Source organism: Hemitrygon akajei, chromosome 17, assembly GCF_048418815.1.
Source record: "Hemitrygon akajei chromosome 17, sHemAka1.3, whole genome shotgun sequence".
Classification (NCBI taxonomy): domain Eukaryota; kingdom Metazoa; phylum Chordata; class Chondrichthyes; order Myliobatiformes; family Dasyatidae; genus Hemitrygon; species Hemitrygon akajei.
The window spans coordinates 35010922-35082840 of NC_133140.1; the positions used below are offsets into that span (position 1 = coordinate 35010922).

Genomic DNA, 71919 nt, shown 5'->3' on the forward strand with positions numbered 1-71919 from the left:
GCCGTTATTTTAGCAATCCAGAGTTCTGTTACACCAAGGGGCTGCATGGCCTTTTGTTGCATATGTGCTATCAGATACCCAGAGATGCTTGTTTCCAGAGTAATAGACCATGTGTTCTGCACATAACAATTATTATCTACTCTTTGATTTCTCAAGATGCAGGTGGTAGTTTGCACTGAAATTTCAGGAGATCAGAATCATCTATTATCACTGACAAGTGACGTGAAATAAATTATTTTGCTGCATCAGGGCAGCAAGTGACATCAGACAAAAGATCTTCCCCTGAACTGCATGCTTGTACAGTAAATGTTTGTGACTCGAGTACCCGTGTATCATTAGAGTCCCCTTCAGTGTGGGAAGTCAGCGATACTCCCAACAAGTACTGACTCTGCTTTGGCAAGAGAGCATGAAATCTATTTAAATTCCTTTGCAAACAGGCCTCAATGACCCAGTTATATAATAATGGTCAAAGGAACTGGCAAATGTTCTGAATATCCAGCCTGAGTGTACAGTTACCTTGACACCCACTCGCAATATGGTCCCTATGGTTGCAATTGTGTCGTCTGAGTCAGCCGTCACCTGTACATCCTGCAGCAATAGGGTCCTTGCGCCATCTAGTGGTTGTAATCATGTTTACAGAAGGTGGCAGCTTCCAGTGAAGAAATTCCACACAATTCACCCACTTGTCACATGATTGATTGAGAAAAGGATATTAGTTGGATATTGAGTTCCAATATGGCAGTGTGGTCAATAATACACCTGATCTGTCTACTCTGCGTATATCGAACAGACATTAGCTGTGATTCTGGCATCACAAATATGTGCAGATATATCACATGCTACACTTCAAACCTTTAACACTATGGGTGTTATTTCGGGAGCACTTTACACTGTATGGTGCACTCGCTGCCCGACCTGGCTGTCTCCAAAGATCATTGCAAAGTTGAATAGTTGGGCTATAATGCCCTTGTTATTTCTGTGGTCATCTTTCTGCCTTAGTAACAATAACTGTTGACCTTCTATTGACAGTGATCAACACATGCAATGCCCGTGGAGATGGCTGATTTCAGACATTATTTAAGCTCTAAGCCTTGCATGATTTATGTGTTGTTGGCAACACCTCCACAAATAAGATCCTTTGGAATCTTTTGCTGCATCACTTTGATAATTAACCATGTATGGCAACATGTGTTGAGCAGTTTCACAGTAATATTCAAACTATTTCAGCTGCTTCAGTTCTGTGAAGAAATTTCTTCTAGGGCTTGTTAGAAATTAGGTTTAATTCAGCACTCATGAAGTTCCAACATACTTATTGAAGCTTCAAGTGATAGCTAATGAACTGAAGAGCAACTGAATTTCATTTTAATGTACAGCTCTGCCCCAGTGCATCAATGAGACTTCCACGTAACTAGTGTAAGTGGCATTTTCAGTGTGATGACCTGATTGTTGCAGGCAGTGACACATGTTGCAGTTCTGTAAAGCACTGGTCGGAGTATCGTGTTCAGTCTGGATACCTGATTATAGGAAGGATGTGGAAACTTTAGAGAGAGTGCAGGGGAGATTTACCAGGCTGCTGCCTGGGTTAGACGGCATGTTTTAAGAGGAAAGATTGAGTGAGCTAGAGTGTTTCCTTTTGGAGAGAAGGGTGTTGAGAGGTGACTTAATAGATGTGTAAGAGATGATAGAGGCATAGATCCTGTGGACAGCCAGAGACTTTTCCCAGTGCTAAAATGGACAATGTGAGGAGGCATAATTGTAAGGTGCTTAGAGGAAAGTAGAGATGGGGAAGGGGAAGATGTCAGAGGAGGGAAGGGGAGGTATTATTACACTGAGAGAGGTGGGTGTATGGAACCCACTGCTAGGTGTGATGATGGAGGGAAATTTAAAAGACTCTTAGATAGGACCATGGATGAAGGAAAATTGAGAGCTATGTGGGAGGGAAGGGTTAGAATGATATTAGGGTAGTTTAAAAGGTCGACACAACGTGGGCTGCACTGTTCTGTGTTCTATTATTGCTCTTGGAAGAAGTTTGCTCTCAAGGATCGACCGAATCTGTGATGAAGATTTTGCTTTTTCATTTGATTTCATCCCCGACGTCAGTTGCTGAAAGGAGTGCTCTACATGGAGTTTGCACCGTCTCTGTGATAGCGTGAGTTTTCCCAGTCACTCGGGTTTCCTAATGATATGGTACTTGGTACATTGATTGGTTTCCGCAGCTAGGTGGAATCAGGATAGAGCTGATCAGCATTTAAAGAAAGAATAGTTTAAGGGGAAACATGGGGCATTCTCCAGGTTGTAAGAAAAATGAGATGTTCACAGTAGTCCTGCTGACAATTTGGCTGAGCAGCCAATGAATAATTCTCACAGGCAACTATCTAAGAAGTAATAAATTACTCTTTAACTTGACAATCATTTTGAAATGACTAAAGTAAATGTTGAACTGTGTTCATGTATGAAAACTATGATGAATTCTCAAAATTCTTTAAACATTTTGAAACAATTATGAAGGATTCCACACATGTAAAATTAGTATTTTGACCAGAGAGGTTTCCAAGCAGCAATTATGCCTTAGCAAACTATTGAAAATTCAGTTACATCATATACAGAAATCACAGCATTGCAGTCAGAATCGGGTTTATTATTACTGTCCTGTATGATGTCAGATTTGTTGGTTTATGAAACTTAATGTTTGAATGATTAATATTCTTGTCAATCAACTGATTTCACATTACACCAAAGAAATTCCCAACATGACACTCAATGGAGAAACAAGAAGTTGCCCACAGCAGCTCCTGTCTTCTCACATTCAGTTCTGCAAATGCCAAGTCGTTCAGCTTACCTTTAATGAACTGAATAAAGTCAATCAAGCATTCACCCAGACCTAAAGGAATACTTTAAAGTTCAAAATAAATAGTACAACCTTGAGATTAATCTTGTTGCAAACACCCACAATACAAAGAAACACAATAGGATCCATGGAAACCATATAAAACTAAGATTGGCAAACATCGATTGTTCAAAAAAAAGAACAAATCATGCAAAGAAAATAAGTAAACAAATACAGAGCAACTCACTGGAGAAACTCAGCAACTAAGGCAACATCCATGGAAATGAAGAACAGTCGATGGTTCAGCTGAGACCCTTCTTCGGGACTGGGAAGGAAGAGGGAAGACACCAGAATTAAAAGGGGAAGGAGGCTAGCTAGATGGTGGTAGATGAAGCCAGGTGGGTAGGGGAGGTAAAGGAATCTGATAGGAGAGGAGAGTGAACCGCAGGAAAAAGGGAAGGAGGTGATAAGTGAGAAGAGGTAAGAGGCCAGAGTGGGGAATAGAGGGAGGAGAGGAGGGAATTGTTTTTACTGGAAGGAGAAACCGATATTCATGCCATCAGGTTGGAGGCTACCCAGACAGAATACAAAGTGTTGCTCTTCCATCCTGAGGGTGGCCTCATCGTGGCACAAGAGGAGGCCATGGACAACATGTCGGAATGAGAATGGGAATCAGAATTAAAATGTTTGGCCACTGGGAATTTCCACTTTCAGCAGATGGGGCAGAGGTGCTTGACGAATCTGTTCCCCCCAATTTACGATGGGTCTCACCAGTGCAGAGGAGGCTGCATCGGGAGCACAGGACACAATAGACCACCTGAGCAGGATCGCAGGTGAAGTGCTGCCTCGCCTGGAAGGACTGTTTGGAGCCCTGAATGCAGGTGAGGGAGGAGGTGAATCGATAAGTGTAGTGTTTTGTATGCTTGCAGGAATAAGTGCCAGAAGGGAGATTAGTGGGGAGGGACGAATGGACAAGGGAATCATGGAGGGGGCTATCCCTGTGGAAAGCAGAGAGAGGTGGAGAGGTAAAGGTGTGTTGCTGGTAGGATCCTTTTGGAGATGGCAGAAGTTGCAGAGAATGGTGTGTTGGGTGCAGAGGCTCATGGGGTGGTAAGTAAAGACAGGAGGAACTCTATCACTGTCACGGTGGAGGGAAGATTGAGTGAGGGCAGATGTTCTGGAAATGGAGGAGATGTAGGTGACGGCAGTGTCAAAGGCAGACAAAGAAGGAGGACATCTCTGATCTCCTGGAAAGGAAAGCCTCATCCTAGGAACAGAGGTGGTGCAGATGAAGGAGCTGAGGAAAGGGAATAGCATTTTTACAGGAGACGTGGTGAGAAGAGGTATAGTCAAGAGTGGAGTCAGTTAAGTGTTGAGGTGAGTGAAGCTGGTCCGGGTGCCCAATGGCTGCAGGCTGGGTTCCTAACTTGGGGTCTAGATGCCTCGGTTAATGGTAGGGGTCCATGGCATAAAAAAGTTTGGGAACCGCTCGCTGCAGAGCAACAGCTGCTCCAGAACATGGTTGACACGGAGAAGTGAACTGAACACCAGTTCATTTTCTGTTTTGATCTTTAATTTATGTGATAAATACTGAGAACTTGAATTGCAGAGTTCTTGAAAGTGATTCCATAGGTTATGGAATCAGTTCGGTATTGGAGTGAGTGAGGTTGTCCTCTCTGGCTCGAGAGCCTGAAGTTTGAGGGGAATTAGCTGTTCCTAAACCTGGAAGTGTGGGACCTGAGGCTTCAGTTCCTCCTTTCTGATGAAGCGTATAGTTTAGTTTTGAGGGGATGATGGTGTTGAATGCAGAGCTGTAGTCAATGAAGAGCATCCAGATGTATGCATCTTCACTGTCCAGAGTCCAAGGATTGAGTGAAGAGCTGTTGACCTGTTGCTGCCGTAGGCAAATTGGAGAGGGTCCAAGTTGCTCCTCAGGCAGGAGTTGATATATTTCATCACCAGCCTCTCAAAGCACCTCGTCACCGTGGGTGTACATACTACTGGAAAGAGTCATTGAGGCAGGTTACCATGTTCTTTATGACTTTATAGTTAGGACTTTATTCCCTGGAGCACAGGAGATTTGAAAAAGAGATACAATTGTGAGGGATATAGATAGAATAAATGCAAGCAGGCTTTTTCCACTGAGGTAGGGTGAGACTGGGGCTAAAGGTCATAGGTTATGGGTGAAGGGTGAAATTATTAAGGGGAACCTGAGGTGGAATGTCTTCTCTCAGTGGGTGGTGTGAGTGAGGGACAAGCTACCAGCAGAAGTGTTCATGGATTTGAGGGGTATGGAGATCCTGGTGCGAGTCAATGGGACTCTGCAGAATAACAGTTCAGCACGGACTAGATGTCTGTATTTCTCTGCTGAGGTGTTCTATGATTTCTATATGCCATTTTCTTGCAAGATGCCATTTACATTATAAAAATATATTTTCTATGATTTAATTACATTTATATCTCATTGATTTAAAGGAGTTGTCTCTTAATTTTCTTTTGCTGATGCTAGACACTCTGACTTTCTAGTTCTATCAGTGTTATGCTCTAGATAAAGGCGTAACCTTACAGTCACAGGCTGTTACTCTGCCTGGCCTGCTGTGTTCCTCCAGCATTTTGTGTGTGTGTATCTCTCTCATGGTGTCTGCTCATTCACATGCAGATCAACCCCAATTCCCAGCGACTGCGAAATGCACTTCTGTTTTATGCACTCTGAACATTCTCGGCCTGATGAAGTAAAAGTCATCGTCGTATCCTTGAGGTAAGGATCAATGTTAGACAAGAGAGGGGATGAGGACAAAGAAAGCTGTCCTGTCCCAGTTGGGAGCTTTGGAACAGATTCGGGAGTAGGTTATTATTTCCTCCAGCAAGCTCTTACACTCAGAAAGACAATGATCCTTGCCTCACTACCCTGCCTGTTTCCCAAAGTCTTTGACCCCTTAATAATACCATTTCCATCTGTCCTGATGGTGTAAAACTAGTCGATCCCTACCGCCATCTCGACTCTACTCTAGATCCCATAAAGAGGGCAAACACTCCGTCAGCCCTCTGAGACATCAGGACATTAGGCACAGAAGCAGTAACTGGCCATTTGGGCCTCTTGTGTGTGCTCTGCTGTTTAATGAGATCATGAATGATTATTTTCCTCTGCACCAACTCCCTCATCAACCCCCTGTTCCCTGATTCACTTCGTACCCAAGGGTCTGTTGAATTCTGTGCTGAATTTGCTCAGTGTCTCATTCTCTTGGGCAGAGAATCCCAGAGGTACACTGGTCTCCTTGTAAAGATATTTCTCTTCATTTCACATAGAAAACATCTCAGCCTGCAAGAATGATGTCCAAAGTGCTCAACTGTTCCTTGCAGACCCTTCAGCCAAGGAATCAACTTGGTCAAACTTCCCTCAACTGTCTGTGCTGTAAGTCTATGCCTCCCTCAATAAGGGGACCAGAACTGAACACATTACTCTGGTCTGGTCTCGTATTCAGTTGTAGCTAAACTTCCCTGCTTTTATACTTTAATCCTTGCTTAGAATAAAACACAACATTGCATTTACCCACCTTATTACTTGTTTTACTTGCAAATTACTTTTCTCAATTAGAACTCTACAGCGCATTACAGGCCCTTCAGCCCACAATGTTGTGCTGACCATGTAACCTACTCAAGAAACTGCCTAGAATTTTCCTACCATATAGCTCTCTATTTTTCTAATCTCCATGTACCTATCTAAAAGACCCTATTGTATCCACCTCCACCGTTGCCTGCAGTGCATTCCACGCACCCACCACTCTCTGTGTGGAAAAACTTACCCCTGACATCCCCTCTAGAACTATTTCCAGCACCTTAAGACTTTGCCCCCTCATATTAGCCATTTCAGCCCTGGGAAAAAGCCTCAGGCTATCCACACAATCAATGCTTCTCATCATTTTACAACACCTTTATCAGGTCACCTCTCATCCTTCGTCACTCCAAGGAGAATTCTATGCATAAGATCCTAACCCCTCCCATGTGACATTCAACCCAAATATTATCTTTTCTCTCAACCAAGAGAAAATCTGCAGATGCTAGAAATCCAAGCAACACACGCAAAATGTTGGAGTAACTCAGCAGGCCAGGCAGCATCTATGGAAAAAAGTACAGTCAACAATTCAGGCTGAGACCCTTTGGCAGGACTGGAGAAAAAAGAGGAGGAGTTTTCTTGTTATTTACTTTAATAATTTCACATTTCCACTCATTATGCTTCATCTGCCACACGTTCACCCACTTGCTGATCTACCTATGTTGTTTTGCAGACTCTGTGCTCCTCATTACTGGTTTCCTCAAATATCTTTGTGTCATCAGTGAATCTGGCTGCAAAACACTCGTCTTTCATCTAAGTCATTAATATAGATTAGAAATAGTCAAGTCACATTATCCTTCTGCTCATTTCTGATTCCCCCAGACACCGACAGCAAAACGTACAGTCAAGGAACACACAGAATATGCAGGAGGAGCTCAGTGGGCCAGGCAGCCTCAGCGGGAAAGAGTGAGCAGTCGACGTTCCAGGCCGAGATCCTTCGTCAGGACTGGGAAAAAGGATGGGAAGTCTGAAGTCAAGGCAATGTTACACGTTTTCTGGACAACGTATCAAGTCCTGCAGCGTGCAATCAGGCTGTTCAATCCAGTCATCACACGCCCATTTAGAGTAAACTGACATTAAATAGATTCTATTTTATTCTCCTCACAGACCCCCTGATTCACCTGCGCACTAGAGGCATTCAACCTGCCAACGTTCACATGTTTGGGATGTGGGAGGAAACTAGCGATGTGGAGGAAACCCACAGGGGGTGGGGGGAGTGTGCAAACTCCGACAGAAGTCAGGATCAGACCCAGGTCAGTGGAGCAATAAGGAAAAGGCCCCATTAGACACGCTCATCTTCCCAGACTAAATGGAACTCGGCCATGGTGACACAACAACAAGCCCATGAGCAGGACTGCACCTTATAAAGCAGCTGCTTGCCTGGGGACCTCTGACGCAGAGGCACTGGACACACATTCTGTGCGTAATCAAACAGCAGCCTCCTCTTCAGGCACCCTTCTGAAGGGGAAACCCTCCGGTTCCGAGGTGGTAATCTGTTGCTTCTCTCCCCGGAGTATCTACCTTAACCAGCTCCGACAAACAGGAGGGAGCTGTAGGTCACACTGACTACTTGCAAGAAATCCACTGTCCAGCTTTCACTGTCAAGTTCTGCATTGTAGGCATCACAGTTCTGTCTATGGGAGCAGTCTTCTGTACTGTTACAGCCAATAAAGTTAATAAGGAAAAGTCATAATAAAATTATCTTTTTTCTCTTTTTGTTTTGATTCTAATATTCTTTTATGACATCATCCTGCATTAGAGGCTGTGGCTCATGAATCGATAACTCAGTTGGACAGGTTTTTATAAAATTCCATTGCTCTGGTTGCCATGGGGAGGGGATGGATAAAGTGTCAATAAACCAAACCAAGAGATCGTTCCCTTTCAGTTAGTTCATTCCTGGGATTTGGACATCACGGGCAAGGCCAGCATTTAACGCCCACGCTCATTGATTGACATCTAGTTTCTCTAAGTGGGCAGTACACACTGCTGTGGGTCAGACTGCACGAGCGTAGCAGATTTCTTTCCCCGAAAGACATTAGGAAGAACATTGTGAATAAAGAAGCTATTTGGTGGTTTCATGACTGGTGCAATCTTTTGTTTAAATATAAAATTATTAAAGTTCCTGTGGTGGGATTTGAATGTCCATAGATCAGTGATTTGGGCCTCTAAATTACCAGCCCATTAACCTGACCTTTATGTTAAGATTCCAATGATACTGTATATATGTGTCCTTTAAATCAAGTGTAATCCTTTGAATTACTATTCTACCAAAACAATGCTGTTGCTACTATAACTGTAACTAATGACCTGGTCACTTTGTGCTGTGCTATTTTATCACGCCCTCTTGATGTTACACAGCTTGTTGCTACGGCTACAGGAAAAACAGAAAATAACATCCCTTCACTTTAGAGGAACATTTTGTAACTGAACGGGAACAGCAGAACTTAGTGGAGAGATTATCAGGACAACGCCGAAAGAGCTCAAAGGTGAGAGCAGTGATTCCTCCTTATTTAATACGTTAACTGTAGCCAGATCAGGTAGGGTTTGTACAGAAAGAAAGATTAAGGAGCATTGATTTGTTTTCAGATTTGAGAGCAAACCTCATTTTTTGCTGTTTCAGATCATTTTATGCTGAGTTTCATCTTTTTATATCTCTTCCAAGATTTGTGCCATTGTCTGTTTTTCATGCATTGTAACATTTCCACCAACGTTTGCTGAAATGTGTCCCAATTCCCACAGGTCGCGGTCCTTTGACCCCAGTGTTGTGTGTAGTTAGTGAAGTGACGGTGTAACACAATGAAAAGAAATTGCTCCCTCTGGTTCACACCAGAATCAGGACATCGCTAAGCATGAGTGTTTTTGACGTCCCACCACTGTTGTTATACAACAGAGGTTCCCAACTTCTTTTATGCCATGGACCGATGCCATTAAGCAAGGGATCTGTGGACCCCAGGTTATACAACAAACTAGACCATATTAAAAGGAGCCACAAGCAGCAACCAAATCATGACAGATTCTGCTTTCGATGATAACTAAGGTAATAACTCTTTGAGGCTTCAGCGGAGAGAGGCCTCAGTCAGAGAAAGCAAAGAAAAACTCCAGGTTCAGTTATTTTTCTCCTTCCCTTCTTTATATCTGCTCATTTAGGACAGTAGAGATACCAGGCAGGAGAGTTGAATGCTCCTCTTATGGATGTGTTGTGATCTCAGGATTGCTCCCCATGCCACATGCTAGTGAGGCCTGAACTAGGAAGATTACATAGTTTAATTTGTGACTTGGTGTAGGAGGGAGGCCATCACATTTTTGGATCATTGGACTCTCTTCCGGGGAAGGTGGCACCTGTACAGAAGGGATGACTTGCACCTGAACTGAAGGGGGACTAATACCCTAGCGGGAAGGTTTGTTGATGCTGCACAATGGGGTTTAAACTGGAGTTGCAGGGGGATGGGAACCAGAGTGCCAGAAGTTAGTGGAGAGGTTGTGGAGGCAGATGTTGGTAAGACCTCAGACAAAGTTAGGAATCAAAAGGTTGAGCATGGTGTGTCTGGAATCCAGAGCTGCATATATTTCAATGCAAGAAGTATCGTAGGAAATGCGGATGATAGTGCTGAAGATGAGGTATCTGGGCTTAGAAACAGCGACAATGTATTGTGAGGAGAGGCTGTTGACAGAGTAAAATTGCAGTCAATAGGATGAGTTCCAATGTAAAAGGCAGACAAAATTGAAAAGGGTGAATACAGGACTGTAGTGTTATATTTGAATGCATGCAGCACACGGAATAAGGTAGCTGAATTTACAGCACAGTAACAGATTGGCATGTGTGATGTTGTAGGCAACACTGAATTATGGCTGAAAGACGATTATAACTGGGAGCTTAATGTCCAAGGATACACACTGTATCAAAAGGAGAAGCAGGAAGACAGAGGGGGCAGCGTTGCTGTTTGTAAAATATGAAATCAAATCATTAGAAAGAGGTGACATTGGGTGGAAGGGTGTTGAATCATTGTGGATAGAGCTAAAGAACTGCAAGGGTAAAAAACAATCCTGATGGGAGTTGTATACAGACCCCCAAACAGTGGTGAGGGTGTGGTCTGCAATTTACAACGGGAGATAGAAAATGCATGCTAAAAGGGAAATGTTACAACAGACATGAGGGATTTGAATATGCAGGTAGATTGGGAAAATCAGGCTGGTGCTGGACTCAGAGAGGGGGAATTTCTAGGAAGCCTATGAGATGGTTTTTCAGAGCAGCTCATGGGGGAGCCCACTAGGGGATCAGTTATTCTGGATAGGGTGCTGTGCCATGAATCAGAATTGATTAGACAGCTTCAGGTAAAAGAACCCTGAGGGAAAGTGATCGTAATATGATCGAACTCACCCTGAAATTTGACGAAAAGCTGAAGTCAGATGTATCAGTATTACAGTGGAGTAAAGGGAATTACAGAGGCATGAGACAGGAGTTGGCCAAAATTGATTGGAAATGAACACTGGCAGGGATGACGACTGAGCAGCAATGGCTGGAATTTCTGGAAGCAGTTTGGAAGGCAGAGGATATATACATCCCAAAGAAGAAGAAGTATTCTAAAGGAAAAATGACACAACCGTGGCTAACAAGAGAAGTCAAAGCCAACATAAAAGCCAAAGAGAGGGCAAATAATAGAGTAAAAATTAACGGGAAGCGAGAGGATTGGGAAGTTTTTAAAAAAACAAAAAAAGGCAGCTAAAAACATCATTAAGAAGGTAAAGGTGGAATACGAAAGTAAGCTAACAATAATATCGAAGAGGATACCAACAGTTTCTTTAGATCCATAAAGTGTAAAAGAGAGGTGAGATTGGATATCAGACTGCTGGAAAATGATGCTGGAGAGGTAGTAATGAGGGACAACAAAATGGCAGATGAACTGAATTTGCATCAGTCTTCACTGTGGAAGACACTAACGGTATGGTGGAAGTTCCAGGTGTCAGGGGTCATGAAGAGTGTGAAGTTACCAGAACTAGAGAGAAGGTTCTTGGGAAACCGAAAGGTCTGAAGGTGGATACGTCACCTGGATGAGATGGTGTGCTTGCCAGGGTTCTGATGGAGGTGGCTGAAGAGATTGTGGAGGCATTAGTAATGATCTTTCAAGAATCATTAGATTCTGGAATGGTTAAAGAATACCGGAAAATTATAAATGTCACTTAACTCTTCAAGAAGGTGGAAAGGCAGAAGAAAGGCTATTTAGTCTGACCTTAGTGGCTGGGAAGATGTTGGAGTTGATTGTTAAGGATGGGGTCTCGGGGTACTGGGAGGCACATGATAAAACAGGCTCTAGTTGGCACGGTTCCCTCAAGGGAAAATCTTCCCTGACAAATCTGTTGAAATTCTTCTTCTGTCCTTTATAAAAAACTGAAGTTAAAGTAGAGATATGAAGTAAAGTGTGCATAAATACACCAATACCACTGTGTACTTACTCTATCAACAGCATTATAAGAAGTGGTTTAAATTGTGAAGTTCACAGTCACTCCATGACCATTTGGATGTCCTCCTACTCCCCAAACACATGCAGGTTAGCAGGTCAATGGGCAACTGCAAATTGCCCCTGGTGTGTGAGTGAGTGGTGGAAGCTGCAGCAGGTTGATGGGAATGTGACGAAATAAAAAGGGGTGAGAGCAGGATTAAAAAGGGATGAGAGCAGGATTAAAAAGGGGTGAGAGCAGGATTAAAAAGGGGTGAGCAGGATTAAAAAGGGGTGAGAGCAGGATTAAAAAGGGGTGAGAGCAGGATTAAAAAGGAGTGAGCAAGATTAAAAAGGGGTGAGCAGGATTAAAAAGGGGTGAGCAGGATTAAAAAGGGGTGAGAGCAGGATTAAAAAGGGGTGAGCAGGATTAAAAAGGGGTGAGCAGGATTAAAAAGGGGTGAGAGCAGGATTAAAAAGAGGTGAGAGCAGGATTAAAAAGGGGTGAGCAGGATTAAAAAGGGGTGAGAGCAGGATTAAAAAGGGGTGAGCACAGGATTAAAAAGGGGTGAGCGCAGGATTAAAAAGGGGTGAGAGCAGGATTAAAAAGGGGTGAGCGCAGGATTAAAAAGGGGTGAGCAGGATTAAAAAGGGGTGAGCGCAGGATTAAAAAAGGGTGAGCGCAGGATTAAAAAGGGGTGAGAGCAGGATTAAAAAGGGGTGAGAGCAGGATTAAAAAGGGGTGAGCGCAGGATTAAAAAGGGGTGAGAGCAGGATTAAAAAGGGGTGAGAGCGGGATTAAAAAGGGGTGAGCAGGATTAAAAAAGGGGTGAGCGCAGGATTAAAAAGGAGTGAGCAAGATTAAAAAGGGGTGAGCAGGATTAAAAAGGGGTGAGCAGGATTAAAAAGGGGTGAGAGCAGGATTAAAAAGGAGTGAGCAAGATTAAAAAGGGGTGAGCAGGATTAAAAAGGGGTGAGCAGGATTAAAAAGGGGTGAGCAGGATTAAAAAGGGGTGAGAGCAGGATTAAAAAGGAGTGAGCAAGATTAAAAAGGGGTGAGCAGGATTAAAAAGGGGTGAGCAGGATTAAAAAGGGGTGAGCGCAGGATTAAAAAGGGGTGAGCAGGATTAAAAAGGGGTGAGCGCAGGATTAAAAAGGTGTGAGAGCAGGATTAAAAAGGGGTGAGCGCAGGATTAAAAAGGGGTGAGCGCAGGATTAAAAAGGGGTGAGCGCAGGATTAAAAAGGGGTGAGCGCAGGATTAAAAAGGGGTGAGAGCAGGATTAAAAAGGGGTGAGAGCAGGATTAAAAAGGGGTGAGAGCAGGATTAAAAAGGGGTGAGCAGGATTAAAAAGGGGTGAGCGCAGGATTAAAAAGGGGTGAGCGCAGGATTAAAAAGGGGTGAGCAGGATTAAAAAAGGGTGAGAGCAGGATTAAAAAGGGGTGAGCAGGATTAAAAAGGGGTGAGAGCAGGATTAAAAAGGGTTGAGCGCAGGATTAAAAAGGGGTGAGAGCAGGATTAAAAATAGGGTGAGCAGGATTAAAAAAGGGTGAGAGCAGGATTAAAAAGGGGTGAGCAGGATTAAAAAGGGGTGAGAGCAGGATTAAAAAGGGGTGAGCGCAGGATTAAAAAGGGGTGAGTGCAGGATTAAAAAGGGGTGAGCAGGATTAAAAAGGGGTGAGAGCAGGATTAAAAAGGGGTGAGAGCAGGATTAAAAAGGGGTGAGCAGGATTAAAAAGGGGTGAGAGCAGGATTAAAAAGGGGTGAGCGCAGGATTAAAAAGGGGTGAGAGCAGGATTAAAAAGGGGTGAGCGCAGGATTAAAAAGGGGTGAGCGCAGGATTAAAAAGGGGTGAGCGCAGGATTAAATGGGGTGAGCAGGATTAAAAAGGGGTGAGCGCAGGATTAAAAAGGGGTGAGCGCAGGATTAAAAAGGGGTGAGCAGGATTAAAAAGGGGTGAGCGCAGGATTAAATGGGGTGAGCAGGATTAAAAAGGGGTGAGAGCAGGATTAAAAAGGGGTGAGCGCAGGATTAAAAAGGGGTGAGCAGGATTAAAAAGGGGTGAGCGCAGGATTAAAAAGGGGTGAGCGCAGGATTAAAAAGGGGTGAGCGCAGGATTAAAAAGGGGTGAGCAGGATTAAAAAGGGGTGAGCGCAGGATTAAAAAGGGGTGAGCGCAGGATTAAAAAGGGGTGAGCGCAGGATTAAAAAGGGGTGAGCAGGATTAAAAAGGGGTGAGCGCAGGATTAAAAAGGGGTGAGTGCAGGATTAAAAAGGGGTGAGCGCAGGATTAAAAAGGGGTGAGAGCAGGATTAAAAAGGGGTGAGCGCAGGATTAAAAAGGGGTGAGCGCAGGATTAAAAAGGGGTGAGCAGGATTAAAAAGGGGTGAGCGCAGGATTAAAAAGGGGTGAGCGCAGGATTAAATAGGGTGAGCAGGATTAAAAAGGGGTGCGCGCAGGATTAAAAAGGGGTGACAGCAGGATTAAAAAGGGGTGAGAGCAGGATTAAATAGGGTGAGCAGGATTAAAAAGGGGTGTGCGCAGGATTAAAAAGGGGTGAGCGCAGGATTAAAAAGGGGTGAGCAGGATTAAAAAGGGGTGCGCGCAGGATTAAAAAGGGGTGAGCGCAGGATTAAAAAGGGGTGTGCGCAGGATTAAAAAGGGGTGAGCAGGATTAAAAAGGGGTGAGCGCAGGATTAAAAAGGGGTGAGCGCAGGATTAAATAGGGTGAGCAGGATTAAAAAGGGGTGCGCGCAGGATTAAAAAGGGGTGAGCGCAGGATTAAAAAGGGGTGAGCAGGATTAAAAAGGGGTGAGCGCAGGATTAAAAAGGGGTGAGCGCAGGATTAAAAAGGGGTGAGAGCAGGATTAAAAAGGGGTGACAGCAGGATTAAAAAGGGGTGAGAGCAGGATTAAAAAGGGGTGAGCGCAGGATTAAAAAGGGGTGAGCAGGATTAAAAAGGGGTGAGCGCAGGATTAAAAAGGGGTGAGCGCAGGATTAAAAAGGGGTGAGCGCAGGATTAAATAGGGTGAGCAGGATTAAAAAGGGGTGCGCGCAGGATTAAAAAGGGGTGAGCAGGATTAAAAAGGGGTGAACAGGATTAAAAAGGGGTGAGCAGGATTAAAAAGGGGTGACAGCAGGATTAAAAAAGGGTGAGAGCAGGATTAAAAAGGGGTGAGCAGGATTAAAAAAGGGTGAGAGCAGGTTTAAAAAGGGATGAGCAGGATTAAAAAGGGGTGAGAGCAGGATTAAAAGGGGTGAGAGCAGGATTAAAAAGGGGTGAGCAGGATTAAAAAGGGGTGACAGCAGGATTAAAAAAGGGTGAGAGCAGGATTAAAAAGGGGTGAGAGCAGGATTAAAAAGGGGTGAGAGCAGGATTAAAAAGGGGTGAGCGCAGGATTAAAAAGGGGTGAGCAGGATTAAAAAGGGGTGACAGCAGGATTAAAAAAGGGTGAGAGCAGGATTAAAAAGGGGTGAGAGCAGGATTAAAAAGGGGTGACAGCAGGATTAAAAAGGGGTGAGAGCAGGATTAAAAAGGGGTGAGCAGGATTAAAAAAGGGTGAGAGCAGGTTTAAAAAGGGCTGAGCAGGATTAAAAAGGGGTGACAGCAGGATTAAAAAAGGGTGAGAGCAGGATTAAAAAGGGGTGAGCAGGATTAAAAAAGGGTGAGAGCAGGTTTAAAAAGGGATGAGCAGGATTAAAAAGGGGTGAGAGCAGGATTAAAAGGGGTGAGAGCAGGATTAAAAAGGGGTGAGCAGGATTAAAAAGGGGTGAGCGCAGGATTAAAAAGGGGTGAGCGCAGGATTAAAAAGGGGTGAGCGCAGGATTAAAAGGGGTGAGAGCAGGATTAAAAAGGGGTGAGCAGGATTAAAAAGGGGTGAGAGCAGGATTAAAAAGGGGTGAGCGCAGGATTAAAAAGGGGTGAGCAGGATTAAAAAGGGGTGAGAGCAGGATTAAAAAGGGGTGAGCGCAGGATTAAAAAGGGGTGAGCAGGATTAAAAAGGGGTGAGAGCAGGATTAAAAAGGAGTGAGCAGGATTAAAAAGGGGTGAGAGCAGGATTAAAAAGGGGTGAGCGCAGGATTAAAAAGGGGTGAGCAGGATTAAAAAGGGGTGAGCGCAGGATTAAAAAGGGGTGAGAGCAGGATTAAAAAGGGGTGAGCAGGATTAAAAAGGGGTGAGAGCAGGATTAAAAAGGGGTGAGCGCAGGATTAAAAAGGGGTGAGTGCAGGATTAAAAAGGGGTGAGCAGGATTAAAAAGGGGTGAGAGCAGGATTAAAAAGGGGTGAGAGCAGGATTAAAAAGGGGTGAGCAGGATTAAAAAGGGGTGAGAGCAGGATTAAAAAGGGGTGAGCGCAGGATTAAAAAGGGGTGAGAGCAGGATTAAAAAGGGGTGAGCGCAGGATTAAAAAGGGGTGAGCGCAGGATTAAAAAGGGGTGAGCGCAGGATTAAATGGGGTGAGCAGGATTAAAAAGGGGTGAGCGCAGGATTAAAAAGGGGTGAGCGCAGGATTAAAAAGGGGTGAGCAGGATTAAAAAGGGGTGAGCGCAGGATTAAATGGGGTGAGCAGGATTAAAAAGGGGTGAGAGCAGGATTAAAAAGGGGGTGAGCGCAGGATTAAAAAGGGGTGAGCAGGATTAAAAAGGGGTGAGCGCAGGATTAAAAAGGGGTGAGCGCAGGATTAAAAAGGGGTGAGCGCAGGATTAAAAAGGGGGTGAGCAGGATTAAAAAGGGGTGAGCGCAGGATTAAAAAGGGGTGAGCGCAGGATTAAAAAGGGGTGAGCGCAGGATTAAAAAGGGGTGAGCAGGATTAAAAAAGGGTGAGCGCAGGATTAAAAAGGGGTGAGTGCAGGATTAAAAAGGGGTGAGCGCAGGATTAAAAAGGGGTGAGAGCAGGATTAAAAAGGGGTGAGCGCAGGATTAAAAAGGGGTGAGCGCAGGATTAAAAAGGGGTGAGCAGGATTAAAAAGGGGTGAGCGCAGGATTAAAAAGGGGTGAGCGCAGGATTAAATAGGGTGAGCAGGATTAAAAAGGGGTGCGCGCAGGATTAAAAAGGGGTGACAGCAGGATTAAAAAGGGGTGAGAGCAGGATTAAATAGGGTGAGCAGGATTAAAAAGGGGTGTGCGCAGGATTAAAAAGGGGTGAGCGCAGGATTAAAAAGGGGTGAGCAGGATTAAAAAGGGGTGCGCGCAGGATTAAAAAGGGGTGAGCGCAGGATTAAAAAGGGGTGTGCGCAGGATTAAAAAGGGGTGAGCAGGATTAAAAAGGGGTGAGCGCAGGATTAAAAAGGGGTGAGCGCAGGATTAAATAGGGTGAGCAGGATTAAAAAGGGGTGCGCGCAGGATTAAAAAGGGGTGAGCGCAGGATTAAAAAGGGGTGAGCAGGATTAAAAAGGGGTGAGCGCAGGATTAAAAAGGGGTGAGCGCAGGATTAAAAAGGGGTGAGAGCAGGATTAAAAAGGGGTGACAGCAGGATTAAAAAGGGGTGAGAGCAGGATTAAAAAGGGGTGAGCGCAGGATTAAAAAGGGGTGAGCAGGATTAAAAAGGGGTGAGCGCAGGATTAAAAAGGGGTGAGCGCAGGATTAAAAAGGGGTGAGCGCAGGATTAAATAGGGTGAGCAGGATTAAAAAGGGGTGCGCGCAGGATTAAAAAGGGGTGAGCAGGATTAAAAAGGGGTGAACAGGATTAAAAAGGGGTGAGCAGGATTAAAAAGGGGTGAGAGCAGGATTAAAAAAGGGTGAGCGCAGGATTAAAAAGGGGTGAGCGCAGGATTAAAAAGGGGTGAGAGCAGGATTAAAAAGGGGTGACAGCAGGATTAAAAAAGGGTGAGAGCAGGATTAAAAAGGGGTGAGAGCAGGATTAAAAAGGGGTGACAGCAGGATTAAAAAGGGGTGAGAGCAGGATTAAAAAGGGGTGAGCAGGATTAAAAAAGGGTGAGAGCAGGTTTAAAAAGGGGTGACAGCAGGATTAAAAAAGGGTGAGAGCAGGATTAAAAAGGGGTGACAGCAGGATTAAAAAAGGGTGAGAGCAGGATTAAAAAGGGGTGAGCAGGTTTAAAAAGGGATGAGCAGGATTAAAAAGGGGTGAGAGCAGGATTAAAAGGGGTGAGAGCAGGATTAAAAAGGGGTGAGCAGGATTAAAAAGGGGTGAGCGCAGGATTAAAAAGGGGTGAGCGCAGGATTAAAAAGGGGTGAGCGCAGGATTAAAAGGGGTGAGAGCAGGATTAAAAAGGGGTGAGCAGGATTAAAAAGGGGTGAGAGCAGGATTAAAAAGGGGTGAGCGCAGGATTAAAAAGGGGTGAGCAGGATTAAAAAGGGGTGAGAGCAGGATTAAAAAGGGGTGAGCGCAGGATTAAAAAGGGGTGAGCAGGATTAAAAAGGGGTGAGAGCAGGATTAAAAAGGAGTGAGCAGGATTAAAAAGGGGTGAGAGCAGGATTAAAAAGGGGTGAGCGCAGGATTAAAAAGGGGTGAGCAGGATTAAAAAGGGGTGAGCGCAGGATTAAAAAGGGGTGAGAGCAGGATTAAAAAGGGGTGAGCGCAGGATTAAAAAGGGGTGAGCGCAGGATTAAAAAGGGGTGAGCAGGATTTAAAAGGGGTGAGAGCAGGATTAAAAAGGGGTGAGCAGGATTAAAAAGGGGTGAGCGCAGGATTAAAAAGGGGTGAGAGTAGGATTAAAAAGGGGTGAGAGCAGGATTAAAAAGGGGTGAGTGCAGGATTAAAAAGGGGTGAGCAGGATTAAAAAGGGGTGAGAGCAGGATTAAAAAGGGGTGAGCAGGATTAAAAAGGGGTGAGCGCAGGATTAAAAAGGGGTGAGCAGGATTAAAAAGGGGTGAGCGCAGGATTAAAAAGGGGTGAGCAGGATTAAAAAGGGGTGAGCGCAGGATTAAAAAGGTGTGAGCGCAGGATTAAAAAGGGGTGAGCGCAGGATTAAAAAGGGGTGAGAGCAGGATTAAAAAGGGGTGAGAGCAGGATTAAAAAGGGGTGAGAGCAGGATTAAAAAGGGGTGAGCAGGATTAAAAAGGGGTGAGCGCAGGATTAAAAAGGGGTGAGCGCAGGATTAAAAAGGGGTGAGCAGGATTAAAAAAGGGTGAGAGCAGGATTAAAAAGGGGTGAGCAGGATTAAAAAGGGGTGAGAGCAGGATTAAAAAGGGTTGAGCGCAGGATTAAAAAGGGGTGAGAGCAGGATTAAAAATAGGGTGAGCAGGATTAAAAAAGGGTGAGAGCAGGATTAAAAAGGGGTGAGCAGGATTAAAAAGGGGTGAGAGCAGGATTAAAAAGGGGTGAGAGCAGGATTAAAAAGGGGTGAGCAGGATTAAAAAGGGGTGAGAGCAGGATTAAAAAGGGGTGAGCGCAGGATTAAAAAGGGGTGAGAGCAGGATTAAAAAGGGGTGAGCGCAGGATTAAAAAGGGGTGAGCGCAGGATTAAAAAGGGGTGAGCGCAGGATTAAATGGGGTGAGCAGGATTAAAAAGGGGTGAGCGCAGGATTAAAAAGGGGTGAGCGCAGGATTAAAAAGGGGTGAGCAGGATTAAAAAGGGGTGAGCGCAGGATTAAATGGGGTGAGCAGGATTAAAAAGGGGTGAGAGCAGGATTAAAAAGGGGTGAGCGCAGGATTAAAAAGGGGTGAGCAGGATTAAAAAGGGGTGAGCGCAGGATTAAAAAGGGGTGAGCGCAGGATTAAAAAGGGGTGAGCGCAGGATTAAAAAGGGGTGAGCAGGATTAAAAAGGGGTGAGCGCAGGATTAAAAAGGGGTGAGCGCAGGATTAAAAAGGGGTGAGCGCAGGATTAAAAAGGGGTGAGCAGGATTAAAAAGGGGTGAGCGCAGGATTAAAAAGGGGTGAGTGCAGGATTAAAAAGGGGTGAGCGCAGGATTAAAAAGGGGTGAGAGCAGGATTAAAAAGGGGTGAGCGCAGGATTAAAAAGGGGTGAGCGCAGGATTAAAAAGGGGTGAGCGCAGGATTAAAAAGGGGTGAGCAGGATTAAAAAGGGGTGAGCGCAGGATTAAAAAGGGGTGAGCGCAGGATTAAATAGGGTGAGCAGGATTAAAAAGGGGTGCGCGCAGGATTAAAAAGGGGTGACAGCAGGATTAAAAAGGGGTGAGAGCAGGATTAAATAGGGTGAGCAGGATTAAAAAGGGGTGTGCGCAGGATTAAAAAGGGGTGAGCGCAGGATTAAAAAGGGGTGAGCAGGATTAAAAAGGGGTGCGCGCAGGATTAAAAAGGGGTGAGCGCAGGATTAAAAAGGGGTGTGCGCAGGATTAAAAAGGGGTGAGCAGGATTAAAAAGGGGTGAGCGCAGGATTAAAAAGGGGTGAGCGCAGGATTAAATAGGGTGAGCAGGATTAAAAAGGGGTGCGCGCAGGATTAAAAAGGGGTGAGCGCAGGATTAAAAAGGGGTGAGCAGGATTAAAAAGGGGTGAGCGCAGGATTAAAAAGGGGTGAGCGCAGGATTAAAAAGGGGTGAGAGCAGGATTAAAAAGGGGTGACAGCAGGATTAAAAAGGGGTGAGAGCAGGATTAAAAAGGGGTGAGCGCAGGATTAAAAAGGGGTGAGCAGGATTAAAAAGGGGTGAGCGCAGGATTAAAAAGGGGTGAGCGCAGGATTAAAAAGGGGTGAGCGCAGGATTAAATAGGGTGAGCAGGATTAAAAAGGGGTGAGCAGGATTAAAAAAGGGTGAGAGCAGGTTTAAAAAGGGCTGAGCAGGATTAAAAAGGGGTGAGAGCAGGATTAAAAGGGGTGAGAGCAGGATTAAAAAGGGGTGAGCAGGATTAAAAAGGGGTGAGCGCAGGATTAAAAAGGGGTGAGCGCAGGATTAAAAAGGGGTGAGCGCAGGATTAAAAGGGGTGAGAGCAGGATTAAAAAGGGGTGAGCAGGATTAAAAAGGGGTGAGAGCAGGATTAAAAAGGGGTGAGCGCAGGATTAAAAAGGGGTGAGCAGGATTAAAAAGGGGTGAGAGCAGGATTAAAAAGGGGTGAGCGCAGGATTAAAAAGGGGTGAGCAGGATTAAAAAGGGGTGAGAGCAGGATTAAAAAGGAGTGAGCAGGATTAAAAAGGGGTGAGAGCAGGATTAAAAAGGGGTGAGCGCAGGATTAAAAAGGGGTGAGCGCAGGATTAAAAAGGGGTGAGAGCAGGATTAAAAAGGGGTGAGTGCAGGATTAAAAAGGGGTGAGCGCAGGATTAAAAAGGGGTGAGCAGGATTAAAAAGGGGTGAGCGCAGGATTAAAAAGGGGTGAGAGCAGGATTAAAAAGGGGTGAGCGCAGGATTAAAAAGGGGTGAGCGCAGGATTAAAAAGGGGTGAGCAGGATTAAAAAGGGGTGAGAGCAGGATTAAAAAGGGGTGAGCAGGATTAAAAAGGGGTGAGCGCAGGATTAAAAAGGGGTGAGAGTAGGATTAAAAAGGGGTGAGAGCAGGATTAAAAAGGGGTGAGTGCAGGATTAAAAAGGGGTGAGCAGGATTAAAAAGGGGTGAGAGCAGGATTAAAAAGGGGTGAGCAGGATTAAAAAGGGGTGAGCGCAGGATTAAAAAGGGGTGAGAGTAGGATTAAAAAGGGGTGAGAGCAGGATTAAAAAGGGGTGAGCGCAGGATTAAAAAGGGGTGAGAGCAGGATTAAAAAGGGGTGAGCAGGATTAAAAAGGGGTGAGCGCAGGATTAAAAAGGGGTGAGAGTAGGATTAAAAAGGGGTGAGCAGGATTAAAAAGGGGTGAGCGCAGGATTAAAAAGGGGTGAGCAGGATTAAAAAGGGGTGAGCGCAGGATTAAAAAGGGGTGAGAGCAGGATTAAAAAGGGGTGAGCGCAGGATTAAAAAGGGGTGAGCGCAGGATTAAAAAGGGGTGAGCAGGATTAAAAAGGGGTGAGAGCAGGATTAAAAAGGGGTGAGCAGGATTAAAAAGGGGTGAGCGCAGGATTAAAAAGGGGTGAGAGTAGGATTAAAAAGGGGTGAGAGCAGGATTAAAAAGGGGTGAGCAGGATTAAAAAGGGGTGAGCGCAGGATTAAAAAGGGGTGAGCAGGATTAAAAAGGGGTGAGAGCAGGATTAAAAAGGGGTGAGCAGGATTAAAAAGGGGTGAGCGCAGGATTAAAAAGGGGTGAGAGTAGGATTAAAAAGGGGTGAGAGCAGGATTAAAAAGGGGTGAGCAGGATTAAAAAGGGGTGAGCGCAGGATTAAAAAGGGGTGAGCGCAGGATTAAAAAGGGGTGAGCAGGATTAAAAAGGGGTGAGAGCAGGATTAAAAAGGGGTGAGCAGGATTAAAAAGGGGTGAGCGCAGGATTAAAAAGGGGTGAGAGTAGGATTAAAAAGGGGTGAGAGCAGGATTAAAAAGGGGTGAGCGCAGGATTAAAAAGGGGTGAGAGCAGGATTAAAAAGGGGTGAGCGCAGGATTAAAAAGGGGTGAGAGCAGGATTAAAAAGGGGTGAGCGCAGGATTAAAAAGGGGTGAGCGCAGGATTAAAAAGGGGTGAGCGCAGGATTAAAAAGGGGTGAGCGCAGGATTAAAAAGGGGTGAGCGCAGGATTAAAAAGGGGTGAGCAGGATTAAAAAGGGGTGAGCGCAGGATTAAAAAGGGGTGAGAGTAGGATTAAAAAGGGGTGAGTGCAGGATTAAAATGGGGTGAGAGCAGGATTAAAAAGGGGTGAGAGCAGGATTAAAAAGGGGTGAGAGCAGGATTAAAAAGGAGTGAGAGCAGGATTAAAATGGGGTGAGAGCAGGATTAAAAAGGGGTGAGCGCAGGATTAAAAAGGGGTGAGAGCAGGATTAAAAAGGGGTGAGCGCAGGATTAAAAAGGGGTGAGCGCAGGATTAAAAAGGGGTGAGAGCAGGATTAAAAAGGGGTGAGAGCAGGATTAAAAAGGGGTGAGCGCAGGATTAAAAAGGGGTGAGAGCAGGATTAAAAAGGGGTGAGCGCAGGATTAAAAAGGGGTGAGAGCAGGATTAAAAAGGGGTGAGAGCAGGATTAAAATGGGGTGAGAGCAGGATTAAAAAGGGGTGAGCGCAGGATTAAAAAGGGGTGAGAGCAGGATTAAAAAGGGGTGAGCGCAGGATTAAAAAGGGGTGAGCAGGATTAAAAAGGGGTGAGAGCAGGATTAAAAAGGGGTGAGCGCAGGATTAAAAAGGGGTGAGTGCAGGATTAAAAAGGGGTGAGCGCAGGATTAAAAAGGGGTGAGTAGGATTAAAAAGGTGTGAGCGCAGGATTAAAAAGGGGTGAGTGCAGGATTAAAAAGGGGTGAGCGCAGGATTAAAAAGGGGTGAGTGCAGGATTAAAAAGGGGTGAGAGCAGGATTAAAAAGGGGTGAGCGCAGGATTAAAAAGGGGTGAGTGCAGGATTAAAAAGGGGTGAGCGCAGGATTAAAAAGGGGTGAGTAGGATTAAAAAGGTGTGAGCGCAGGATTAAAAAGGGGTGAGTGCAGGATTAAAAAGGGGTGAGAGTAGGATTAAAAAGGGGTGAGAGCAGGATTAAAAAGGGGTGAGCGCAGGATTAAAAAGGGGTGAGAGTAGGATTAAAAAGGGGTGAGAGCAGGATTAAAAAGGGGTGAGCGCAGGATTAAAAAGTGGTGAGCGCAGGATTAAAAAGGGTTGAGAGCAGGATTAAAAAGGGGTGAGTGCAGGATTAAAAAGGTGTGAGCGCAGGATTAAAAAGGGGTGAGTGCAGGATTAAAAAGGGGTGAGAGTAGGATTAAAAAGGGGTGAGCGCAGGATTAAAAAGGGGTGAGCAGGATTAAAAAGGGTTGAGAGCAGGATTAAAAAGGGGTGAGTGCAGGATTAAAAAGGGGTGAGAGTAGGATTAAAAAGGGGTGAGTGCAGGATTAAAATGGGGTGAGAGCAGGATTAAAAAGGGGTGAGAGCAGGATTAAAAAGGGGTGAGCGCAGGATTAAAAAGGGGTGAGCGCAGGTGCTTGGTGTTTGGTGTAGCCTTGCTGGGTCAAGGGGCTGTTTCCTGTGCTGTGTATTCATTGCTTCTTAAACTAGGACAGATATTGGCAGCACTGGGCATGCAGATGATGCCAGGTGATATCATTGGCAGCAGTGACCATGCAGATGATCCCAGGCAATGTTGTTGGTAGCACTGGGCATGCAGTTGATGCCAAGTGAAGTCGTTGGCAGCAGTGGCATGCAGTTGATGGTGGGTGATTTCATTGGCAACGGTGACCATGCAGTTCATGCCAGGCAATGTTGTTGGTAGCACTGGGCATGCAGTTGATGGTGGGTGATTTCACTGGCAGCGGTGACCATGCAGTTGTTGCTGGGTGCTGTACACACTTATGAAATGTACATACTTGGTACATCAGAAAGCAAATGATACTTGGAGAGACAAAATTGCTTGCAGGCTAAATGCAGATAAAATGGCCAATGCTTTCTGAACGTCCTATCCTTATGCTACACATGTTCGCTCAGGGAGTACTGTTGTTAAATATATACCGGCCATTCTGCTACTTCAACCATGTGGACGTGGAATGCTGGCAATACTCTGGAGATCCAGCAACAATTTGTAGAGAGAAGCAGTGCACGTGTTAGAAACAGACGGAAGAGTTACAGCCCAGACTGAGGGCCCTCGAGTTTTATTTATTTTTAAATATTTTTGTTTATTTAGAGAAGGGCACAGTAGCAGGCCCTTCCTGCCCAGTGAGCCTGCGCTGCCCAATTACAACCATGTGACTAACTAACCAGTACCTCTTTAGTACGTGGGAGTTCACTGGAGCACGCCAAGGAGAGCCACACGGTCATGGGGAGAACGTAGAAACTCCTCGCAGACAGCGGCAGCGATGAACCCAGGTCACTAACACTGCACAGCATCACACTGTTGTGTCAATAAAAAGAGATTACCAGTTTAGAGTAATTTCCAGCAAGTGATTGCACTTAGAAAACTGGCTGTTGTTGAGCAGAGCAATAAATATGTTCAAACATGAATCACATCGAGTTTCATCCAATAAATGAAATCAGAGTCTCAGTAAAACGAGTAGGCTCAAATCTACTCTCCCCATGACGTTTGAACTTGCATCAGTTTGCAATCCATTCTGTTTAGAAAAGCTTTTGTTCTTTTCCCCCCAAATAACATTTATTAGGTTATTCTCAACAGCTTTCAGTTGGTGAAAGGTAGAAATAATGAAGGTACAGTTTATCTCCAATGCAGCGATCAATGACTCGGTGATCTCCTGATCCGACCCTTATTGTCCTGTTAGTCTCGAGGACTGATCTCCACTGCCCCACTGGGGTTCTGGTGAAATCTTCTCTTCAGTGCTGTCCTCTGGGTCTGACCCTCTCTCTGTTTCTACTGAGCTGATCTATGCTTCCCTGCTGAAAAATGAACAGCAAACTCTTCACACTCTCTGCGGATCTTGAATAAATTCAACTTTTCACTGGAAAGGCGGTGAAATAAACTTTTTACACTGTCGTGTACCCCGTGACCGGGTTACCAAACCAGCAGAAATGGAATAATACGTTGGAGTCTGGTGGTACTGTAACTAAAAGTGTTTATTAGAAAACTAAGTAATACAGTACTATAAAATGCAAATATACATATAAAACAGGTTAGCAATGATATGTACAGAAGTGTAGAAATAGGAATCAAAACCAAGCTCTATCGAAGTCTAGGGGTAAATGAATAGTCTTATGATGGTGCAGAGTTCAGTTCAGAGTCCAGGTACTTGCTGTTGTATCAGAGAGAGAGAGAGAGAGAGAGAGAGAGAGAGAGAGAGAGAGAGAGAGAGAGAGAGAGACACTTCCGTTGTGACTGTTCGTCAGTGGTGAGCCTGTCACCCAGGCGAGGGTGGACACACACTCAAGCCCCACCGGTCTGCCTTCACACACTGTGAGCCTAAGATCGATTCCCCCGAATCGATCCTCCGAACCCCCACCTTCGCGTGGGTGCACAATGCTCTTCCAGTGTCCCGTGGTGAGTCTGCTTGTGTCTCAGCAGACTTGCTCTTTATCTCCCCTGACAGGGTGCCAGTCATCCATCCTGTCCATCACCTAGTCCCGCCTTGCTGTCTTAGCAGGAATCTACACAAGCAGGCAAAAATGTCCTTGGAGCAAAAGTCAACAATTATCAAAGAAGCCATAATACTAAATCATTCTCTCTCTCTCATTCTCAGCATCTGCAGCAGGATGCCTCTCCCCTCTTCTTCTCTCTCTCTCTCGTTAGCAGCCTAGTTCACAGGGGGGATCAACTCTGGACCCCATCTCAGCCTGGTTTGCTCATCACACATCACAACACTCAGTGGCCATTTTATCAGATTCGCCTCTACACCTGCTCATGAATGCAAATATCTAATTAGACAATCATGTGGCAGCAACTCATTGCATAAAAGTATACAAACATGGTCAAGAGGTTCAGTTGTTCTACAGACCATGCGTCAGAATGGGGAAGAAATGTGATTTAAGTGACTTTGACCATTGGTGCCAGATGGGGTAGCTTGGGTGTCTCAGAAACTACTGAAATCTTGGGATTTTCATGTACAACAGTCTCTACAGTTTAAAAACAGCCAATGAGTGTCAGTTCTGTGTGTGAAAACATGCTAATGAGAGATGTCAGACTGGTTCACGCTGATAGGAAGGTGACTGTAACCCAAATAGCCACATGTTCCAACAGCGGTGTGCCGAAGAGCATCTCTGAACACACTGAACCTTGAAGTGGATGGGCTGCAGCAGCAGAAGACCATGAACACACACTCAGTGGCCACTTCACTAGGTACAGGAGGTATCTGACAGAGTGGATGTCCTTGTGCATTTCTGGCAGTACGCTTTGCAGTAGACTATTTCATTTCTTTCTGTATTTATCAGGAGGATGGCTGAGGGAGGTGCAGTGAACATACAAATGCTACATGAGTCATTTAAGAAGTTTGCGGCCTATGGAGACACCAAAGCCACTGGCAATGAAATGACTGGAAAAAACTGGGCCAAGCTGTGCAAAGACTGCAAAATCGTTGATGGCAAAAACATCACCTCAACAGACGTTGACATTGTCTTTTCGAAAGTGAAGTAAGTGGCTGATAAATGTACAAATCAGAAATACACCACTCCCTGCATTGAATAATTATGTATTGCCCACATGGCAGTGCTGAGTCTTTTTGCAAGCTTCTGCAATACGAAATACTACTTTTAAATTTGATAAGGCTATGCTTGTTCAGTCAAAACAACTGAAAGGAAGACCCATTGTTTACTCTTTTACCAGTGCTAAACATTTGCAAAAGTATCAACCAGCTGCTTTAAGAGGGACACTGTGGCTCCATCCACAACAAGCAGGATTTCCCAGCGGCCGACCACTTTAATTCCAATCCCCATTCCCAACCCAACATATCGGTCCGTGGCCTCCTCTACTGTCACAATGAGGTCTCTCTCAGGTTGGAGGTGCAACATCTCATATTCCCTCTGGGTAGCCTGATGCATAAACATCCATTCCTCTGATTCCCTTTCATTTCTGCCTCTGTCCCCTTCTCTCTTTTCCCATTCTCCATTCTGGTTCCATCCTGCCCTCCACTTCTCCTCCCCTGCCTATCAAGAGCAAGAGGATAAGATGTGAGAGAATAGGGCAAATCAAGTGTGAAAGTGGAAAAGTGTGTATGGAACCGAAGGAGATGGCAGAGGTACTTAATGAATACTTTGTTTCAGTATTCACTGCAGAAAAGGATCTTGGCCATTGTAGGGATGACTTACAGTGAACTGAAAAGCTTGTGCATGTAGATATTAAGGAAGAGTATGTGCTGGAGCTTTTGGAAAGCATCAAGTTGGATAAGTCACTGGGATCAGACGAGATGTACCCCAGGCTACTGTGGGAAGTGAGGGAATAGATTGCTGAGCCTCTGGCAATGATCTTTGCATCATCAGTGGGGACGGTAGAGGTTCTGGAGGATTGGAGGGTTACAGATGTTGTTCCCTTATTCAAAAAAGGGAGTAGCGATAGCCCAGGAAATTATAGACCAGTGAGTCTTACATTAGTGCTTGGTAAGTTGTTGGAGAAGATCCTGAGAGGCAGGATTTATGACCATTTGGAGAGGCATAATATGATTAGGAATAGTCAGCATGGCTTTGTCAAGTGAAGGTACTGCCTTATGAGACAGATTGAATTTTTTGAGGATGTAACTAAAAATGTTGATGAAGGTAGAGCCATAGATATAGTGTATATGGATTTCAGCAAGGCATTTGATAAGGTACCCCATGCAAGGCTTATTGAGAAAGTAAGGTGACATGGGATCCAAGGGGACATTGCTTTGTGGATCTAGAACTGGCTTGCCCACAGAAGGCAAAGAATGGTTGTAGACGGGTCATATTCTGTATGGAGGTCGGTCACCAGTGGAGTGCCTCAGGGATCTGTTCTGGGACCCTTACTCTTCGTGATTTTTATAAATAACCTGGATGAGGAAGTGGAGGGATGGGTTAGTAAATTCGCTGATGACACAAAGGTTGGGGGTGTTGTGGATAGTGTGGAGGGCTGTCAGAGGATACAGTAGGACATTGATAGGATGCAAAACTGGGCTGAGAAGTGGCAGATGGAGTTCAACCCAGATAAGTGTGAAGTGGTTTATTTTGGTAGGTCAAATGTGATGGCAGAATATAGTATTAATGGTAAGACTCTTGACAGTGTGGAGGAGCAGAGGGTTCTTGGGGTCCGAGTCCATAGGACACTCAAAGCAGCTGCACAGGTTGACTCTGTGGTTAAGAAAGCGTACGGTGTATTGGCCTTCATCAATCATTGAATAGATTTAGGAGCTGAGAGGTTATGTTGCAGCTACATAGGACCCTGGTCAGACCCCACTTGGAGTACTTTGCTCAGTTCTGGTTGCCACACTACAGGAAGGATGTGGGATCCATAGAAAGGGTGTAGAGGAGATTTATAAGGATGGTGCCTGGATTGGGGAGCAGGCCTTATGAGAATAGGTTGAGTGAACTCGGCCTTTTCTCCTTGGAGCGTTGGAGGATGAGCGGTGACCTGATAGAGGTGTACAAGATGCTGAGAGGCATTGATCGTGTGGATAGTCAGAGGCTTTTTCCCAGGGCTGAAATGGTTGCCACAAGAGGACACAGGTTTAAGGTGCTGGGGAGTAGATACAGAGGAGATGTCAGGGGTAAGTTTTTACTCAGGGAGTGGTGAGTGCGTGGAATGGGCTGCCGGCAATGGTGGTAGAGGCGGATACAATAGGGTCTTTTAAGAGACTTTTAGATAGGTACATGGAGCTTAGTAAAATAGAGGGCTATGGGTAAGCCTAGTAATTTCTACGGTAGGGACATGTTCAGCAGAACTTTGTGGCCCAAAGGGCCTGTATTGTGCTGTAGGTTTTCTATGTTTCTATGGATGTCTCATTTGAAAAGTGTATACAATAAAGAAAAGTACAGTATTAACTGTTCAAGTGATTTACAAATTCCAAATTCTATATATGAAGAAGTTTAACTGATGCACATTTTAAACATGGTATAATGATATAATGATTTAATTCTTATTGCCATTTTTAAAATCAGAAATGAAGTATTTTAATTACATATACACACAGGGCCAAAACAGCTCGCATAATCACCTTTGAAGAGTTTAAAAATGCTCTGGCAGAGCTGGCGCCAAAGAGATTCAAAGGCCAAACTAAGGAGGAAGCTACCGAGGCTGCTTACAAGCTGATTGCAGGGAAAGATCCAGCAAATATTGGTGTAACGGTGAGTGAATCTGCAGAAATCCTCCAGTGAGGGAAGAAACGCCACCTGGCATGTTTCATGCATCATAGGATCACCAGACACAGGACGTTGTTGCTGAGGACAGGGGATGAGTCAACATTAAATAATAAGGCAGGAAAACATAAGGCAGTTCTCCAAAACTGCCCCGCAATGTCTTGAATCCCTTGTGCATTTCAATTTCTGACTACAGTCCTTATTTGCCTTAATGCCTTGTGCATCTGAATTTCTGATGATCCACTCCCTCTGCGATTGCAAACAAAAATGCCTTGAATGGTTTTGTGCAGAAAAATTCACAAGATGATCAAAGTAACGCCACATTAATCGTGATCAATTTATCTAGTTTTATCTTAATTTTATGCATACTATATCTTTTCCAGACATTAACTTGTCCATTTCTATATTAAAGATGAACAGTGAATCCACACATGTATGTTAACTGTTGTCTAATGGTATTTAGCTGGAAAAGAGCAGGCTGACAAACAATCTTGCCTTGTCTTTTTGTAAGTTTACATCCATACAAACATATAACTGCAATCAGGTTCATTGTTTTAAACACACCATTCCGTCCCCCTTGAGTCTACAGTTACCCAGGGCTGGCTGGCCTGCCTTCCTGAAATAACTGAAAGCCTTGTGCTTGCCACATCATATGAAACTGCCAGATTAGGCAGCTTCTTTATAAGTACCCACGAAAATCATCACTTAGGAGGTGTTGCACTGGTTTATCTGTCCCCTGAGAGGGTACGTCCAAATGCTTAGTTTTGGACACTTCTAAAGATACATTTGCCAGCACCATGAAAACAATTAAAATACAGAGAACCGATCTCTCTGGCCACATCACCTTCCCCACCTTGCCAGTTCCTCTCTCTCACTCTGTGTCCCAAGAAGATTTGAGATGAGATCTCAGAGGGACACTAGCTCGACATTCCTGTGTACGTGCGTGGTTTGCTAACAGCAGAGACTATTTGCACAGAGGGGATCGACACAAAGAGTCTGAGAATACGAACACAACGTTGGAAGAACTCAGCAGGTCAGGTAGCACCCGTGAGATAAGAGTAGCCAACGTTTCGGGCCGAGACCCTTCATCAGGAGTCTGAGTCTGTATAACGGCCTCATGAGGTGCCTGAGGGTGCAGAGGCTGCAGAACTGATGGGTAGGTCCCCACGTAACTGACTTATTCTGTCTGTTCTCTGGGTATCTATGGAGCCTCCCACCAACAACACATGAAATACTGGAGGGATTCAGCCGGTCTGGCACCATCTACGGCAGGAAATGGAAATTCAGAGTTTCGGGCCGGGACTCTTCATCAGGACTGGAAAGGAAGGGTGAAGAAGTCAGGATGAGAAGCGGGGGTAGGGGAATGGGTACAAGCTGGCAGATGGGAGGTGAAACCAGGTGAGTGGCAAGGTGGGCGTCACCAGTCTACCTCGACACATTCATGATCTTTGCCGCCTGCTGACACCACGAGCACTGTGACCAGATTATGTAACATTACGATCTTCCCAAAAGTAAGTGAATGTTAACTCACCCCAAATCCCCTCTGACGGAACCGCTGATCTTCCTCAATTCACTGTCTATAGTGGACCATCCTTCACCCATCTCGTCTCTGGGTGCCACAGCACGGGACATCGCCTTCATTTTGACCCACAGAAGAGTTGTTGCTTGAGTAGTATTGCTTTTTTTTTCAGGTCAGAACAGTATCTAGCCTTCTGGCTATCTAATCCTCCCTTTTATCAGCAAACGACAATTTTGTTGAGAGTGATTCATCTTTAACAGGGGGTTTGTTTTTAGTTCCTTTATTTTCCAGGACTTTTTAAGCATGAAAGCAGAAGAAATATGTCCTTTTGGGCATATTCTTTGACCTCACTATTAACAACACAACACACAGACAAAAAAGCACAAGTTCATCAATTTTCTCTCTCCCTATCGGAAAGACTCCCCTTGCTCTCCCCATCCTCCCGTCATCTTTTCTACTACTGAGAACAAACTTACCTTGTTGCTCTTTGAGTTCCAGTGAAGGTCTTTGGATCTTGTTTCACATGCATCTTGTTTCACTTTTGGCCTGCTGAGCTTCAGTTCTCTTGGTGTTCTCTGCTGTTTTCTTACGGCTAGAAGAACTATAACCTGCACATTATTGTCTGGGCAAACGTGAATATATATTTAAATAATGATGAGGAGTCTCGGCATGAAATTGTTTACTCTGTCTATAGATGCTGCCTAATCTGCTGAGTTCCTCCAGCACTTTGTGTGTACTGCTCTGGATTTCCAGCATCTGCAGAATCTCTTCTGTTTATATATGTTTAAATGATTGGTTACTCTGAACTGAACGTATTCATGTATGTGAAATATAATTAAAATTGCATTGATCAAAACTGGATCACTTCTGTTGGTTACAGTGTAAAAATGTCAAATTGTGACTCAACAAGCACAAACAGATCTGCAGATGATGGAAATCCTGATCAAGAGTCGCAGCCCGAAACGTCAACTATTTACTCTTTTCCATAGATGCTGCCTGGCCTGTTGAGTTCCTCAAACATTCATGTGTGTGTTCAATTCATTCACATGTTAAAATAAGACTAGATATTATTTAAATTAAAATTGCAAGTTCCTAAAGGCTGGTCAGTTTCAGAAACCATGTATTGGCTTCCAGTGATGTTATTGTTCAGAACGGCAGCCTAAAATAATAGCACCTCTGGGAAAATGTTTATTTCATCCCGTTAATCTGCCAAATACTAGATCTCTCGAAAATATCTGAATTGATAAAGGGGGCAAGGATGGGAAAAAAGGAATGGAGATAATAAAACATCACTGGAGCTTGTGGACGAGGGGGGTGCAGCGAGTGGCTCTCCTACATGAGCACGTGATAGCGAGGCTGACGCTGGGCCTCGTTCAGGCGAAGCGGCGAATTTAGTAAAAATTCTGGAAGAGATACGAGAATTCCAAAAAGACATTAAACAGCAACTAAATTATATCAAGTCAGAGCTCACCAACGTTAATCAAAAAATAACGGTGGCAGAGACATGAATTGAAAAGGTGGAAGATCATGTTCAAAATGTGGAACTACGTTAAGTAAGATGATAAAAGTGTTAAATCAACAAGAAAATAAATTATTCGACCAAGAAGGAAGGTCATGGTGAAAGAATATCAGGATATATAATATTCCTGAAGGAGCGGAGGGGTTGTCTATGGTGGAGTTTGTAGAAAACTTGCTATGGGACAAGCTGGAGATTCTCCTGACCATGGCACTTGACACTGAAAGAGCACACCGTGCGCTCGTCCTGAAGCCTTCTGGAAACAGGGAAAATTAGCCACGGACAATAGTAATCAGATTCCTTCAGTACAAAACCAAAGCAGAGATTCTGTGCAGGGCCTAGGGAAAGAAGAGGGTATTTTTGAATGGGAAATTAATATACTTTGATCAAGATTACTCCCCAGCAGTCCTGCAGAACCGGACGGAATATTCTGAAGCAAAGCGAGTTAAAGCAAAGAAAGATTAGATTCCAGACTCCGTACCCTGCTAAACTGCAAGTGTTTTATGAAGACTGTACCAGACAATGGAAGAGGCGACTGCAGACATGAAGGCCAGAGGGTTGCCCGTCAGCGTGATCAAACCGAGGGAAAGCCTGGCTGAGCAGCTATCCCGCTCTGCTCAGGAAATAGTGAGAGAATCGAGAAAGCAGGGGACGGGAGGAGGGCGAGAGAAGAATATCAGGAAGAGACTGTGAGTTTTCAGACGGCACCCCCTCCAGAAGAGCCAAAAGGTCTGTCTAATTTCAAAAGTGGTGATAAGCTAAACAGAAGCAAAAATAGACAGTGCTTTACTTATCTCAAGTAGTACTTAATGCAATTTGCATTTTATATTACTCAATCATTTTATTTTTTTATTCATTTATTCACACCTTTTCCCAACCTAAATGAGAATATATACATGGGAGGAATACACAGGGAAGTCTTTTCTGTGTAATGGACACAGATTTGTTCACTTACTTTCATGGGTACTGCAGTGGGGGCCCTCAACTTACAGGTAGGAGAGGCGATTCCCCCACGGCTAGACCCAGGGTCATCTACTAGAGACCTCAGCCTTGGAATCACACCTTCGGTACCTTTTTTCCATTCACATTTCTTGGTTCTTATTTGTTCAGGGAGTAGATCGATTAAGTTGTATTTTGCTAATTTTAATGAAATACTGACAGATAAATACACATGGCTAAGGACAAAGTAAAATTTATTTCTTTTAATATCAATGGGCTGTTAAATCCAATTAAACTCAGTAAAATTCTATCAAAAATGAAGAAAGAAGAAGCCCATGTAGTATATTTACAGGGTATTTACAGTATATTAAGTGATAATGAGCATGGAAAACTAAAGAGAATGGACCACTAATTTGTTTTTCTCCTCATATAAATCAGGACATAAGAGAAGCATTGCTATTCTCATCTCAAGCAAGCTAAATTTTGAAAAAGTATTTGAAATGGGAGATAAGGAGGGCAGATATATTCTGATAAGGGGATAATAGATGGAAACTCAGTTACTCTATTGAATATATACGCACCCCCAGGAAGTAATATTAGTTTCTTCCAGAAAATTACTAATATTATGGTAAAGGAAAAAGAAGGTCTCTTGATATGTGGGGGAGACTTAAACTGACAATTACAACCAAAGTTACACTCTTCCAATAGAAAAGCCTATGAACCAAAGTCCTTTCATAAGAAATTTAACACACTTTTTAAGGACATTGGTTTAATTGATACATGGAGGGACCTTTTCCCCGACAGAAGGGATTACACTCATTATTCTGTTCCCTGTTCTTTATATTCAAGAATAGACTATTTCATAACATTTGGAAAAGATAAAGACAAAATAAACACCTGTGGAATTGGGACAATAGACGTAACAGATCATGCACCTATATATTTATCTGTTGATTTTGACCTACAACCAAAGAATACTATTTGGAAACTACATTCAAGTCTAATTAATGATCCCTATTTTAAGGAACAAATTAAAAAAGAAATTGGTCTTTACTTAGAATTCAATGATAATTGAGAGGTTTCACCTCCCATTCTATGGGAGACTCTGAAGGCTGTCTTAAGAGTAAAAATTATAGTGATAACTTCATCTAGAGAAAAATAAGGAATAAAACATTAGAGGAATTACAAAATAAGTTGAAGGAGCTAGAAAAAAACACAAATTGAGTTTGGCACAGGACACATTAGAGGAAATTTCTAAAAAATTAGGAATGAAATTAATAGTTTGGCTAGACAAGAAATCAGGAAAAATCTAATGTTTCTGAAACAGAGACACTATGAAAGTGGATCTAAATCTATGAAGATACTGGTGTGGAAACTGAAAAAAAAAAGATAGCAGAAAATACAATTCATAGAATTAGGGATCCAAGAACAAAAGTGATAAAAAAATAAGCTAAGTGAAATTCAAGAAGCTTTTGAAGTATTTTACAAAACTCTATATTCCAAAGTTCCGGGGGAAGCATAAACCAAATTGATACCTTCCTGAATTCTCTAGAGTTACCCACTTTAAGTGAAGAGCAAAATAGAATGATGACTGCTGACATAACTGAAGTTGAAACTGCAATTAGTAGGCTTAAATTAAGCAAGTCACCAGGATCAGATGGATATATGGCAGTGTGGTATAAAGAATTTAAAAATGAGTTAATTCCTGAGTAAACCCCACGCTGAACTGAGCTCTAAAAAAGGCACAAACGCCACCCAGCTGGAAGGAGGTGATAATCTCAGCTACACTGAAAGAAGGCGAGGATAAAATGGAATGTGGGTCATTTAGACCAATATCTGTTCTTAATGTAGATTATAGATTATCTACCTCCATCATGGCCAAACGATTAGAAGAGTTTCTACCTACACTGATACATAATGATCAGACAGGCTTTATACAACAACGCCAAACACAAGACAATATACGAAGGACACTAAAATAAAATTAAAGCAATAGTGATAAGCGTGGATGCTGAAAAGGCATTTGATTTGGTTAATTGGAATTTTCTTTACAGAGTTTTACATAGATTTGGTTTACATGACACAATTATTAAAACTATATATATGACAATCCCACTGCTAGGATTAAAATCAATAGATAACTATCGAATAGTTTTACCCTAGAAAGGGGCTCGAGACAGGGTTGTGCATGGTCACTGCTACTCTTCGTATTATATCTGGAACCACTAGCTCAATACATCAGACAAAATGAAGATATCAGCAAAATTACTATTAAAGGGACAGAGCATAAATTGGCCTGTTATGCGGATGACATTTTGATCTATCTAGGGCAACCAACATACTCTTTACCTAAATCGATGCAATCCTTTGAACAATATGGACAATTATCAGGATACAAGATCAACATAGATAAAACCCAATTACTTTCATATAACTATAGCCCACCAAGAGAAATTGAAAGTAGATATCCCTGGGCATGGCAAACAGAGTCTTTCAAATATTTGGGCAACATTATCCCAAAAGATTTGGCCGAATTATCAAAATGCAATTATCCGCCTATATATAAAAAATTAAGGAAGATATAACAAGATGGAACCTAATTCCTTTTTTTAGTCTCAGTTCAAGGATTGAATCCATTAAAATGAATATACTGCCCAGACTGTTATATCTTTTTCAGACCCTACCATTAGAGAGATTAACCAAAATCAATTCAATGAATGGAACAAGATGTTATCAAGATATATACGGCAAGGTAAAAGGCCTAGAGTTCGTCTCAAAACTTTGCAATTAGCCAAGGAAAAGGGGAATGGGGCCTACCTTCTCTTAGAGATTATTATTTTGCAGCACAGTTGAGAGCTGTGATATGTTGGTGCAACCCATCATATGACGCTCAATGGAAAAACATTGAGGAGAGGATACTTTCCATCCCCATACAGGCAATTTTGGCTGCTAGCAACCTGCAAAGTTACATAAATACAATTGATAACCCATGGGTGAAATGGACTCTTAAAATATGGAAAACTGTTATAAAAGAATATAAACTAGAGGGAGATATTGCAATTCTTAAATGGTGTGCATATGACTCGGATTTTATGCCGAATAAACTGGATGCTAGATTTAAGGACTGGACAGCTAAAGGAATAACAGTTCTATGCAATATAATGAAAGAAGGAACACTGTTTAGTTTTGAAATGCTTAAAGAGAAACACTTATTAGAAAAACAAGACTTTTATCGTTATTTGCAGATGCGACGGTATGTTAATGGGAGGGTTAAAAATGTAACCAAGGCAAGTACATGTTTGATAGAGCTATTTAGGAAAGCATAAAATTCAGATAACGGTAGTAGAATCATTTCAAGCGTGCATAAGGGTTTGTCAAATCTTGAAACACATTTAACTTCATACATTAAAACAAAATGGGAGAAGGAAGGAGGGATAATTATATCTGAGGAAGAATGGGCAATAACATCAGTGGAAGTGTACCAGTTCACAGAAATGGAGGGAGTTTGGATGGAAAATCTTGATATTTTATTACACCCTCTCAGAAATCCCATTATGATAGTAACCTGCCTGTTTGCTGGAGAAATTGTGGAAATCAAAATGCAAACCATTATCATATTTTCTGGGAATGCCCCGTTATCAAAGACTATTGGAGTGGGATACATAATGCCCTACAAGACATCTTTAAATGTTGTCGTGGTTTCTCGTGCCCCACAAACGACCAGGAGACACAGAATATTCTTCAAGAAGTATTAAACTTTAATTTGCAAATCAAAGCTGAGACAGTCATTGAGCTAGTCACTGATTGCCCACCGATCCTTGTACATAGCATTTTTTATAGCAATCTCCTAGTTTAGTTGCATTAGCACATCCAATTGGTCTACAGTTGCGTATCACAAGTACATCTGCCACTATTGTTTCTACCCATTGACTTAATCCTGTTCTACTCTACATCTCTTAGCTACCTCTCATTAACACACCATTACCTTCTACATTCTTAAGATTTCATTCTCCTACTAAATTGGATACATGCATAGCAAATAGCAAGTTCAAAGCTGACTACATAGTTTTGGTTACACAGCAAACAATGCAACTTTTATACTCCAATAATGTGAAATACCCTTAGAAAGTAAAACCATATATTTTGGGTATATACCTCAAGAATGGTTGAAAAGAGATAAATATTTAATGAATATACTGCTGGTGGCTGGTAAAAAGACTTTTACTAGGAAATGGTTATCACAGGAGAGCCCAACCTTGAACGCATGGATGTAAATTACAATGGACATTTACAAAATGGAGAAGATAACAAACAGCATCTGTTAATCATAAGTTGGAACAATTTGATTCATACTGGGAAAAATGGTTTAACTAGATAACACCTCATAGGCCTGATTTTATTCTCACAAGTCAATGAATATGTTGTAAAAAAATATCACTCCCTACTTACACATAGTTTTCTCCTTTTGCTTGTTCTTTCTTTCCACTCTTTTCTATAAGTGTATACCTCAGATAAATATTATGTGGAGATTTGTAGCAAATATGAATATATGATATATATGTACTGTATCTGAAATACATCTTATGGAAATGTTTGTTTGATGATGAACTTGAAAAAAAATTACAAAAATAATCATGTATCTGTGACATTTGTTGCCAATTCTTTATGTGATTTCATCACAGACATTGTATTTCCTAATAAAATCCCTATGAGTAATGGATTAACATGCATGTACATTCCATCTGTTATTTGAATGAGGACAGGCTGTTCAGAGAGTAAGGAATTCCGCAGTGTAGCTAAAATCATATCATTGAACAGAGTTAAGAACAAGTTAGATATTCTCCTTGGGGCTAGAGGGGGTCAAGATATACAGGAAGAAAACGGAATACGTACATTACAGAATTTGAATAGCAACACAAAGATTGCAGATGTGTGGAACCTAGAACAAAAAGGAACTCAACAGGTCAGGTGACATCTTAGCAGGGAAATAAACAGTTGACATTTTGGATCAAAACCCCTTATCAGTTGACTGAATAATCAATCGGGAATTATCGATCATATCCAATGGTGGAACAGTCTCAAAGGGCCAAATGCTGCCACAGAACATGAAATTTCACAACATATGTTGGAGTTAATAAAGGCGATTCTGATTATGATGATTCTATAATTGTCACTGTCTTATGAGCTGGTCATGAACCCAGGTGTGGGCCTGACTGGATCAGAAAATAACAAAGTGGATGAAATGAACTTCTAACTTAATTTTCTTCTTTTAACAAAGTTTTATTTTGTTTTTAGAAAGTAACGAAGACTGGTGCTGTTAACAGGCTGACTGACGCGTCCAAGTATACAGGCTCCCACAAGGAACGGTTTGATGAAGGTGGAAAAGGCAAAGGGAAGATTGGGCGAGAGGACATATTAGAGAATACAGGTTATGTGGGAGCCTACAAAGGAGCTGGAACATATGATGAAAAGGCAAAAGGGAAATCATGTTAAAAGTTATTTCTGGTTTATTTGGCTTGTTGTAAATGGGGGAAATGGTTTGGTTAACCTGCTGAAGACTTAGTAAAATATATAGTCATTCAGCTTTAACAAGCTTTTAGTTGAAAGTAATTATAATATATAACATGATTTTCAGTATGGAAACACCAGATTTATGCTAAATCTTTATATAATTTATGTAGAAATTAGTCCTGTAAAAATAAACATTTAATGCCTATGTTAAACATAAATGGAATATTTTGTGCAACACACACAAACTATTGGAGGAACTTTGCAAGTCAGCCAGCATTTTTGGAGGAGTATAAACAATCGATGTTTAAGGCCAAGATCCTTCATCAGGACTGATGATCTGTCTTGATGAAGACTCTCAGACCGAAATGTCAGTTGTGAATTCCTCTCCATGGATGCTGCCCGACTTGCTGAGTTCCTCCAGCACTTTTTGTGCATTGCTCAATATTTCCAGCATCAGCAGAATAGAGTGCTGGAGTCATAGAGCACTACAGCACAGAAACAGGCCCTTCAGCCCATCTAGTCTGTACTGAACTGTTAGTCTGCCGTTGAACCCACATCCACCACTCAGCTGGCAACTCGTTACACACTCGCACAACCCTCTGAGTAAAAAAGCTCCCCCTTAAGATCCTCTTAAATATTTCACCTCTCACCCTTAACCTATGACCTCTAGTTCTAGTCTCACCTGACCCCAGTGGGAAAGGCCTGCTTGCATTTACCCTATCTATACCCCTCATCATTTTGTATTTCTCTGTCACATCTCTCTTCATTTGCCCATGCTCCAGGGAATAAAATCCTAACCTATTCAACCTTTCCCTGTAACTCAGGTCCTCATCCTTGTAAATTTTCTCTGAACTCTTTCAATCTTATTGATATGTTATGAACCCCGTAACTGGGTATCTTACCAGCAAAGATAGGAGTATCCGTTGGAGTCCGGTGATACTATTTTTAACAGTATTTATTAGTAAAAATACACAAAAATAATATCAATGCAAATATACAGATAATATACGTCATCAATACTAAACATACAAGTGCGGGTATAATAATAATCAATAAGAAATAAGCTCTATCGTTGTCTCGGGGATAATGAATTGTCCGATGGAAATATAAAGTTCAGTTCAGTTCATGCAGGCTGCAGTAGTTGTTGGTTGCTGTGTTGCAATTGTTGGAGAGAGAGAGAGAGAGAGAGAGAGAGAGTAACAGCTATTGACTTGCCGACTTTCCTTTACGATCTTGATCTGTCTATGCGTTGTTGTTGTGGCCATTCACGTATGACCCCTCCTTCCTTTAGCTAGACCGTTCTTCCATGGTGGACTCGTCACCCAGGCAAGGGTGGACACACACACAAGCCCCCACCGGTCTCGTAGCCTCTCTCCTGGTGCATCTGAGGGGTGTTTCCCCAGACCCTATTTTTATCCCCACTCACGGGGTCTCAGGTGTCAATCAGGTTGGGATGATGCAACCCATCAACCAGACCACTCTGGTTGCCCCCGAGGGGTTTCAATGAATAGAACAGTACTCAATACACAATCCTTCTCCAAGAGACAATAGTGGTAATCAGTGGTTCCATTCCGCTTTTGTTTAGGAGGAGACATTCCACTTTTGTGTATCTCTGCGTTGTCTCTCTCTCATTTCCTTGGTATCAGACCCGAAATAGTAGCAATTTTGCGATTCTCAAAAAGGGGGGGGACAACTTTGCACCCTTCTGCCCATCAGAGTTGCTCCTCATTTGTAACAGATAGCTTTCCTGTAGATCGGTGACCAGAACTGCACACAACACTCCAAGTTTTGCCTCACTAATGTCTTATACAACTTCAACAAAACATCCCAACTCCTAGACACAGTACTCTGATTTATGAAAGCCGATTTAATAAAAGATCTTACACTCCTATCTATCTGTGACGCCACTAAGCTCACCTGTCTTATTTACAATGCTCCCTGTATTGAAATAGGTGCAACTCAGAATTAGTCGTGCCACATTTGATCTTTCAGTACCTGTCGTTGTACGTGGGCTGAACATCTACTTTCTCCACAGCCACTCTTCTACCTCCCCTGGCACTCTGCTTCCCATCCCTTTGCAGCTCTCATTTAAATCTTCCTGTGCAGCACTAGCAAACCTTCTCTCAAGGATACTGGTCCCCCTCCAGTTCAGGTGCAAACTATCCCGTTTGTACAGGTCCCAGCTCCCTGGAAGAGAGTCCCGTTCCAAAACTCTGAAACCCCCTCGCACACTATCTTCTTATATCCAGCCTCACTAGCACGTGGCATCTGTAGCAACATTGAGATCAGTACTCTGGAAGTCACGTCCTTTAACTCACTGAGCTCAGTTTGCAGGACCTCATCACCATTCCTGCTCATGTCATTGGTACCTCCTCCTTAAGAAAGTTATGGACTTGATCTGAGATGTCCCTGGCCCTGGCACCTGTGAGGCATCCTTTTATCTGGGAATCTTGTTTTTACCCACGTAACCGCCTGTCTGTTGCCCTAACCAATGAATCCACTATCACTTGTTTGCCTCTTAACTCCCTTCCCGCTTTGCTTCTAAGGTACAGAGACAGATTCAGTGACTGTGACTTTCCTCTGCTACAAATACAGTATCCAAACCTGTTATTGATGGAAACAGCCTTAGGAATGTCTTGCACAGGCTCCCTATTCTCTTTCTCCTCTCCTGACGGTCACCCAGTTGCCTGTGTCCTGCACTTCATCTCCCTGTATCTCCTGTCAATCAGCCCCTCCTTCTCCTGAATAATCAGAAGGCTGTCCAGCTCCAGTTCTCTAACACGGTCTGTAAGAAGCTACAGCTGGATGTACTTCTTGCAGGTGTAGTTGCCCAGGACACTGGAGGTCTCCATGTTCTCCCACATCCTGCAGGAGAAGCTCTACTGTCCTGACTGTCATTCCCAATGCTCAAATTGAAAGGAAAGAAAGAGAGAAAGAAAGAGAGAAAGAAAGAAAGAAAGAAAGAAAGAAAGAAAGAAAGAAAGAAAGAAAGAAAGAAAGAAAGAAAGAAAGAAAGAAAGAAAGAAAGAAAGAAAGAAACTAACTTACTTACTTACTTACTTACTTACTTACCGGAAATATGCCTCAGCCTCTGCCTCTCCTTGCAAAAACTTCTTGAGCCATAGCTTCAGCTCACCAATCTAACATTGACCCACTCCCACAATGTCCACTCCAACACTGGCCACTCACACACTGGCCCACTCCAACACTGGCCCACTCCCACACTGGCCCACACCCACACTGGCCCACTCCCACACTGGCCCACTCCCACACTGGCCCACTCCCACAATGGCCCACTCACACACTGGCCCACTCCCACACTGGCCCACTCCCACACTGGCCACTCCCACACTGGCCACTCACACACTGGCCCACTCCCACACTGGCCCACTCCCACAATGGCCCACTCCCACACTGGCCACTCCCACACTGGCCACTCACACACTGGCCCACTCCCACACTGGCCCACTCCCACACTGGCCACTCCCACACTGGCCACTCCCACACTGGCCACTCACACACTGGCCCACTCCAACACTGGCCCACTCCCACACTGGCCACTCCCACACTGGCCACTCACACACTGGCCCACTCCAACACTGGCCCACTCCCACACTGGCCACTCCCACACTGGCCACTCACACACTGGCCCACTCACACACTGGCCCACTCCAACACTGGCCCACTCCCACACTGGACCACTCCCACAATGGCCCACTCCAGTTAAACCTAACTTCTTTCTGTTGGCTCTTGTCAAGTGACTAAGTGTGACCAAGTGTGATCTCTAGTTCTGACAGGCCCTGCTTACTTTTTTTTTATTTAATAAATTTTAGAAAATTACAAGAATAAAAGAGATGATGAAATAGTGAGAAAAATAATATTAACCCTCCCCCCCTTAACCCTTATCTAAAGAAAGAAAAAAAAGAAGAGAAAGATTGCCTGGATATCGGAGGATCCCCACATGCTCCATGGAGTTCAAAATAATTTTAATATTTATTTTTACTTTCCCCAATTACTTTATAATTTTATCTTCAAAGGACCTATGTATTTAATCCTATCTTTTGTAAGTATGGGAGCCAAATTTTCAAAAATATATCATATTCATTTCTTAGATTGTATGTAATTTTTTCAAGTGGAATACAACTGTGTATTTCATTATTCCAACAATCCATAGTTAAATATAAATCAGATTTCCAAGTAACTGCGATGACTTTTTTGGCTACTGCCAATGCAATTTTTATAAATTTTTTCTGATACTTAGTCAATTTAAGTTTCGGTATTGTCCCTTCAATGTCTCCTAATAAAAATAATACCGGACTATGTGGGAGTTGTACTCCAGTAATTTGTTCCAATAAAAGTCTTAGATTTATCCAAAATGGTTGAATTTTAAAACAAGACCAAGTAGAATGTAAAAAAGTACCAATTTCTTGATTACATCGAAAACATTGGTCAGACATATTTGAATTTAATCTATTTATTTTCTGTGGTGTTATATATAATTGATGTAAAAAATTATATTGTATTAATCTAAGTCAAACATTTATTTTATTTCTCATACTATCAGAATATAATCTTGACCAGTTTTTTCCATCAATTTTAACATTCAAATCAGATTCCCATTTTTGTCTTGATTTATGAATTCCTGATTTAATTGTCTGTTTTTGAATCAAATTATACATACAAGATGTAATTTTTTAAATTTTTCCATTTTGAATTAATATTTCTATTTCACTAGGTTTTGGCATCAACATTGTTTGTCCCAGCTTTTCTCATAAATAAGCCTTTAATTGAAAATAACAGAAAAGAGTGTTATTTGATATTTTATATTTATTTTTTAATTGATCAAACGACATCAATATACCTCCTTCAAAACAATCACCTATATATTTAATCCCCTTTTGGAACCAATTATGTAAAAGTTTATTATCCATTGTAAAAGGAATAAGTCTATTTTGAATTAGAGTTCTTTTTGCTAATAAAGATTTCTTTATCTCATTGTCCATATTTCCCTTATTCCATAAATCAATCAAGTGTCTTAATATAGGAGATTCTTTTTTTTCCACGTATCCATTTGGATTCCCATTTATATAAAAAATCTTCTGGTATGTTTTCTCCTATCTTATCTAATTCTATTCTAATCCATGCCGGCTTTTCTTCATCAAAAAAAGACGCAATAAATCTAAGTTGATTTGCTTTATAATAATTCTTAAAATTTGGAAGTTGTAACCCTCCTAAATCAAATTTATATGTCAATTTTTCCTCTGCTTACTTTTTTAGTCTGGCATTTAAACTCCACACGTAACTGTCCCACAACCTCAAGCTCCATAGCATTAACAGAACTTTTGTGTTAACACAATTATGTGTCTGCAGCCACATAAGAATGAGAAAATAAGCCCAAAAGTATTAAAGGCAACACGAGTGAATCTGCAGATGCTGGAAATAAATAAAAACACAAAATGCTGGCAGAACTCAGCAGGCCAGACAGCATCTATGGGAGGAGGTACTGACGACGTTTCGGGCCGAAACCCTGTCGTCACTACCTCCTCCCATAGATGCTGTCTGGCCTGCTGAGTTCTGCCAGCATTTTGTGTTTTTACCCAAAAGTATTAATTACATTTTATCTGTTAAGGATGTTAAAGTACATAATGGAAATGCATTTCATATCTCCATTATAAAAAATAATATATTTGTAGTTTCAAACATAACTTGGAAATAATTACTTTAATATTAGACTTAGATTACTGATATTTACTTACCTACTTATCTAACTGTAAGGTGAAGGCTCCAAGTTCAGAAGCAGTTTTGCTTTGATAGGCTGGTATTGCTGGAGTTCTATGTAGCGTTCCAGCTAATGGCCTATGTGGCAACATACTGCAAGCTGGAGTTGCTAAATTTTATAGTATAGAAACTTTATGAATCTCAGTGTCAAATCTCTGAGAGCACAATTTGAAAACTTTGTTCCTTATTTAATATTTGTCAATGCCAACAAAGTCCCTGCAATACTGTATGATAGCTTCAAAATTCTCAATATGTCAGCACCAAGGAAATACATCAAAGTTTCAAACTGGAAACAACGTGTTTAAATTTATCCAGCCTCTATCACTATTTGCCCTGTGTTGGAGCTAAAGGCTTTAATATCCTCACTTTACTTCTTGCATCCTTTTTAGATTAACACCACATAATGGTACAGCACAGGATACCAAAGCAGACATGCTGGAATAAATTTCATGCTCTAACCATTGTGTAATGAATAATCACCCGAAATCATCGGGAGGGGAACCTCATAAGTATGCCTCTGTAAATGACTGGGACTCAGTGAGATACCATTACCTGACATCACCCAGCTCATAAGATTATTGGCAGATGAATGAGTTATGCTATTTTAACGAGATTTTTGGTAGTGATAGTTTTTATGCAAAATTAAGTCTTTCTTGATAGTGATATAGGAGCATAGTAGGATCAATTGGTATGAGGGGTAATTGATAAGTTCGTGGCTAAGGTAGAAGGAGTCACTTTTAAAAAACCTAGTGCATTTATTTTTAACATAGGTCCCTCCTACATTTACACACTTAGTCCAGCGGTCGTGGAGCATACGGATCTTTTACCTCCAGAAAGTGTCCACAGCAGGGCTGATTGATAAGTTCGTGGCCTAAGGTAGAAGGCGATGAGTTATACAGCTCTCGTTACATGCACATGCAGGTCAACTGTTTCAGTGATTATGCAGAAAGGTTGAAGTTACTAACTCATCAAGATTGATTGATAAGTTCGTGGCCTAAAGTAGAAGGAGATGAGTTATTAACTTCAAACTTTCTACATAATCACTCAAAGAGTTGGTCTGCATGTGCATGTAACAAGAGCTGTATAACTCATCTCCTTCTACCTTAGGCCACAAACTTATCAATCACCCCTGCTGTGGACACTTTCTGGAGGTCCAAGATCTGTATGCTCTACAACCACTGGACTATGTGTGTAAATGTAGGAGGGGACTATGTTGAAAAATAAATTTGCTAGATTTTCTAAAATTGATTCCTTCTACCTTAGCCACAAACTTATCAATTACTCCTCGTACGTTTAGTATTGAAACTTTGTACAAATAGTTTCCACCCTCCTTAGCACACTTTAAATTTGGAAGTAGACTGCTCTGTTACACATCCTTAATGCTTTGTGTAAAGAGTAAAACTACAAAATACATAAAACGGAGAACAGTACAGCACAGGATCAGGCTATGATGTTATGCCGAACCAATTAAATTAGTAAACTAAATGGCTAACTAAACTAATCCTCTCTGTGCACACAATGTCTGTCTCCTTCCATTTTCCCCACATTCATGTGTCCATCTAAACACCTCTGAAAAGTCTCGAGTGTATCTGCCTCTGCCACCACCACGTATCCGATTCCATAACATCACATGGACAGAAAGCTAAAATAGCAAGCAGTATAATGAACTGCATTGGTGCTTACGTAATATTATTCATCTAAATAAGTTTGAATTTAAAAAATGACATGCTCAAAAATTACTATGATGCTAATAAACCACAGTACTATTTACCAAGAGTTCTTCCCCTGTTTTTAACAACCTAGATTGATGATTATTGTTTTCTTTGTTGTTCACAAATGATTGGAAATGTTCACATGACAGAAGGATAAATTTACATTGTGGTGTCATTATCCAGCATGAACACCTCCTTGCAGGCAGCAGGCAGCTTACGGGAAACCCTTGGCAGTGCATTTGTGATTTCATCATGGCATCCAGAATGGGAAAATTTAACCCAGCGACTGTAGTGTCAGCCTAAAGCTAAATATATCTTGTTCTTGGAGAATTTTTCAAAGATAAGATACTTGAAGAATCAATAAAGTGTATGAGATTCTTTGGCATCTTTGATACTTATGGGTGAAGCACCCAAAGGAAATGAAAGTTCAGCTACGTCCAGGGCATGACTCTGGTAAACACATGTTTCTCCATGGAAACTGCACATTCATCTAAACAATAAAACAGCTGCTTTTAATAAAGTTTAGCCTACAGCCAAGAATGGTTTCAAAGTACCTGTTGTTTGCAGACTGTCGTTGCTGTGCTATGATGTGCAATAATAAACGTCAACATTGACTTTAATGGGCTAATGCTTCCTAGGACTATACAATTACACCAACGTGATGAATAAAGTTTTCTGTGTTTCAATCAGTACAGAGACTGACTTAAGGAAGGACTTATTCAATACACAAGTCAAACAATATCTTTTTTTATCCATCCATTATAACCAGCTAATGAAACCATCAAAATGTACAATTTTTAACCTTGTCATTTTTTTGGTGGGAACAAGAAAAGTAATCAATTATTTCACAACATTAAACTCCTCAAGGATCTGATAAGATGTCTGCTGACCAGTCTGGAATGATGTTTGTTCTTCTCACGCTAGAGTTCACAATAGTTCAGATAAATGGCTAAGCAGAAAACAGAAAACTACCGTGAATAACGTTGGTGTTCACTTCTAAATGTTGCTTAACCCCTTTACACAAGCTATTTTGATGGTGTACAAAGGAATTAATTGGCTTCCAGTTCGTGAATGACTGGATAGATGGTTACTAGACTCAGCAGTTCCTTCAGGAAAGTACCTTCCTCTCATCAGAACAATAACAATGGTGCAAATATCTATAAGTGTTTAGTAATTCATAAAACAAAAGAGAAGAATTAAGCAATCAGCCCATCAAGTTTGCTCTGCCTTTCCATCACAGCTGATTTACTTTCCCTCTCAGCTTCATTCTTCTGCCTTCTCCCCATAAACTTTGACACCCCCATTAATCAAGAACCCATCAACCTCCAATTTAAATATATCCAATAACCTGGCCTCCACTCCCATTTGTAGCAATGAATTCCACAGATTCTTCACCCACTGGCTGAAGAAATTCTTCCACATCTCTTCAAAAGGGATGTCCTTCAATTCCGAGTCTGTGCCCTCTGGTCCTAGACTCCCCTACTATAGGAAACCTCCTCTCCACATTCACTCTATCTAGGCCTTTCAATAGTTGATAGGTTTCAATGAGATCTAAACTCCAGTGAGCACAGGCCAAGAGCTATCAAACAGTTCTCATTCCTGCGATCATTCTCGTGAATCTACTCTGGACCCTTTCCAATGCCAGCAGATCCTTTCTAAAACTGGTTATGATAATCCAAATGCTGTCTGCCCAATGCCTCATAAATTCTTAGCATTATGTCTTCGCTTTAGGCTCTGAATACACATTCAACAGACCATTTACAAAAGGAATTGTGAAGGCTCCTTCCTCCTCTATATATAGTCTGTGGTAAGGCAATAATTCTAGCCAAAGTATCCCTGAAATTATCCAGCAACGTCTGTGAAATTTGGAACTGAAATTTCCAATCACCTACTTTGTATTGTGCTACAGGTTTTCTACATTTCTATGTTTTAACAGGTCAGAAATACCTTGTCTGCGTTTAAGAAATATTCAATAGCTTCTTCCTGGCTATTACAACATGCTATTACAAAGGGAGAATGTAACTACAGCTGTAAAGATCCCTGCTGCACCCATTGACCCTGTGATCTCTGTCTCTGAGGCCAATGTTACGCTGCCTTTAAAGAGGGTGAACCCTCATAAGGCGAAAGGCCCCAACAGTGTACCTGGTAAGGCTCTGAAAACCTGTGCCAACCAACTGGCAGGAGTATTTACGGACATTTTCCATCTCTCACAGCCACAGGCAGAAGTTCCCACTGCTTCAAAAAGCCAACGATTATACCAGTGCCTCAGAAGAATAATGTGAGCTGCCTTAATGACTGTCGCCCTGTGGAAGTCACATCGACAGTGATTAAATGCTTTGAGAGGTTGGTCATGACTAGACTGAACACCTGCCTCTGCAAGGACCTGGACCCATTCCAATTTTCCTATGGCCACAATAGGTCAACGGCAGATGCAATCTCAAAGACTCTTCACACGGCTTTAGACCACCTGGACAACACAAACACCTACATCAGGATGCTGTTCATCGACTATAGCCCAGTATTTAATACCATCATTCCCACCATCCTGATTGAGAAGTTACAAAACTTGGGCCTCTGTACCTCCTCTGCACTTGGATCCTTAACTTCCTAACCAGAAGACCACAATCAGTACGGATTGGTGATAACATCTCCTCCTTGCTGATGATCAACACTGGCGCACCTCAGGGGTGTGTGCTGAGCCCTCTGCTCTACTCTCTATATACCCATGACTGTGTGGCTAGGCATAGCTCAAATGACATCTATAAATTTGCTAATGATACAACCATTGTTGGTAGAATCTCAGGTGGTGACGAGAGGGTGTACAGGAATGAGATATGCCAACTAGTAGAGTGGTGTCGCAGCAACAACCTTGCACTCAACGTCAGTAAGACAAAAGAGCTGATTGTGGAGTTTAGGAAGGGTAAGATGAAGGAACACGTACCAATCCTCATAGATGGATCAGAAGTGGAGAGGGTGAGCAGTTTCAGTTTCCTAGGTATTAAGATCTCTGAGGATCTAACCTGGTCGCAACATATCAATGCAATTATAAAGAAGGCAAGGCAGCGGCTATACTTTATTAGGAGTTTGAAGAGATTTGGTATGTCAACAAATACACTCAAAAACTTCTATAGATGTACTGTGGAGAGCATTCTGACAGGCTGCATCACCGTCTGGTATGGGGGGGGGGGTGGAGAAGAGTGACTACTGCACAGGACCGAAAGAAGCTGCAGAGGGTTGTAAATTTAGTCGGTTCCATCTTGGGTACTAGCCTACAAAGTACCCAGGACACCTTCAAGGAGAAATGTCTCAGGAAGGTAGCATCCATTATTAAGAACCTCCAGTACCCAGGGCATGCACTTTTCTCACTGTTACCATCCGGTAGGAGGTACAGAAGCCTGAAGGCACACACTCAGTGATTCAGGAACAGCTTCTTCCCCTCTGCCCTCCAATTCCTAAATGGACATTGAACCCATGAACACTACCTCATTTTTTCAATATACATTATTTCTGTTTTTGCATGATTTTTTAAATTTCCAATATGCATATACTGTAATCTATTTATTTATTTACTTCTATATTATGTATTGCATTAAACTGCTGCTGTTAGCAAATTCCACAACACTTGCCAGTAATAATAAACCTGATTCTTATTCTGATTCTGATTCGAATCTAAAGACGAAGAAAGTTACAAAAATTACAGATATGATCTGCAGAAAGCCATCTCACAGGTGAAATGGAAATTCGCGATATAGGGGAACAGTAGGGCTTCGCTTCCAGGTGAGTTCAAAGCTGGAAGGTGATAGGTGAAGCCAGGTAGGTGGGAGAGGTCAAGGGCTGGAGAAGAAGGAATCTGATTGGAGAGGAGAGTGGACCATTGGAGAAAGGGAAGGAGGAGGGGACCCAGGGCAAAGTAATAGGCAAGTGAGAAGAGGTAAAAGGTCAGAGAGGGGAATGGGAGGGCATATTTATTTATCTGAAGGAGAAATCGATGTTTTGCCATCAGGCTGGAGGCTACCCAGACGGAGTATGATGAGTTGCTCCTCCACCATGAGTGTGGCCACACCTTGGCACGAGGAGGCCATGGATGTTGGATTTCCAGCATCTGCAGACTACTTTGTGTTTATGATTCACATATTTGTCTCCACTTTTTTAATCAACTATTCTCAACACAAGTGAAAATGCATTGTGAAGAACACACTTGGTCAATGAAGACATAAGACTAGGTCTCTCTGGATGTGGAAGAAGATGGTGCCTACAAACAACATGACCAAAGGCAACTCCCTTCAGACAGTTTGCAAAACTACTTTGACATCTTCTTTCAAATATGATTCTGCTACTAAGCTGCGTGCAATTGGAGCCTGCGATTTACATTTTGATGGTGTGTTTTCTGGCCGATGGAGCAATCTGGCGATTTGCTGTCTCCGAGGGAGTTTGGTGAGGTTTCGAGCAAAGGGAATGGCCTGGAGACCAAGAAGCCTAGAGACGAGGTGTCAGCCCATGATCAACTCCATTTCTTGCCAATTAAAGCGTTGAGCAAGATTGAGCAACTGGGTGTTCAGTGGCATCTGCCTGCGTTTGACAGGTCTCTCTCCCTCGCTCTCACTCACAGCTCCCGGAGTCCTAGGTCTTGGGCAAGGCTTAATTGACATGGTTTGTGGTTTGAACTCTGCAGTTCATGTTATATGTGTTTCTGATTACTCCTTTTTTATTGCCATTTTGTGCTATTTTGTTCTGGGTGGAGTGGTTCTGTGGCCTGCAGTCAACGAACAACACAGCATGAAATTAAACTGAACATCCCTACTGACCCGTCCTGACGAAGGGTCTCAGCCTGTAACGTCGACAGTGCTTCTTCCTATAGATGCTGCCTGGCCTGCTGTGTTCCACCAGCATCCCTAGACTGTTTCAATGACTCTGAGGTTTGATGGTTTTTATTCTGAGTTTCTCGTTCGATTTTTACTGCTTGTACATGTTAGGGAAATTAATTTGCTAAGGAAATTTGATTAAAGTTGATCGCAAGTAAATTAGACATGGACTATGTAGTAAAGAGAGTTTTATTCACCATATTGTGGGGAGCGAAACCTCTAACAGTGGGTTTGAACTCAAAATAATACAGAGAGCACAGCTGCTGTTATGTACATACAAATGGATTGCCAAAGCAAAGGCTGTTTGATTAACCTTGTGAATTAGATAAGCAAGGTTCACATGCAGTTCTCTTGTGATGAACTGTACCCATAACAACAGCCAAAAGTTAAACATTCAGTCCTGTGTACAACTTTGTATTAACAGTTTGTTTCATATCCCAGAGTCTAATTCTTACAAGAAAGGCAACTGCAAGTATTTATTCTAAGAATCATCTCTGCTGAAAGCTCAGCCAAATCTGTAACAAAGTAAACTGCAAATTGGTTTCCAGACTGAAAAAGCCAATATTAGCCCTTTGTCCATCACAATATCTTCCTCCACAGCACGATTTGTTCTTTTCTCTTGTGCGTCGGGTGTTTGATGACTACGCGAGACGCCGCCAGTAAAAATTGCTGCCAAATGTAATGTAAGATTACTGTGATCATCAACCAAAAGAAAAAAACTACAACTGATGAGTGTTAATGTAAAACTTGTAGCAAAACCTGTCAGCTAGAACACTCAGAAACTTCTACGAGAGCATTGTGACAGACTGCCACACCGTCTGGTGTCAGGGTGGGCTATTACACAGGACTGAAAGAAGTTACAGGAAGTTGTAAAATCAGTCAGTTCCATGTTGGGTACTAGCCTCTGTAGTATCCAGAACATCTTCAAGGAGCGTTGCCGCAGGAAAGCGGTGACTATCATTAGGGACCCCCCACCACCCAGGGCATGCCCTCGTCTCATTGTTACTGTCAGGGAGGAGGTACAGAAGCCTGAAGGCACACACTCAGCGATTCAGGAACAGCTTCTTCCCCTCTACCATCAGATCTCTAAATGGACATTGAACCCATGAACACCAGCTCACTTTTTAAAAATATATATTATTTCTGTTTTGCAGTCTTTTTAATCTAAATATTTAATATACGATATACACTTACTGTAATTGATTTCCTTTTTTGTTCTTTCTATATTATTGTGTATGGAATTGAACTGCTGCTGTTAAGTGAACAAATTTCACAACATATGCCGATGATAATAAACCTGATTCTGATTCTGATCAACGCACACGAAGTGCTGGAGGAACTCAGCAGGCCAGGCAACACTTGTACAGTCAACGTTTCAGGCCAAGTCCCTTCGGCAGAACTGGAGAGAAAAAAAATGATTCTTTAGCTAAGCTCAGTTTTTGGAATTTTTTCAATATGAGCATGGGCTGAGGAGCGGAGTGGCTTGTAGTACTGCTGCTTCACCGTTCCAGTGACCTACAATCAGTCCTGACCTCCGCTCTGGTCAGTTATCTGCATCATCTCCCATGTTTTCTCCCATGTCCCAAAGACGGCTCGTTGGGAGGTTAGCTGGCCCCGTAAATCACACCTAGTGCATGACTACAATGTTGGAATCTGTGGGGAACGGATGGGAAAGTGGGGAGGATAGGTTAGAGGGGTAAAGGGTTTGCTCTATCGGCCAATAGAAAGTCAGAGGGGTGAATGCTCTCTCTCTGTGCCATTGTAAAACATGAAAGTAAAAACTGTATCCTTTTGATTCCTTTCTGGCAATTCGACTAAAATGTTGCAGGCTGTCATAGCTATTATAATGACCAATTGCGAAGAAAAAGCATTTCAGGATGTGCATTGTATACATTTCTCTGACATTAAACTTGACCTTTGAACCTTTGAATTTCAATACAAGCTGACTGAAAAATGATTACACTATTGATAGATTAATCAAGCGTGAAGTAATTTTTCCTAAATGTAATCGATTTACTCCATTTCAGTGCTTCTTCTGTATGCAGGGATCAAGTTCTGAATAATCTTGAGTGTATGTATCTGGAGAATATAAAATTATGAGGCATAGATAGGGTAGATATTCAGAATCTTTTTCCCATCGACAGGGTATCAAAAAAAGAAGGCGTAGGTTTAAGGTGAGAGGAAGGCATGTTAAAGGAGATCTGAGGAGGAAGTTTTTTTATATATATAGTTAATGATTGATATCAGGAACACACTGTTATGGAAAGCAGTGTATCTGGATGCAGTAATCCTGTTTCAGAGGTACTTAGACACGGCAGGTCACAGAGGCACCTGGACCTACAGTACAGCAAATGAGGATTAGTGCAGATGGGAAAAAATGGTCATCTGACACATGGTTTACTGAATTGAATTGACTTTATTAATTACATCCTTCAAATACACGAGGAGTAAAAAAAAGAGATGGTCAATATAGCATAGAAATACAATTGTATCAGCATGAATTAATCAGTCTGATGGCCTGGTGGAAGAAGCTGTTGGTCCTGGCTTTTATGCTGTGGAACCGCTTCCCGGATGGTAGCAGCTGGAATAGATTGTAGTTGGGGTGACTTGGTCCCAATGATCCTTCGGGCCATTTTTGCACATCTGTCTTTGTAAATGTCCTGAATAGTGGGAAGTTCACATCTACAGATGTGCTGGGCTGTCCACACCACTCTCTGCAGAGTCCTGTGATTGAGGGAAGTACAGTTCCTATACCAGGCAGTGATGCAGCCAGTCGGGATGCTCTCAATTGTGCCCCTGTAGAAATTTCATAGGATTTGGGGGTCCATAACAAAGTTTTTCAACCGTCTGAGATGAAAGAGGTGTGTGGTGTCTTTTTCAAAACAAAGCCCGTATGTACAGACCACATGAGATCCTCAGTGATGTTTATGCCGAGGAATGTAAAGCTGTTCACCCTCTCAACCCCAGATCCATTGATGTCAGTAGGGGTTAGCCTGTCTCCATTCCTCCTGTAGTCCTGATGCACCATCAATAACTCACTCTGAGACGTAAGAAGCTAGATATCGGCTTTTATTGACTGGAAGAATGGACAACACTACATCCTGGAGAATGAGGCCGGGCTCAGGCCTCAATCGCCTTTATACAGGGGTCTGTGGGAGGAGCCACAGGAGCAGTCCAGACAGGTATATGTAGTTCACCACAAGTCCACAACCAGCTCCTTTGTTTTTGTGACATCGATAGAGGTTGTTTTCTTGACACCACCGTGTCAGGGTGATGACTTCTCTTTAGGCTGCCTCATTATGATTTGAGATTTGGCCAATCAGTGTAGTGTCATCAGCAAATTTAACTAGCAGATTGGAGCTGTGGGTGACGACACAGTCATGGGTATACAGAGATGACGCTATGACAATGGAGTTGATTTCTTTATTATCTAGAGGGGTTTGGAGCTCATTAGCTTCCTAGCTTACATTCTGCACTATCTACTAAGAAACAGGGTGCATCTTTTTTACAAAAACCAAATAAGTGCATAAGCCCTCAATTGGATTTACTATAACCTCTCTGGGCAGTGAAGTAAGGAGATTGAACATTGTAGTGATTACTAGCAATACTGGGCCAATTGAATGTTAATGAGTGACCTTTGACTTTATCACCATTATCATTATTAAATATTATAAAATCTGGAAAATTATTTGGCGGAAATCAAATCATAATATTTAGAAAAATATCCTTCCACCAATTAGATCTCAGGATTCAGGTGATGACAATTGGCATTGTTGACTTATTGCACAGCTTTGATGTCAGATTTGATGTTGCCATGGCTGCAGAAGCATGCTGCCCTTAAAAATTCAAACAAGAGGAAGGATCCTTCTGTAGACGCTTTAGGATATTAGGTGAGCCATTTCAGAGGTATAAAATAAAGTTCAAGTTTTTAAAATTAAAGAATTAAGTTATACTGTAGTTTTTCTTTGGCTTGACTGAGTCTGAGAATTCTTCAAACACTGCTGAATAGCAAAGGAATGCAGGGAAGCTCCTCACTCATGTACTTGCTCATTCTAACAGGTCTAACCAGTTAACACAGAACACGAAATACTGAACACGACAGTGCAGAAACAGGCCATTTGCCCACAATATCTGTGCCAACCACAATGCTAATTTAAACAGTGCTTTCATCTGTATATGACCCATATCCCTCCCATTAACATACATCTATTCAGCAGTTTGAAATGCCATTCTAATGTCACATCTTACCCTTCAAGGAATACCTGATCATGTGTCTGTTAAATGCCTTTTAAACTTTGCTAACTTTTAATCAGCCATTTTGGCTGAGGGGATAGTATTTCCCATTTATCAAGCACTCCCTACTCAGTAAAGCAATTTCAGTGTAAAGATTGGAAATATTTCTCATATCTTCAGTTGTAGAATGCAATTTCTTTTCCAATAGTTTTAGATAATTTCCTTTCAAATCCCTCTTTTTATTTTATACAGGACAACTGAATAAATCACAGAAACTGAAGAATGGCGGGAACATCAACAAATATGCAAGCTCTGCATGAGTCTTTCAAAAAATTTGCAATGCATGGGGATACTAAGTCGACTGGGAATGAAATGAATGGGAAAAACTGGTCCAAACTGTGCAAAGACTGCAATGTAATCGATGGTAAAACAGTCACCCCAACTGATGTGGATATTCTATTTTCGAAAGTAAAGTAGGTAGCAGCCACTTCCAGAATCAGAATCAGGTTTATTATCACCGGCATGTGACGTGAAATTTATTAACTTAGTAGCAGCTGTTCAATGCAATAAATAATCTAGCAGAGAGAGAAAAATAATAATGATAAATAAACAAGTATATCAATTATGTATGTTGAATAGATTTTTAAAAAACATCCAAAAACAGAAATACTGTATATTAAAAAAAGTGAGGTAGTGTCCAAGGGTTCAATGTCCATTTAGGAATTGGATGGCAGAGGGGAAGAATCTGTTCCTGAATCACTGAGTGTGTGCCTTCAGGCTTCTGTACCTCTTACCTTCTGTACCTTCTGTTCCTCACAATAGAAAGTACAACAAGCCAGTTTGACAATGCAAACCTTGGATCTGGCAACGTGATGATTCGTCTTCTGTTTTCCTTATACTCACTCAGTGTACTGTTGTAGTGACATGATCTGTACGGATGGTACAAAATGTTCACTGTACCTCAGTACATGTGACAGTAATAAATACTAATTAAATGTTATTACATGATTCTCTATCATCCAGTTTATCCTCGAGGATAGCACTTACAATTCCATCCCCACAGATTGGACTAAATGTTGTAGTCGCAGTAGTTTGCCACTCCCAGGAGCCCTGAGACAATCATAAAGTCCTGAGCAATTGAAGGACACCCAACAGAAAGGAATAAATGAGGAAAGTAAATAATAAAATTACTTCACTTCTCAAAGTTTACCCATCCATCATTTTAATCCACCCCCACCCCAGCAAAGCAATCAACTGAGCATCAAGTTCAATGACGACAGCGTAGAGTTGAGAGAGCAAACTGTCAGTCACCTTGTCTTGGATGGTGCCAACCTCCTTGCTTCACTGATCATCTGATTGTGCCTTGTGGACTACAGGAAAGCTTTAGAGATTTGGACGTTCGGTCACATAGAATATTCAGTGTTTGAACTATAGGGACAGTGAGCAAAGATGCAGACTATGAAATATCAGAAAAACTCCCTTTAATGTACGCTGTAGTGTGTTTACTTGTCAGCATATACACCTGTACTATGCAACATCATTTATTTTAGTACTGTGTCTGGGGAGTAATGATAGGCTACAGGGATAAATCCAGCCAGGTTTCAAAGGGATGAGTGTACATGGCTGCCGATCCTTGAGAGCGGTAAACGTCCGTGATTCAGAATTCTTCGATCAATACAAAGCAACGTTCAACAGTACAAAACACCAGTCAGGTCACAACTATAATCATACACCCAGTTCTGATAACCACACATATGGAGATTCTGGAGAAAATACAGAGGAGATTTACTGGAATGGTTCTAGGGATGAGGGACTTTTGGCCTCAAGATTTTACTGAAGAAATTGGTGGTGCTGCCCTCAGTGGAGAGGACATTTGTTAAAGGTGTACAAGGTTTAATCTGGTTTAGATAAGGTAAATATGGGGAAGCTATTTCCATTAGCAGATGGTTTAATATTTAAGGCATTGGCAAAAAATTACCAGGGCAGCTTGAGGAAAATTTTGACGTGCTAGGATATCTCTGCAGGAGAGTGTCCTCAGTCCAACCATCTTCAACAGCTTCCTTGAAGACATACCTTATAAAGTCTGGAGGTCCATTTGACCACACGATGTTTGGTTCCATTCACAACTCCTCAGCATACAAAATAATCCTTGTCTGTACACAACAAGATATAGATAACCTTCAGGCACAGGTAGCAGGTGACATTTATGCTACTGAAGCACCTGGCAATGAATATCTCCCATATACAGAGCCTAATCATCTACTTTTGACATTGAAAGGCATTATCTTCAGCAACCCATTTACCATCAATATCCTGGAGGTCGTCATCGATTAGAGACTCGATTTGACCAGCCACATGAATACTAGAACTGTGCGAACAGGCTAAAAAGTTAATAAACACAGGAGATTCTGCAGTTGCTAGAAAGCCAGAGCAACACACACCATAACATGCTGGAGGAACTCAGCCGTTCAGGCACATCAGTGGAGAGGAATAAAGAGTCTGTGTTTTGAGCTGAGACACTTCAAGAGGTCCCTTCATCAGAAGCCAACAATCAAAACACATTCTGATACCCCAAGGTCCTTCCATCATCTACCAGAAAGTAGCAAGGTTTATGCAAATCCAACAACACTTAAGAATTTCAACAACATTAGGCACTAAGCAGCTCACTGGATTAGTTCTGTATCAGCACCTTAAATATTTATTCCCTCTGCCACAGGATCATGTGCTAGCCAGTGGTGTAGTGGCATCAGCACCAGACTTTGAGGTGAATGGTCCAAGGTTCGAATCCGCCGGCTCCTTGCATGCTTTCCATCCATGCTGGGTTGAGCATCAAGCTAGCGACTCGGTCTCATATAAATAGACAAAATAGACAAGAAAACAGCAAGGTTGTCACCCGATGTGCCACAAGGTGCATAGAGGAATAACAGTAATCTCATAGAGGATACAGTCTGTCCAGAGAAGATCAGATCAGTCGTTACTGAAAGTTCCATGAAAGTACAGTCGTTGCTGCTCTAATTTACTCTGACTGCACCTCTCAGACAGGCTACCTCTGTCTCCATGAAAGACAAGAGCATTGGTCACATGGGAACATCTCAAACTCCAGGTTCCCTGGCAAATTGCACAGCAACATGCTTTGGAAACATATTGACCTTTCTTTTGTGCAGCTAGATCTCGGCTCTCCCTATCCAACAGCACAGCTGGAATATCATCACCAGAAGAACTGCAACATTTCAACAAGGTAACTTCTGAATGGCCTACAGGGATTTACAATAAATATTGGCCTTGCTGTTTTGTCCAGTTGCTGAACAATAATTCTATTGTAGATGTTAGAAAAATGAGTCTAGAACTACTGGTTACATTCAATATATCAGGTTGCATCAAATGAAAGAGAAACAGATTTAACATTATAGATTCTTGAGCAATAATCATATTTCAGTTTTTTTCTCCATAAACACTGTTTGACCTGCTCAGTAGTTTCAATATCTTCTGCTTTGTATTTACAATTTTTAATGCCAGTCCATTCTGGAAACAATTAGAGAAAGTTAATCTACAATTATGTTTTAATTCCAGGGCCAAATCAGCTCGGGTGATCAACTTTGAAGAGTTTAAAGCAGCTCTGAGAGAACTCGCTCCAAAGAGGTTCAAAGGACAAAGTCAAGAAGATGCACTTCAGTCAATTTATGGTTTAATAGCTGGAAAAGACCCAGCTAACCTTGGAATAACAGTAAGTGTGTTGACCCCATTTAATTACAAACTCAGATCTAAAGTTGAATCATTTGGTTTCAAATGTATCCGTAAGATTCCATTAATTTCCCTCGAGTTTCTGGCTTTTATATTGAGATACTGAACCCTTAAAATTCCGAAATCATTCTCTTCTTCTGACTGGAACCAATATGAATGAAGCAAACTTTGGTTCATTTCTGTTAGAAATTGTCAGCCATGTCATAGACTTCCTGAGCATATTATCTACTGTACTTATACTCAGAACACAGAGATAGTACAGATCACATCACACACATTCGTACATCTGTATGTGCTCACAGAAACATATTTCTGTTACAGATATGTTTGCATATAGTGTCAGTTCAAAGCAACCGTGTGTGTTTGCAGCAAAATACTGGGCAGACCAGTTCCGCGATCTTAATTTCTAATGGATGAAATGTTCAACTGGAGAGCATTCTCTAGCAGAGAGCTTGAAATGAGACTTGGAATTTATTTTTTATGAAATGCTTAAATCAATCCCTCTGTCAAGAGACATCTGGGGCCATTATTTTCCATTCAAGTCAAACCATCAAACTTGCTGCTATGGCAGGCTTTTCATGGTGGGCAGATGAAGTCCCTCCAAGTGGATTGGTAACTTAGCCGGTTTACACCCAGGACACACTACAGTCAAGCATGTTACAAAGCGGTTCAGAGCAGGAATACAGGCCTTTTAGCCCATCAGGTCAGCTTCAATCATAAACTACCCAGTTATTCCAATCCTAATCAATCCTATTATCCCTGTGTTGCTTGGATTCATTCACTCTCTCACACATACTAGGGGCAATTAGTGATGGCCAGTTAATCTTCTGATCCACTTTGGGATGTGGGAGGAAAGCAGAGCACCTGGAGTGTAGACAAATACCCCAATGCTAGGATTGAACTGGTTAAAATGATCCATGACATTTTCAACCTCTCACTGCTACGGGTGGAAGTTCCCACTTGCTTCAAAAAGACAACAATTATACCAGTATCTAAGAAGAATAATGTGAGCTGCCTAAATGACTATTGTCTGGTAGCACTCACATCGACAGTGATGAAAGGTTGGTAATGACTAGACTGAACTCCTACCTCAGCAAGGACCTGGACCCATTCCAATTTGCCTATGGCCACAATAGGTCAATGGCAGATTCAATCTCAATGGCTCTTCACACAGTCTTAGACCACCTGGACAACACAAACACCTATGTCAGGATGCTGTTCATCGACTATAGCTCAGCACTAAAGAGAGTCATTCCCACAATCCTGAAAGAAAAGTTACATAACCTGGGTTCATTTTAATAACCCTGGTGAAGCACAAGGTCCTAATACTTCCATTCTCTTCAAACCTTTCCTCAAATGTAATCACAATCTCCTGTGGAACTTGTATGAATGCAGCAGTTTGTAGTCTCTCTTATCTGTTTTGGACATAAAAGTGTAATCTCACCCATTGGACCAGTGACCTCAATGCAAATTTATGGTGAAAACGACAGACATTTTTAAAGAAATATCTAACCTTTTCAATGTCGTTTCTCCTTCTAGGTTGCAACTAAAGGAGGTGCTGTTGAAAGATTGACAGACACCTCTAAGTACACGGGTTCCCACAAGGAACGCTTTGATGAAAGTGGAAAAGGCAAAGGGATCAGTGGCAGGGAGTACACAGCAGAAAATACAGGTTACGTTGCAAATTACCAGGGTGCGGGAACGTATGACCAGAAAGTGAAGAAGTAGAAGTAGTTTAGATGCTTCCACTAAAGGACAGAAGAGCACCTGTACTCTCTGTACCCTGTTCAGCTGCTTAAGTTCTCTAGTGTTTACATTAAAGAATTAAATTACATTTCTATTTTTACTTTTAAGTGCCTTCTTTATTGGTAGAAAGTGTGACTCACTGTTCCTGTCCTAAGGCAGCTGTGCTCTGTTGCTCCGATTCTCTCCAAGGGATGAGATATTTCAAGGATGCACTTTCACCCACAATGGCGACAATCTTGAATGCTGGCAAACATGGAGGTTGAGAGCAATAGAGAATGTCACCATGCAATCAAAAGGGGGAGGGGAGCACCAGAGGGAGATGGAGAACAGGCAGGGTGATGGGCAGAGAGAGAGAAAAAAACAAACAACTAAATATGTCAGGGATGGGGTAAGAAGGGGAGGAGGGGCATTAATGGAAGTTGGTGCTCCCCTCCCCCTTTCTTTCTCCCGAGGCCTCCCGTCCCATGATCCTTTCCCTTCTCCAACTCTGTATCACTTTCGCCAATCACTTTTCCAGCTCTTAGCTTCATCCCACCCCCTCTGGTCTTCTCCTATCATTTCACATTTCCCCCTCCCCCCACTACTTTTAAACCTCTTAGTATCTTTCCTTTCAGTTAGTCCTGACGAAGCATCTCGGCCCGAAACGTCGACATCGCTTCTCCTTATAGATGATGCCTGGCCTGCTGTGTTCCACCAGCATTTTGTGTGTGTTGTTTGAGCACAGCCCCTCTGCTTAGCCAACGGACTTCAGTGTGGTAGGGTAGGCCGTGTCCAATATTACTTTTGGACAAAAGAGTGTCAAATTGCTGATGGTTGAGTCCCTTGGCTCTAATAAAATTAACCGTTTTGGTTACTACATCCATGACATTGTCCATTTTCAGGCTCCTGCTACATGACGCCTCTTGGTGTATAATACAATGAAAATTCCAGAATTCCTGCTCTGGATTCTCTCTCTGAACTTTCTCTCTGAGTTTCACAGCAACACCTGCCTTTTTTCTGACCATGGATGGTGCGCCATCTGTTGCCACACTGACAGCGTGACTCCAGTCAACCCCCAGTCTGTCCAAGGCCTCGATGAGGCTGCAGAAAATGTCATTTGCCGATGTGATGTTTGTCATGGGCACCATCTCCACAAACTCCTCGGTGACGGTCACAGATGCATCAACACCATGAATAAATATTCCCAACTGAGCTCCATCAGTCACGTCAGTGCTCTCATCAATTGCAATAGAGAAGGCAATAAATGACTTCACTTTGTCTTTTAGTTGACTGTTCAGATCTCCTGCAAGGTCCCCGATTCTCTCTGCCACAGTATTTCTTGACAAGTTGATATTACCAAAAGCCTGTCTCTTCTCAGGGCACACCAGCTCAGCCGCCGTCAGCATGCATGCTTTGATGAATTCCCCCTCTGAGTATGGCTTCGACGCAGCAGCTATTTTGTTGGCAATAATATAGCTGGCCCTGACAGCTCCATCATGAGTCTCTCGACTTTTGGTGAGCACTGATTGCTGTTTTTCCAGAGCTGCTTCAAGCTCGGGTACGTTTTGCGTTCTGAGTCATCCTGCGTACTTGTCATATTTTTCTCCGTGTGACATCTCAGTGCCATTTGATATTGTACTCTTTTGCCACAGCCACGTGTTGCGAGCATATCAGACACACAGGTTTGCCGTTGACCTCACAGAAGAAAAAACAATCTTTCCAATTATCTTTGAATATCCAACCTTCGATGTCAACTTTTCTTTTCTTGGAAAGCATTTTGAACCACAGCAGCAAACAGTCGCCTTGCTACAGGTGTTACTTACCCGAGTACTCTGTGTGTTTATACTGTGTCTAACGACGTGAGTGGGGCCCTAGTGATCTTCAGTGCAGGGTGGTAAGTGCTTATGCACAGTGGCTGGTTAACTGCCGCCTATTGTACGGCTGCTGTACAGATACCTAATAAATGATCGCGAATATACTTTCCCCCCCAATCATCCCGCGGGCCGGATTGGACCCCTTCACGGGCCGGATGCTGCCCGCAGGCTAGTAGTTTGACACCCCTGCTTTACATCATGTTCCCCTACCACTGCAGAGAAAAATTATGCACAGATTGACAGAGAGGCCTTGAGTCCTGTTTGGGATGTAAAATGTTGCAATCAGTACGTGTAAGGGAAAGAGTTTACCTTTATTACCAATCATCAACCACCAGTGTCCATTTTCAATCTGTAGAAGGGTGTTTTACTGACAGTAGCAGCACGATCACAGAGATGGACTCTGTCTCTTGGAGGACACAATTACAAGATTGAATTCAAGATGGCGGCTAAGCGTGGAAATTCTGACGGATTGCCCCGTTTACAGAGACACACCTCTTGATGTATTCTCCCTGAAGCAAATTGAAAGTCTACTTGTTGAGGCAGAGATGATACACAGAGAAACCAGAAAAGACCTGATGCTGTCTCAAGTCTACGTGGCCACCCAAAATGGCAGAAATGTGCAGCAGAAATCCCAGTTCCACATTTTTACCTGCACCGGTGTTGCCTTGTGTGGGGATTGAGAGTTATTGCACCATCCGAGCTGAGAGTAGAAGTGTTGAAGGAACTACATGCCAGATTGATTGGCAAGAACAAATTAAAATAAGGCAAGAGCAAGTGGAGTGGCCATAGTTGGAGTGGATAGGGTTAGAGTGGGGTTTTTAGGCAATAGTTCTTTGAGGCTTCAACAGCCAGAGGCTTGAGAGAGAGAAGGTGAAAAAGCTGTATGTAGATTTTTCTCCCCCACAGTCTATTTATTGATTCTCTTTCTTCCTGCTCGATCAGTTAGAACAGTAGGGATACAAGGCCGGATAGTCAAAAGTGCATCTTGTGGGATGTGGGAAGGCAGAGAGACCCCCAGTGTCTCTGACGACTTTACCTGCAGGAAGTGCATCCAGCTGCAGCTTCTAACACTCTGTGTTAAGCAGTTGGAGCTGGAACTGGATGAACTCTGGATCATTCAGGAGGCTGAAGGGGTGATATATAGCACGTATAGAGAGGTAGTTATACCCAAGGTGCAGAACACAGGAAGATGGGTGACAATCTGGAAGGGGAAAGGGATTCAACAACCAGTGCAGGGTACCCCTGTGGCCATCTGCCTCAACCACAGGTATATCACTCTGGATACTGTTTGTGGAGATAACATAACAGAGGAAAGTCCCAGCCATCAGGTCCCTGGCTCTGTGACTCAGAAGGGAAGGAGGAGGGGAGAGCGGTGAGCTGTAGGATAGGGGAATCATTAGTTAGGGGAATAAAAAGGAGCTTCTGTGAATGAGAACAAGATTCAGGACGTCTCGGATCAAACCCTCAGCATTCTTAAATGGGAGGGTGAACGGCTAGAGGTCAGATAGAAGAGGTGTTGTGGAGACAGATGTTGTTAAGACCTCAGACACAATCAGGAATCAAAATCTTGAGCATAGTGCGATTAGTGTCCTGGGCTGTGTATATTTCAATACAACGTGTATTGTAGGAAAGGCAGATAATGTAAAGGAAAACCCCAAGGCATTCTTCAATTATGTGAAGAACAAAAGGATGACAGGAGTGAAGGTAGGACCGATTAGAGATAAAAGTGGGAAGATGTTCCTAGAGGCTGTGGAAGTGAGCGAGGTCTTCAATGAATACTTCTGTTTGGTATTCACCAATGAGAGGGAACTTGATGATGGTGAGGACAATGTGAGTGAGGTTGATGTTCTAGAGCATGTTGATATTAAGGGAGAGGAGGTGCTGGAGTTGTTAAAATACATTAGGATGGATAAGTCCCCGGGGCCTGACGGAATATTCCCCAGGCTGCTCAACGAGGCGAGGGAAGAGATTTCTGAGCCTCTGGCTAGGATCTTTATGTCCTCATTGTCCATGGGAATGGTACCGGAGAATTGGAGGGAGGTGAAAGTTGTCCCCTTGTTCGAAAAAGGTAGTAGGGATAGTCCGGGTAATTATAAACCAGTGAGCCTTACGTCTGTGTCGGGAAAGCTGTTGGAAAAGATTCTTAGAGATAGGATCTATGGGCATTTAGAGAATCATGGTTTGATCAGGGACAGTCAGCATGGCTTTGTGAAGGGCAGATTGTGTCTAAAAAGCCTGATAGAGTTCTTTGAGGAGGTGACCAGGCATGTAGATAAGGGTAGTGCAGTGGATGTGATCTACATGGATTTTAGTAAGGCATTTGACAAGGTTCCACACAGTAGGCTTATTCAGAAAGTCAAAAGGCATGGGATCCAGGGCAGTTTGGCCAGATGGATTCACAATTGGCTTGCCTGCAGAAAGCAGAGGGTTGTGGTGTAGAGAGTACATTCAGATTGGAGGGTTGTGACTAGTGGTGTCCCACAAGGATTGGTTCTGGGACCTCTACTTTTCATGATTTTTATTAACGACCTGGATGTGGGGGTAGAAGGGTGGGTTGGAAAGTTTGCAGATGACACAAAGGTTGGTGGTGTTGTGAATAGTGTAGAGGATTGTCGAAGATTGCAGAGAGACATTGATGGGATGCAAAAAATGGGCTGAGAAGTGGCAGATGGAGTACAACCTGGAGAAATGTGAGGTGGTACACTTTAGAAGGACAAACTCCAAGGCAGAGTACAAAGTAAATGGCAGGATACTTGGTAGTGTGGAGGAGCAGAGAGATCGGGGGGAGGGGGGTACATGTCCACAGATCCCTGAAAATTGCCTCACAGGTAGATAGGGTAGTTAAGAAAGTTTATGGGGTGTTAGCTTTCTTAAGTCGAGGGATAGAGTTTAAGGTAATGATGCAGCTCTATAAAACTCTGGTTAGGCCACACTTGGAGTACTGTGTCCATTTCTGGTCACCTCACTATAGGAAGGATGTGAAAGCTTTGGAAAGGGTACAGAGGAGATTTACCAGGATGCTGCCTGGTTTAGAGAGTATGCATTATGATCAGAGATTAAGGGAGCTGGGGCTTTACTCTTTGGAGAGAAGGAGGATGAAAGGAGACATGATAGAGGTGTACAAGATATTAAGAGGAATAGATAGAGTGGATAGCCAGCGCCTCTTCCCCAGGGCACCACTGCTCAGTACAAGAGGACATGGCTTTAAGGTAAGGGGTGGGAAGTTCAAGGGGGACATTAAAGGAAGCTTTTTCACTCGGAGAGTGGTTGGTGCATGGAATGCACTGCCTGAGTCAGTGATGGAGGCAGATACACTAGTGAAATTTAAGAGACTACTGGACAGGTATATGGAGGAATTTAAGGTGGGGGGTTATATGGGAGGCAGGGTTTAAGTGTCGGCACAACATTGTGGGCTGAAGAGCCTGGACTGTGCTGTATTACTCTATGTTCTATGACACCAAGATTGGGGCTGTAGTGGACAGCAAGGAAGACCATCAGAGCTTGCCAGAAAATCTGAAAAACTAGGCTGAGAAATGGTAGGAGGAATTGAATGGACAATGTGAGGTGTTGCACTTTGGTAGAACAAACCAGAGTTACACAGTGAACAGACGGGCACTGAGGAATGTTGTGGGACAAAGGGATCTGGGAATACAGGTGCATAACTCACTGAAAGCGGCATCAAAGCTTGATAGGGTCATGAAGAAAACTTTCAGCACTTTGGCCTTCACCGATCAAAGTACTGAGTACAGGAGATAGAATGTTGAGTTTGTGTAAGACATTGGCGAGATCTAATTTGGAGTATTGTGAGTTGTTTTGGTCACCTACCTACAGGAAATATCTAAATTAGGTTGAAAGAGCACAGAGAAAATTTATAAGGATGTTGCCGGGACTGGTGGACCTGAGTTATAAGGAAAGATTAATTAAGTTAGGACTTTATTCCTTGGAATGTAGATGATTGAGGGGAGATTAGATACACAAAATTATGAGGGACATGGGTAGGTTAAAAGCAAGCAGGCTTTTTCCACTGAAGTTAGGTGGGACTACAACTATGGGTCATGGGTTAAGGGTGAAAGGTGAAAAGTTTAAGGGGAACATGAAGGGGAACTTTTGTAGAATGAGCTGCCAGCACAAGTGGAGCATACATGATCGATTTCTCTACCTAAGAGAAGTTTGGACAGGTATATGGATGGTAGAGGTATGGATGGCTCTGGCCCCAGTGCAGTTTAAATGGTTCAGCACTGACTAGATGGGCCAAAGGGCCTGTTTCTGTGCTGTACTTTTCTATGACTCTGTCTTGGTGTAGGCAAAATGAAAGTGTTGCTGGCTGATTGCATGGTTTGTCATGCATCATTCGGGATGCCAACACGTCCAGAAGATGCCAAGAGCAGCCCCTCTCCCAGCCTGGGAATGGCCTGCACTGCCCTGGCAGAAGATCCATCTGGATTTTACTGGACCATTCATGGGCACTAATTTCTTGGACGAGGTGGAGGCAGCTACAAAGTGGCCAGAAGTGTTCCCAATCATCTCCACTACAGGCTGGCACACTGCTGATGTGTTGAGACACCTCGTCTCAAGGACTGGTCTTCCAGAACATTTCGTCAGTGACAATGGACCAGAATTTGTTGCAGAACAGTTTCAGTCAATTCTGAAAATGAATGGAATAAGACATATTAAATTTGCACAGTACCACCCAACTACAATTGGCTTGGCAGAAAGCTTTGTTCACAGTTTAAAGAACACACTGTAAGCAATGTCAGCAGAACACGCTACACCAACACTGAATCAGAAACTTTCCAACTTCTCCTCGCACGTTAGAAACATAGAAAACCTACAGCACAATACAGGCCCTTCGGCCCACAAAGCTGTGTTGAACATGTCCCCACCTCAGAAATTACTAGACTTCCCTATAGCCCTCTATTTTACTAAGCTCCATGTACCTATCTAAAAGCCTCTTAAAAGACCCTATCATATCCGCCTCCACCACCATTGCCGGCAGCCCTTTCCACGCACTCACCACTCTGAGTAAAAATCTTACCCCTGACATCTCCTCTGTACCTACTTCCCAGCACCTTAAACCTGTGTCCTCTTGTGGCAACCATTTCAGCCCTGGGAAAAAGCCTCTGACTATCCACACGATCAATGCCTCTCATAATCTTGTACACGCTATCAGGTCACCTCTCATCCTCCATTGCTCCAGGGAGAAAAGACCAAGTTCACTCAAACTATTCTCATAACGCATGCCCCCCAATCCAGGCAATATCTTCGTAAATCTCCTCTGCACCCTTTCTGATTGGAAAGCTGAGCCTACTGAGCCTGAACACCTCCCTCTGCAACTGGATCCTAGACTTCCTGACTGGGAGACCTCAGTCAGTCCGGATCGGGAGCAGCCTCTCCAACACCATCACACTGAGCACGGGGGCTCCCCAGGGCTGTGTGCTCAGTCCACTGCTGTTCGCTCTGCTGACCCACGACTGCTGCAACACACAGCTCGAACCAAATCATCATATTCGCCGATGACATGGCCATTGTGGGTCTGATCAGCAAGAACGATGAGTCAGCATACAGAGAGGCGGTGCAGTGGCTAACAGACTGTGCAGAGCCAACAACCTGTCTCTGAATGTGAACAAAACAAAAGAGATGGTTGTTGACTTCAGGAAGGCATGGAGCAACCACTCTCCACTAAACATTGACAGGTCCTCGATAGAGATTGTTAAGAGCACCAGATTTTTTGGTGTTCACCTGGCGGAGAATCTCATCTGGTCCCTCAACACCAGCTCCATCACAAAGAAAGCCCAGCAGTGTCTCTACTTTCTGTGAAGGCTGAGGAGAGTCCATCTCCCACCCCCCATCCTCATCACATTCTACAGGGGTTGTATTGAGAGCATCCTGAGCAGCTGCATCACTGCCTGGTTCAGAAATTGCACCACCTCGGATCACAAGACCCTGCAGTGGATAGTGAGGTCAGCTGAGAAGATCATCGGGGTCCCTCTTCCCGCCATCATGGACATTTACACCACACGCTGCATCCACAAAGGAAACACCATTATGAAGGACCCCACACACCCCTCATACAAACTATTCTCCCTCCTGCCATCTGGGAATAGGCACCGAATCATTCGGGCTCTCACGACCAGACTATGTAACAGTTTCTTCCCCCAAGCCATCAGACTCCTCAATACCCAGAGCCTGGATTGACACCAACTTACTGCCCTCTACTGTGCCTATTGTCTTGTTTATTACTTATTGTAATGCCTGCACTGTTTTGTGCACTTTATGCAGTCCTGGGTAGGTCTGTAGTCTTGTGTAGTTTTTTTCTGTGTTGTTTTTACGTAGTCCAGTGTAGTTTTTGTACTGTTTCATGTAGCACCATGGTCCTGAAAAATGTTGTCTCATTTTTACCATGTACTGTACCAGCAGTTATGGTAGAAATGACAATAAAAGTGACTTGACTTGACTTGACTTGACTGGACTTGACTATGGCTTCCACATCCTTCCTGCAGTGAGGCGACCAGAACTGAGCACAGTACTGCAAGTGGGGTCTGACCAGGGTCCTATATGGCTGTAACATTACCTCTCAGCTCCTAAATCCAATTCCATTATTGATGAAGCCCAATATACCATACGCCTTCCTAACCAGAGAATCAACCTGTGCAGCTGCTTTGAGTGTCCTGTGGACTCGGACCCCAACATCCCTCTGATCCTCCACACTGTCAAGAATCTTACCATTAATACTATATTCTGCCATCACATTTGACCTACCAAAATGAACCACTTCACACTTATCTGGATTGAACTCCATCTGCCACTTCTCAGCCCAGTTTTGCATCCTATCAATATCCCACTGTAACCTCTGACAGCCCTCCACACTAACCACAATACCCTCAACCTTTGTGTCATTAGCAAACTTACTAACCCATCCCTCCACTTCCTCATCCAGATCATTTATAAAAATCTCAAAGAGTAAGGGTCCCAGAACAGATCCCTGAGGCACTCCACTAGTGACTGACCTCCATGAGAATATGACCCATCTACAACCACTCTTTGCCTTCTGTGGGCAAGCCAGTTCTGGATCCACAAAGCAATGTCCCCTTGGATCCCATGCCTCCTTACTTTCTCAATAAGCTTTGCATGCAGTACCTTATCAAATGCCTTGCTGAAATCCATATACACTACATCTACTGCTCTTCCTTCATCAATGTGTTTAGTCACATCCTCAAAAAATTCAATCAGGCTTGTAAGGCACGACCTGCCCTTGACAAAGCCATGCTGTCAATTCCTAATCATATTATGGTATACCTCTCCAAATGTTCATAAATCCTGCCTCTCAGGAACTTGTCCATCAACTCACCAACCACTGAGGTAAGACTCACTGGTCTATAATTTCCTGGGCTATCCCTACTCCCTTTCTTGAATAAAGGAACAACATCCGCAACGCTCCAATCCTCCGGAACCTCTCCCATCCCCATCGATGTAATGCAGCCCTCTGCACAGCCAACAACTCACCAGCTATGCTGCTCCTGGGTTGTCGCTTGCACTCACACTTGGATCTCCTCAAACATCATCTGAGGAGTATACAGGACAAGTAGCCGAGTCAAATTGAAGGCCCTCAAACAAGGAGGTTTAATGTTTCAGTCCTGGACGAGTGATTCCGGCGAGGGACTGTAGAGGTGATCAGGGGTGGGTACTCAGAAATATTAAGGCCAGAATTGGACTGCTGTCCTGTACGGTGGAGGTTTTGTCTGATTCCATCTGGAGAGGATCCATCGGTCAGTTGAGGAGAGCAGAGTCAATTGTTAGAGAGGCAAGTTCACTACTGCTATCAGAACCACTTCCTGCAGTCCCAGAATCAACTCTACAACCACCACGGAGGAGACCCTAGAACCTGAGATTGTTTCACAGCCACAAGCCTCACCTGCCAAGCAGAGTGGTCCCCCTTGTCAGGAAAGAAACTATCCCACAAGAGTAAGTAAGCCTCCTCAGTGATTAAATCGTTAGGCCTGAATGGGACACTTTACAATTCACTATGCTCAGTTTGCCTGGATGTAGGAGCTGTATTATATAGTGAACTGTGTATATAGTTGTGATGTATTCAGCAATGTTTATAGATAAGCAGGGATAAGTGTTGTCTATTTAATATTTCAGTAATATTGTAAATATACTTTGATTAAGCATCCTGTTTGTTTAGAACAGTTCATTAGGGGTTATATGTAATAGTACGTGAATAGCCACCATCCAGCCACCACGTCACATGCGTGCCTCACTGAAAGTAAAAACAAAAATAAGAAATGCACTCCCAGCTCGGTGTTTTGGCTTTTAATTTGTTTTTATGTTTTGGAGTTAAAAGACATAAACAGGACCAGATGGATAACACCCCATGGTTCAGCAAGAGGTAGCTGAAGAGATTGAGGGGGCATTAGTACTGATCTTTCAAGAATCACTAGGTTCTGTAAAGTGCCCGGAGGACTGAAAATGGCAAATGTCACTCCACTCTTTAAGCAGAGAAGGAGGCTGAAGAAGGAAAGTATAGGCCAATTAGCCTGACTTCAGTGGTTAGGAAAATGTTGAAATCCATTATGAAGAATTCAAAGATAAAAGTAGATTTATTATCAAATTACGTATGTAGAATACAACCCTGAGATTCATCTTCCCACAGACATTCAACAAACAAAGAAACACCATGGAACCTGTTCAAAAAAAAACATCAAACACCCAACGTGCCAAAAAAGAACAAATCGCAGAAATGACAAAAATCGAGTGAAAGACACAGAAGATAAAACATCAAACTATAAAGTTATTGAAACAGTCTCGGAGGGTTCAGTTTAGTTCAGTTCAGTTCGGTTCAATTTAGTGCTGAGTCACTCATTGACTGCAGGCCACAGAGGCAGTCCAGATCGATCAAAATCACACAAAATAGCAATTTAAAAAAAGGAGTAACCTGATACCAGAAACATCATCACATAAATTACAGAATCCAATTCACAAACCCTGTCAATTACA

At 42.8% G+C, this 71919-nt stretch overlaps 2 protein-coding genes across 3 annotated transcripts; both read left to right on the forward strand.

Annotated features, from left to right (window-relative positions):
• Positions 1-8834: 8834 nt before the first annotated feature.
• On the forward strand, positions 8835-44446 carry LOC140740592 (tubulin polymerization-promoting protein family member 3-like). The gene is made up of 4 exons (XM_073069879.1): positions 8835-8926; positions 26642-26839; positions 29347-29500; positions 38782-44446. The coding sequence occupies exons 2-4, from the start codon at positions 26646-26648 to the stop codon at positions 38977-38979; spliced, it is 546 nt and encodes a 181-aa protein (XP_072925980.1). The 5' UTR covers positions 8835-8926; positions 26642-26645; the 3' UTR covers positions 38980-44446.
• Positions 44447-55818: 11372 nt separating this feature from the next.
• Positions 55819-61051, forward strand: LOC140740974 (tubulin polymerization-promoting protein family member 3-like). 2 transcript variants are annotated; one of them, XM_073070613.1, is made up of 3 exons: positions 55819-56055; positions 59153-59306; positions 60863-61051. In XM_073070613.1, exons 1-3 carry the CDS (start codon positions 55865-55867, stop codon positions 61049-61051), a joined length of 534 nt encoding a protein of 177 aa, XP_072926714.1. In that variant the 5' UTR covers positions 55819-55864. The 2 variants fall into 2 exon arrangements, with proteins under 2 accessions (XP_072926714.1, XP_072926713.1); XM_073070612.1 differs by lacking the exon at positions 55819-56055 and adding an exon at positions 58607-58820.
• Positions 61052-71919: the final 10868 nt, after the last annotated feature.

Coding starts and splice junctions, on each gene's coding strand:
- LOC140740974 (XM_073070613.1), top strand. CDS start 55,865: ATGGCGGGAACATCAACAAATATGCAAGCTCTGCATGAGTCTTTCAAA. Junction 56,056..59,152: donor ATTCTATTTTCGAAAGTAAA/GTAGGTAGCAGC, acceptor TTTTAATTCCAG/GGCCAAATCAGCTCGGGTGA. Junction 59,307..60,862: donor CAGCTAACCTTGGAATAACA/GTAAGTGTGTTG, acceptor TTCTCCTTCTAG/GTTGCAACTAAAGGAGGTGC.
- LOC140740592 (XM_073069879.1), top strand. CDS start 26,646: ATGGCTGAGGGAGGTGCAGTGAACATACAAATGCTACATGAGTCATTT. Junction 26,840..29,346: donor ATTGTCTTTTCGAAAGTGAA/GTAAGTGGCTGA, acceptor ATATACACACAG/GGCCAAAACAGCTCGCATAA. Junction 29,501..38,781: donor CAGCAAATATTGGTGTAACG/GTGAGTGAATCT, acceptor TTTTGTTTTTAG/AAAGTAACGAAGACTGGTGC.